Source organism: Lactuca virosa, chromosome 8, assembly GCF_052849685.1.
Source record: "Lactuca virosa cultivar CGN04683 chromosome 8, Lactuca_virosa_CGN04683_v6, whole genome shotgun sequence".
Taxonomy (NCBI): Eukaryota; Viridiplantae; Streptophyta; class Magnoliopsida; order Asterales; family Asteraceae; genus Lactuca; species Lactuca virosa.
Window position 1 is genome coordinate 53,205,582 of NC_136433.1, and position 72,089 is coordinate 53,277,670.

The window sequence follows — 72,089 nt, forward strand, 5'->3', positions numbered from 1 at the left end:
TAATTTTAACATACCAATACCGCACACACAATCCAAATTGAACCCATCCATTATGCAAAGACCGAAGCGCATGTATTTGTGTCAAAATTTCCCTAAGAACCTCCATAATCCTAAATACTGACAATCTTCATAAACACTTAGCCACTTCTTTCGAACAACGCTCATTTTATGCATCCCTACGAATTCATCCCCAGAAATCTTTCTTAACCTCAAGGTATATTTGTTTAAACCCCCAAGCATACATATGGAAAAATAACCGAGAAAATAAAATTACAAATAAATCAAAATAAATAACTTAACTACTTTTGCCTTTGAATATTTGATAATTTGTAGCTCTTCTTGATGTCCTCGTAGCTTGTAGATTCTTTCAAACTTTGCAACTCTTTTTTTTCAATCACACCTTTTTCACTCAAAACTAAAAATCCTAGAAAAACATACGCTTAAGTAAGAGGATTTAACTTCAACCTTTATTGATTAGAGGTATTATGCTAGTGTGCAATGACTACATAAGCTCTCCTGGAGAGATTTCTGGTACACGATGCTAAACATATTGCGTCCCTCAAATTAAGAAGGGTCGTGTTTTTGTTCCATGATTTCACTAAGATAGGGAGGCCACAAATACATTAGAACATATATTGGCTCAACTAAACATTTAGGTTCGCATTGAATCATCCCACACAATACTAGCATTGAATCCTAATAATGAAAATTGCTTTTGATTTTACCTTAATTTCCTGAATTAACCTAGCAATTTTTTCATGATAATGAAATTTTTCAAAAAAAAATCATACTTGGATTCTAATAATGTAACCAACCCCTACCCCACAATTAATTCATGCAATGTCCCCATTGCATGTTATAAAGAATAAATAACAATAAGTAAAAAGGGAGAAAAAGGAACAGACTCCCCTGGGATAGAAGTGGCATTGTTGATTTTTCTTCACTTTTCTTTCTTCAACTGACTATGGCGTGGGAACAGCTCATCCACACCTTGGTTGTTATTCGTCTCGTGTGGTTGACATCTCGTAACACGACTGGAAATAGTATCGTGGAATGCTCTTGGAATGGACTCGAGAATTCTGGAAAAATGCCTGCCTTGAGTAGGTGTGAATTAATAAGTTGAAAAGGTTGACTGATGCATCACCATGTTGAGTTTAGGTGGAAACACGTCATGGTCTGCTATTGCTCAAACAAACAATCACATACTTTGACCTGAACACGTCGTGTTTAGTTATGACCATGGCGTGTTTGACGGTAATTTCGTAACTAGATTGTTTTCTGCCCAACGACGATTCTTTGGATAAAAAGGGTACCAATGTAGTACACCTTTCTAAATCTTCTGTAAAATGCTTCCTTTTGGGAATTATGATCATGGGATCAACATCTTCACTCAAAATCTTCCTTTTTTACTGAAAATCTCCACCCCTCATTTAGTTTTGTACATTGCCTTGAAAAATTCATTTCACTCCTTAACACTAATTCTGCGAAAATCAAAAACAACAACCGTGTAATAACAAGGAAAACAAAAACTTAATTAAAATCCTACATAAATCCTAAGTTACTAGAAGTTTACACAAATTCAAACAAACACACAAAAACAAATAAAAATAAAAATAGTCTTTAAACAACTTCAAAACATGAAAACCAAATGGAAAAGGATAATCAATCTTCATCTCCTCCTCCCACTCCATTACCACCAGCTCCTCCTTGCATTTCTCCCCACAATTCATCCCAACTTGGTATATATGGATACAAAGTGGGGTATCCATCCGACCGGCTAATTTGCAAATGTTGAAACAAGAGATTTGTATGCATGTTTTGGTAGTTCAAATTGCGTGCAATATTATCTTGATACCGGCGCATGGCTCGGTTATATAAGTCCATATGCATCACTTCTTCTTTAGGAATCACCATGGGATCCTCATGAAGGTCATCGGGACATGGCCTAACCCTTCTTGCTAACTTCGGTTGCACCTCCGCATCAACCTCGGGAATAGAAAAATTATTTCCTCCATTATCTTGCACAATTCGAGCTCATTTGTATAGGAGAATGTTGAAATGACGGGTCGGCATCAAAGTCAAAAAAATTTCTTCCCTTATTTCCAGTAACCCATATGATCGAGCCAACCTCGTAATTAGCATACCCCCACAAATTGGTGCCCCTTCCTGTCTTTTTCCGCTCTTTCTGCTAAATATTTTGCCACACTATGAGGTATGTTACAAAAAACCCCTGGTGAGAGAATGCTTCACAAGAAGAAAACATCAAGATTTGGGACATTATCTGCATCCTTCCTCATGTTTATGGTACTAGAGATAAAGTGGTGGATGAGACGGTGAATAGGTGACCAAATGTCACTTTCTTGAGTTGTCACTGGAATGTACACCCCATTCACTATAGTGGTCCACCAATTTGCTCCTGTCACTCATTCCGGTAAGGATGTGTGACAATAATCAAGAAAAATACCAAAACCCTCATACATGGCTTTTGATTGGTTGTACAAATCCAACCACCAAGATAACTCTGCCACACTACATTCCCACCTTTCCCCACCTAATCAAAATGTGAGGTTTTTTGTGTCAAAAGCATCTGACCTCCCTATACGCCTTACCGTGGCAAAAATTCCAAACATAGCTCCTTGTAAATCGGTTCTTGTATCTAGAAAAGTCTTCTCTATCCTGTACACGTGATCCTTACACCATCACCTACAAAACTTTTTGGAAAATAGGGGTCCATTGCTTCAACCAACCCTACCTCTTGAAGCCAATCCCAACTAACTTCATTTGCAATGTAGAATTCCCTAGTCTTCAGCTTTTCTAACTTGTTCATCTATTCCAACAACACGACGGGAGAAACCACCTCGGCAAAGTTGTACCAAGGAAAGTTCAAGCGTTCTTGCGGGCCTTGTTGAGTTCGCTAACCTCTCCTCATTTTTCTGCACAATTAAACAATAGAAGATAAAACGAAACACCAAAATGGATTAAAGTAAAATACTTGTAAAAACTAGGCGCACTGAACGGCAAACAAGCCGTGTTTGAAGAACAACACATCGTGTTTGTCGAACAGTTCAACTATAAGGTTTCAGTTCGTAACAAATTTGACCAAATTAACTTCAAATAAGTGTAGGGGTTTATTTAAAACACTGAGATGTACTCTTAGACACAAGAAAATCGAACCAATACGTCCCAATTTACTCAAAATTCGAAACCCTAGAAAACATAGAAAAGTTCCTAAAATTCGTTTTAATAAGCAGATTGACACATAAACCCATGAATACATTCAGATTAAATAGATTAGGGATGAAAAATCGTACCTTTCTTGAAGAATTTGAGTAAAAACCGATGAAATTGGAGATTGGAGTGGTAGATAGCAAACTCGGCGTGTTGAGGGTGTGTGGTAAAAAGTGAAACACATTTTTTCTTTTTAGGGTTTAAAGTTGAAACATTTTGACTGTGTTTAGAAACTCTCTAAATTCGGTAACTAAAAACGAAACACACCGTGTTTATGGACAAATACCGTGTTTAGCGGGTTGACCTCGACAAATCGCATTTCTTAGCACAACCACGGCGTAGGAACAGCTCATCCACACCGTCTTTGTGGTTTAGAACACAAAAATTATATGATTTGTTTTTCATAAAAGACTTTACCACACCTCACACTTAAGTCTTGCTTGCCCTCAAACATGGTTGCAGAAATCGGGATTAATCGGCGATTAATCGTGGATTAATCGCTTGACATTCTCCAACCGTCGAGGATTAGGGCAATAATCGGAAATTTAGGATTAATCGGCTTTGGCGGGATTAATTGGCCTTGGCGGGATTAATCGGTCAACAAAAGTCATAAAAAGTCATAAAAAGTCAAAAAAAAGTCAAAAAAGGACAAAAAAATTTAAAAAAAATTCAAAAAACCAACTTTTTTTTTACTCCAAAATTTTGAAATTTTCAAAATTTCAAATATTATACCAAAATGTTCATATTTTTGTATTTTCAAATTTCCAAATTACAAATTTTCTTATTTTCTAATTTTGAAGTACTTGTTTTTCTTAAAATATATATATATATATATTAATATTTAATTAATTCTAATATTTTATTAATAATCTATGGTCCCCGATTAATCCCCGCCAAGACCGATTAATCCCTTAACACCAGTCGACCGTCGAGCTACCGTCGAACGATTTTTACAACCTTGCCCTCAAACAACATTCATTATTAGGAGACAAATAACGAAAATCCTTAACAAAACAAAATAAAAGAAAGAAAAAATGGAAAAGTAAAAGAAAGTTAAAGGAAAAAGAATTGCAAACTCAAATGCGGGTTGTCTCCCACAAGCGCTTCTTTTTGAGGAGTCTTGAGCTGGACTCCTTTCCGCCCTTCGTTGTGGAGGCCTCCCTCGAGTCCATGCTTTCTCCCATTCTCTCTTCTCTTGGCATCCCTTCTTCATAGTGTTTCACTTGATGCCCATTGACCTTGAAGGTTGAACCATCTTCATTGAATAGCTCAATTTCCCCATATAGATATACTTGCTTTCCCTTGAATGGACCGGAGCAACGTGTTCGTAAATTTCCGGGAAAAAGTTTCATCCTTGAATTGTAAAGGAGGACTTTTTGACCCGCTTCAAACTCCTTGTTTCCTTTCAACCATGCATCGTGCCATTTTTTCGTCTTATCCTTGTAGATTAACGAGTTTATGTATGACTCGTTTCTCAATTCCTCCAAGGCATTCATTTGCAAAAGCCGATTAATGTGCAATTCGCTTAGTTCAAAGTTGCATCTCTTCAACACCCAATACGCCTTGTGCTCGAGTTCCACTGGTAAGTGATAATTATTCCCAAAAACTAACCTATAATGTGTAGTCCCAATTTGTGTATTGAATGTGGTGCGAAATGCCCAAAGCGTCATCGATTTTTTCCAACCACTCTTTCCGATTGCTCCCAACCGATCTTTCCAAAATTCTCTTTAATACCCTATTTGTGATCTCAATTTGCCTATTTGTTTGAGGATGGTATGGTGTTGCAAACCTATGGTGTACCCCATATTTCTGTAACACTTTAGCAAGTTGTTCATTGGAAAAATGGGTTCCCCGATCACTTATAAGTCCCTTTGGCATTTCAAAACGACAAAATAATTTTCTTAGAAACTTCACAACCACTCCAGCATCATTGGTGGGTAGTGCTTACGCCTCCACCCACTTTGAAACATAGTCTACTACCACAAGAATGCATTTGTTCCCTCGAGATGTTGGAAATGGCCCCATGAAATCTATTCCCCAAACATCGAATATCTCACAGACACGGATGCTATTTTGGGGCATCTCGTTCCGTTGCTGAAATATGTCTCGATCTCTGGCATGAATCACACTCTCTCACGTAAGTAGTAGCATCCTTGAAGATTGTGTTGGGTTTTATGTACTCTAACATCCCTATGGTGCACACACAACCCTAATGCTTTGGATCTAAGTTTTCTCTAGTTACACATGCAATATTCATTTTCCAAAGCATGAAGCCTAACTAGCATGCAACTTTGATATATGAATCATAAAAACTAGTTAGATGATTACCTTTTGTTGTAGCTTGTAGAACTTGGCCTTGTAGAGCTTAGCACCTCAAGTTTGATGCCTCAATCAAGTCACAAACACCAAGAACAATTAGAGGAATATGAGAGAGGTTTAGGAGACACCAAAATCGGCTAGCTTCTTCTTGGAATACTTGTGTGTCGATTTTGGAGCTAAGGGAACACATTTATAGTGTAGAATCTCAAGGGTCACTTGTAAAGCCTAATTCATACACTTAGGATTTTAATCCAATAACACTTCATGGACTCTCATATGAATTTAGTCCATTACTAATTAATCATGGATCATTAGCCCAAATTATATGTATCACTGATTTACATAATCAGCCCATGTTAATTTAATCAGTCTCTTTTGATCACTAAATTAATTCCAAATTAATTCTTGATCAATACCAATTAAATAATATGATTTCTCAATTAATATATTATTCTTATAATATATTAATAAATCACAAATAACCTCTTTCTCAAATATCCATCCTATCAAATTGTACTGGTCAAGGCAACCCAAAATGGACCATGCTATTATCGGGTCAAGTACATACCAATTATAGTTATGGGATTAGACACCTAATCCAACAGTCTCCCACATGGATAAGTCTAATAACTATAATTGTAAGCACGACTTCAAAATCCGATTATCAGTTGTAGCTCTTAAAAGCCATTGTCGAAGTCTGATGCGTCCATTAGATAAGGGATCATATAATCCTCTGTTCTTCAATATATCGTGTGGACAAATACATGGAATAAAGTCATACTCATTGTCCAACAATTTGTTTCCCGATTTCTAATTTGTTTGACATAGAACTTAATTGAACACATCAATTGAGTCCTGACCGGGCCCGACACATAAGTCAAAACAAAATCATCGAGGGGCCTTCTCTTAGGATAAAAGGAACAGATAAACTTCGACTTATATGCTTCTACTAACTACTCATTAAATCATACACAACAATACGTTTTATAACATCGAGTTACTGATGTGTTTTCGTATTATCAATGTACAATCAATTTGTAATCAACAATTCATATATCTTGGTTTGAAGACTATACGGTATTATTGTCTCACAATCACTCGTGATAAATTCCATGAAGTGATTCATGTGAGCGTGGGTTTAGTCCAATACTCAAATCTTATTTCAAGAGCACTCATGAATGTTGTAGCAAACTTTTGATATGTCTAACACCTTAGACAATCTTACAACCCATTCATGATAGTCTAGTCTCATAACCTACTTCCAAGGTATGATCGACTGTGGATAGTTTGAATAATCTTATTAGTCTGGAAGTCAAAACATGCAAAAGTGAAACAATAGTAAACAATTGACACAAGATAGTAACTTTACTTATAAATAAAACTCCTTTTATTCAATCATCAAATTTCAATTACATTTTAGCTATTACAAGTTTCTAAATATCTATCTAATCACTATAACTAATTTCATCCTTCAGCCCGATACTCCTAGCGTGATGCAAGTGCTTAACCCTACTCAGTCCCTTCGTAAAGGGATCTGTTTGGTTCTCCTCTAACGATACCCCCTTCACTACGAGGAATCCTTCTTTCTACTCGATGTCTTATGAAGTGATATTTAATTTCGATGTGCCTGGATCTGCCATGATCCCTTGTTTCCTTGGTTAAGGCGACCGCACCCTCGTTGTCACAGAAAATATCCATAGGCTCCTTTACAGCTGGTACAGCTCCAAGGTCTCCGATGAAGTTCCTTAGCCATATCGCCTCCGTCGATGCTTCGCTCGCTACTATGTACTTTGATTCGCACATTGAATCAGCTACAGTCTCCTGTTTGGAACTTTTACAAGTTACTGGTCCTCCATTGAAGGTAAATACCCAGCCCGACTGAGATCGGAAATTATCTCTGTCGGTCTGAAATCTGGCGTCACTATACCCTGTCACTCTCAAGTCATCACTCCCACCGAGGTTAAGGATCCAGTCCTTTGTCCTTCGGAGGTACTCGAGAATGTTCTTTTCCGCAGTCTAGTGAGCTCTACCAGGATTCCCTTGATACCTGCTGACCATGCTCAAAGCAAAAGCCATATCAGGGCGAGTACATGTCATAGCATACATGATCGAGCCAAATGCAGAAGCATATGGTATTCGACTCATTTATGCGATCTCAGTATCAGTACTCGGACTCTGAGTCTTACTCATTTTGGTATTGCTCAGGATATGTAATTCTCCTTTCTTGGAGTTCTCCATGCTGAAACGTTTCAACACCTTGTCCAAGTACGTAGTTTGACTAAGTCCTATTAGTCTTTTACTCCTATTTCTCAATATCCTTATCCCTAGAATGTAAACAGCTTCCCCAAGGTCCTTCATAGCAAAACACTTCCCAAGCCAGGACTTAACCTCTTGCAAGGTTGGGATGTCATTTCCTATGACCAGTATGTGATCTACATACAATACAAGAAAGCAAACTATACTCCCACTAGCTTTGACATATACGTAGGACTCATCCTCGCTTCTCGAAAAAACAAACTCTTTGACTTTCTCATTGGAACAAATATTCCATCTGCGAGATGCTTGTTTCAATCCATAAATGGATTTTTCAAGCTTACACACTCTATTAGGATACTTTGCATTGACAAAACCCTCTGGCTGACTCATTTAAACAACTTCAGCCAACTTCCCATTTAGGAAAGCGGTTTTGACATCCATTTGCCATATTTCATAATCATGAAATGCAACTATGGCTAGCATAACCCTTATAGATTTTATCTTCGCTACCGGTGAGAAGGTCTCGTCATAGTCAACTCCATGAGTTTGAGTAAATCCCTTCGCAACCAATCGCAACTTATAAGTGTGTACTTTCCCATCCATGTCGGTCTTCTTCTTGAAGATCCATTTGCACCCGACCGTCTTACGACCTGCTATATTGTCAACCAAGTTCCAAACTTAGTTGTCATACATAGACTGAATCTCGCTGTCTATAACCTCTTTCCATTTTACAGACTCGGGGCTTGCCATGGCTTCCTTGTATTTCTTAGGTTCATCAAAATTTACCAGTGTACTATCACTGATAAATGTAGTAATATGGAAACCATAAAACTCAGGTGCCATTCTAACTTTACTGGAACGTCTCAGAGGTAAGGACTCGCCAACTGGTTCGACTGGAGTTTCCTCCTCGGGTTGAGCGCTAGTGTTTGAGGTTCCTTCATCACTTAATTCTTGAAGCTCTTCAAGGTCAATTTGCCTCCCACTTTCCTCTTGGCATATGAGTTCTCTTTTGTGGAAAACCCCTCTCCTCGCAACGAAGAAAACATTCTCACTCGGTCTATAGAAGAGATATCCAAAGGATTTCTGTAGGTAGCCGATTGAAATACAACGCTCACTACGAGGTTCGAGCTTTTCGTGAGTCTCTCGTCTTACGAAAGTCTCGCAACCCCAAACCTTGATATGTGCTAACGAGGGAACCTTCCTTGTCCACATTTCGTGAGGTGTTTTGGTAACCTTCTTAGTTGGGACTAGATTAAGGATATGGGCGACAATCTCTAAGGCATACCCCTAGAATGCGATAGGTAACGAAGCTTGACTTATCATTGAACGAACCATGTCCAATAAGGATCTATTGCACCTCTCAGCCACACCATTAAGTTGTGGTGTCCTAGGTGGCGTCAATTATGAAACAATTCCACATTCCTTAAGATAGTCGTGGAACTCGATACTAAGATACTCACCACCTCGATTGGTGTCACACCCCCAAACCAGAAGGGCGGAAATGTTCGGGGGCGGAGGACTTTAGGTAAGTATCACAACACATGCAATATAGTAATCAAAGTACAAACAACCATTGTATTAATAAGTATAAGTTTTACATAAGTGTTTAAACATTACATATTCAAACACTAAAGTAGGTACAGCAGAAGACAAGTGTCGCGGTACGGTACTAGGTAGTCTTCTCAAGAGCTTCGAGAGTGTTCCTGTCTACTGGATTCCTGAGAATAAAAGTTATTTGAAAAGAGTAGATCAGCATTTAGGCTGGTGAGTTCATAAGTATTTTAGTTCTGTTAAGTATACCCTAAGTTCTTTGAATAAGTTCACTGGTTTCTCCAGGAAATCCTATATTTCCTGAGGTGATTAACTGATAACCTCAATAGTTTCCCTCTATAATTACTTAGTTTATACTTATTATATATAACCCAATATCGAATTGACAGTCAAATGGGTGTATCTGCCCTAAGCCCACAACCAAACAAGGAACAGGAAGTAAGGCGGAAGTCACACATTTCACTGTCAATCGGATATTACTTATGTACAACTCTGATGTAATAACTAAGGAATTATAGAATTAACCAGTAAAGGTCTTTTATGTTATACTAGTTTACAAAGATTGAATGACTAAGTTTCATTTGATAAGTGGTTTAATTCCATAAACCGTTTCCTTTGTATAAGTGGTTTAGTCCCATAAACCGTTTCATTTGTAAAAGTGGTTTAATCCCATAAACCGTTTCATTTCTAAAAGTGTTCTTAGTTATATCTGTTCTACAGTAAAAACCTTAGTATTAATCATGGAAAGTATTCTATTATCCATAATACTGCCTTGTGGTTTTAAATGTTCAAAACCAGAAGTACAATACTTGATTTCATGATACATAGCTCTTACTGTAAGTAAAAGCTACTGAAGGTATATCTGGTCGGGATGTAATTAACTTTTCTTACTGTTATAAGAGAAGTATATTACTTTGTAATTCACTCGTTGTTTTATCCATGTGAGTTCTATCAACCATACTAATATGACGGAAATGCCTGCAGCGACGTTCTTCAGGCGTCGGAACTGGAATGATATTTGACACCCTAGGCCTGCCGGCCAAACTGTAGCGAACAGTAGAGGTGCGGGATTGTCAATCCCATACAGATCTATACACAAATTCACGCTCTCCCTACAAGAGATTCTGGCTAATAGTTCAGGACTTAAAAGGTCGTACTTAGATAAGTACACAGTGAAGGGTCTCACAAATTTATTGTTTCAACGAGATTTCCGATGTATTATTATTACCCTGTGAATGCTAACTCTGGTACTTTGTACCCTTGGTTAATGCAAACCCGGTATGATGTATTATTACCTCGTGTTTGCTAACTCCGGTACTCTGTATAGTACCTTTGCTAATGCAAACCCGGCAGGATGTATTATTACCTCGTGTTTGCTAACTCGGGTACTCTGTATAGTACCTTTGCTAATGCAAACCCGACATTACCACTTGTTTGCTAACTCTGGTACTCTGTATAGTGCCTTTGTTAATGCAAACCAGGTATGATGTATCTTTACTTCTTTAATATGTTGTTCGTGTATTAAAGGTATTATACATATCTTGGTATAGTTGAATGAATTTTGGTAATTTCCTTGGAAAGTATACAGTCGTGAATCATACTTGTATATTTAGTTTTGAATCATAAATTATACCTATTATAATTTATATGTTCTATCTGATTAGCATGAATTCTCATGGAATATCACCTTTGCTCAGCCTGATACAAAGGTGATGATACCAAAAGGAGTAACCTTTTGTACTTATATATGTATAATATATATATAATTAAGAAGGAAACGACCTTCAGACAAATAATACAACCTTAATTCCACATCCAAACAAGGAAAAGGAAATGAGATAATTCATTAGTCCTAAGCCCTTTAAATCTTATTTATATATTTATACATATATAAACATGATTTTGGCATTTATACTTTGAAATAGCTTATAAAACATTTTTCAAAGAATTTAACAGAGTTTGCATGACTTTTAAACTTGTATTCCCCTCCCCTCCCCCCCCCCTTAAAAAGCATATAAAAACCATTGAAAAGGTAAATTATAGGGGTATGAACTCACTTTGATAAGCGGTGATTCGGGCAGCGTTTCGTTTCCCGGAAAGAGTTTACTTGACGAGAAACCGGCTCAAATCGGGCAGAGTTTCGGCAGGAGAGAGGATAACTTCTCGAGAATTCTGGGGCTCCGGGGCTTGCTTCAGGCTTTAGACACGATATCGGGGCCTTGGGGGGTCGTGAGAAAGTCGGGGGGCTTAAAATATGAATTTCGGGAAATTTTGGGGTGAAAAACCCTTCTTAGCCGAGGAGTCTCGCACCCTTTATATAGGGGTGCGAGGGTGCGGTCCGAGGTGGTGAGTCAGCAGCCACCTGGCGAAGGCGAGGAGTCAGCAGCTACGTGGCAGTCAGCAGCGAAGCCACGTGCGAAGTCTGAGGCGGTGCGCAAATTCAGACCCGGTGCGAGCACGTGATTTCGGACAGGTGGGGGCTTCGGATTTGACCAACCTTCGGTCCAATGGGAGGATGCCACGATGCGAGGGGGGTGTCCGAGGAGCATCCGCGGGGTATCTCCTGCGAGGCTGTCCGAAGCTTAGTGGACCGCGGACTTGGTCCAATCAGAAGACAACACACAAAGATCGGTCCTATCAGGAGGTGCCACGTGGAGGCCTCGCATGCGAGGGATGACGTGTCCGAGGTGACTCAGCGAAATTTCCCGGTTTTACACATTTTCTTGATTTTTTTGCCAAAAACTTGCGAAAATCATAACTTTCGCATACGAGCTCCGTTTTTGACGTTCTTTATATGCACGCATAGGTAAAATCATACTCTACGACTTTCGTTTAGACTTCGTCGGCTAATTTTGATTTATTTTTGATATTATTATTTTAAACAGACCGGGACGGGAATCCGTTAAAAATTCATAACTTCTTCATCTGACGTCCGTTTTCGTCTGTCTTTTTACCCTTGTGCTACTATTGACGAGACCTTCGATTCTCGTTTAAGTTGCGTCGGCTAAATATCGATCAATTTATATTTCGAATTTTTAGCTGTCTATTGTTAAATCGAAACTTCGAAAAATCATAACTTCCTCATACGAAGTCAGATTTTTATGTTCTTTTTATGAACGTACTCGGTTTAACATATTCTACAACTTTCATTTAGATTGTTAAGGCTAAAAATCATTTTTTCGAAAATTCGTTTTTTACACTGAACAGTGTTTTGCCGGTTTTACCTTGGATTTTCGATTGGTCATAACTTCTTCGTTATAACTCGGATTTCAGTGTTCTTTATGTTTTTGGAAACCTTGTTGCAAACTCTACCACTTGGTTCATCCCAATTACGATTATTGATCAATTTATTTTTGACCAAAATTTGACTTGTGTCACAATTGGATCGGAGCATCTTTATCTTCTTACCCAGCTGATTCCCCACTTCTTGTTTAAACTGTTTGAACTTTTCAAAGGTTTCTGACTTATGCTTGATTAAGTAGATATACCCATATCTACTATAATCATCGGTAAAAGTCACATAGAAGTGGTTAGCATCCCTTGTGGCGGATTTGAAGGGTCCACACACATCAGTGTGTATGAGATCCAACAAACCCTCACCCCTTACACAAGAACCAGTGAAGGGTGACTCAGTCATCTTTCCAAGCAAACAAGATTCACATGTGTCATCCGAATTTAAGTCAAATGAATCCAACACTCCATCCTTTTGGAGTTGGGCTATGCGCTTCTTGTTGACATGTCCAAGACGACAATGCCATAAGCACGCTTTATCCAAAACTTTAGACGAATCGATATGCAACACATTATTTCCTAATTTATCTACAACCATCACAGTTTCATATATACCATTACAAGAAAATGCTTCAAAATATAATTTACCATTATAATAAGCATTAATACCACCAATCTCATTCTTAAATGAAAAAGTAAAACCTTGTTTATACAAACAATGAAAAGAAATAATATTTTTCGCCATATCAGACGAGTAGCAACAATTATTCAACTCTAAACTTAACCCACTACTAAGAAATAAAGAATAAACTCCAATCTTGGTGATAGGTGACACTTTCCTATTCCCCGTGATCAAGTTCATCTTCCTGTGCTCTACATCCCTACTTCCTTTTAGACCCTGCAAATCTGAACAAATATGAAAACGACATCCTGTATCAAGGACCCAAGAATTAGCATGTGATGAGTTATTAGATAGAATAGTGTAAATACCTGCGAAGGTAGGTTTAATCTTCCCATCCTTTATGTTCTGCAAGTATTTGGGGCAGCTTCGTTTCCAGTGCCCTTTTTCATAACAATGGAAGCACTCTGCTTCCTTTGGATTAGAAGAGGGTTTAGCAGAACCAACTTTGATCCCACTAGAAAAGGATCCATCATGGGACTTTCCCTTGTGGCTCTTAGAAGGAATCTTCCTCTTCTTTCCCTTCCCATGTCCAATTGCCAAGATAGGGGCAGCAGCAGTAGGAGTAGGTACAACAGACTTGCCTTTCAAACTACTTTCAGTAGTTCTCAGAAGGCCTTGAAGCTTGATTAGAGTGACCTGCTCCTTGTTCATAAGATAAGTCATACGAAACTGATCATAACAAGAAGGAAAAGAGTGTAGGATAATGTCAATGGCCAACTCTTCATCGAAGTTGACATTCAACTTCAGCAAGCGGTCCACAAACCTTTGCATCTTTTGCAAGTGGGTCGTGATGGACTCTCCATCCTTCATTTTTATTGTGATCATGGAGGCAATGATTTCATACCTTTCCTGTCGAGCACTTTGATGGTACCTTTCCATCAAGTCTTGGTGTATCTCATAGGGACAAAAGTCCTCATAGGACTTTTGAAGCTCAGCAGTCATGGTTGCAATCATGATACACGACACCTTTTTTGCGTGCCTCTCATGAGCCTTATATTCAGCAATCTGTTCAGGAGTGGCAGTGTTTTCATCAATCTCCTTTAGCTCTTTATCGAGGACGTATTCCTTTTCCTCGTATCGAATGGCCATGCGAATGTTTCGAATCCAGTCACTGAAGTTCGACCCATCGAAAATGACCCTCCCACATAAGTTCATGAGGGAGAAAAAGCCAGAAGTAGTTGAGTTTTAATGCAGTGTTTAAAGTAGGCATATGAAAAGAAAGACAAAGTTTAGATTAGATAATGATCCTTAATATAACAACCAAATGAAATATTAAGGCTAGGACCCAACACAATATTCTACAATTCGGAAGAGGGATGCCGTAATCCAATTGCGAAATACTTGAAGGTAGATAAATGACGATTTACCAATTTCCACCATGAAAAACGAAAATGAAGATTAGGTTTTAAATGAATTGAAATTCATAGATTCTTTGAGATTCATTGAACTTTTTCAATGGCATGTTTAAATCTCGATTATGCCCTTCAAGTTTGTGATTGGGATACCGAGGATCACAAACAAGGTGTGAATAACCATGCAAATGTGCTTGGTACTCTTAATGTTACTTATCACCTAATCAATGTGCCGGTTAACCACACATGCTCCATTGATCTATGATAAACATCAATCTACCCTTTTCCACCCTTGTTAGTGAAGGGTTTTGAGCATTCTAACACTCCGAAACCTTGGATCTATATTTTCTCTAAGATACATGCAAATAATAATTTTCCAAGGTTTACTTCCTAACTAGCATGTTATGGGGTACTTGAATCATAAAACACTATTAGAATTACATACCTTTTAGTAGTGGTTGATTGCTTGGAGTTTGAGAGCCTAGCACCAATAATGTGGATGCCTCAAATGGAAGTCACAAATCACCACAAACTTTGGAAACCTTCAGAGAGAGTATGAACACTTGTAGAAATTGGCCACCTTTGCTCACACACACACTAGTGCCATTTCAAGTGCCAAGGACTCCTTTATATAGTGTGGTGGATTAGGGTTACATTCATGTAAACCCTAATACCCATGACCTTTCATTCCATGAGATCCATAGGTTAAAGCTCCATGGACTATCCATGGACTTTCCATGTAAGCCTAGCCCATTCTAAATAAGCAATAGCCCACACTGTATAAATACAAAAGTCCATATTTAATTAGTCACCTTTTTTATCACCAAATTAATTCTAAATTAATTCTAGATCAATACTAATTAAATAATATGATTTCATATTAATATATTAGAACTTATAATATATTAATAAATCATAACTTATACTATTCTCAAAAGATTATCCATATAAATTGTTCGGGCGATGTGCAACCCAAATGGACCATGCCGGGTCGGGTCAAGTACATCTTACATATAGTTATGGACTTAGACTCCTTATCCAACAGTCTCCCACTTGGATAAGTCTAATAACTATAATTGCAAGCATGACTTCAGGAACCGACCGGCAATCGTAGCTCTTAAAACTCTGTTGAACTATGAAGCGCCATTTTAGATAAGTGATCATATAATCCTCTGTTCTAGATATCAGCTGGACAAATACATGGAACAATGTCGTACTTATTGTCCAGCAGTTTGTTTCCCGATTTCCGATTTGTTTGACATAGAACTTAATTGAACACATCAATATAGTTCTGACCGGGCCCGGTACATAGGTCAAAACCAAATCATCGAGGGTCCATATATCGCTTCTAATCCAAGAAGGAACAGATAAACTTCGACTTATATGCTTGTCCTACTATTTGCTGAATTATACACAAAGGTACGTTTTATGACATCAAGTTACTGATGCGTTTTCATACAATCAATGCATAACCAACTCATAGGCAACAACTCATATCTCTAGGTTTGAATATTTATATGAGATTATCGTCTCACGATCACTCAAGATAAATTCCATGAAGTGATACAAGTGAGCGTGGGTTGAATCCAATACTCAGAACTTATGATCACTCATGAATGTTGTACCAACTCTTGCTATGTCCAACATCTTAGCATCTACAAACCAACTTCATGATAGTCTTGATTCATATCTACTTCCAACATATGACCGACTGTGGAGATTTGAATAATATGAAATACCATAACATAATTATTCTGGAAGTCAAAACATGCAAAATGAAATGATAGTAAACGATTGACAAAAGATAGCAACACTTTACTCATAAATAAACAACAACTTTTATTCATCATCAAATGTCAATTACACTTTACACAAAACTATCTAATCTGTGAAACTAATATCGTCCTTTAGCCCGATGTGCCTCGCATGCTGCAAATGCCTAACCCTAGTCAGTCCCTTCGTGAAGGGATCTGCTGGGTTCTCCTATGACGATATCCTCTTTGCTACGAGGAGTCCTTCTTCTATCTTATGTCTTATGAAGTGATATTTTTTGTCAATGTGTCTGGATCTGCCATGATCTCTTGGTTCCTTGGCTAAGGCAACCGCATTATTGCTGTCACAGAAAATCTACATAGGCTCCTTTATCGCCGGTACAACTCCAAGGTCTCCGATGAAGTTACTCAGCCATATTGCCTCCTTCGCCGCTTCACTCGCTGCTATATACTCTGATTCATATGTCGAATCAACTACTGTCTCCTGTTTAGAACTTTTCCAAGTAATTTCTCCTCCGTTTAAGGTAAAGACCCAGCCCGACTGAGAGCGGAAATTATTCCTATCAGTCTAAAAGCTAGCATCACTATACCCTACTACTCTCAAGTCATCACTCCCACCGAGTGTAAGGAGCCAGTCCTTAGTCCTCCGCAGGTACTTGAGAATGTTCTTTACCGCAGTCCAGTGAGCCTTGCCAGGGTTCCCCTGATATCTGCTGACCATGCTCAATGCAAAGGCCACATCAGGGCGAGTACAAGTCATAGCATGCATGATCAAGCCAACAGCGGAAGCATATGGAAATCGACTCATTTCAGCTATCTCATCCTCTGTACTCGGGCTCTGAGCTTTTCTCAGTTTGGCATTATGCTGGATCGGTAAGTCACCTTTCTTGGAATTCTGCATGTTGAACCTTTTCAACACTTTGTCCACATAGGTGCTTTGACTAAGTCCAATTAGTCTTTTACTCATGTCTCTCAAAATCCTTATCCCTAGGATATAGGCAGCTTCTCCAAGGTCCTTCATATCGAAACACTTCCCAAGCTAGGACTTCACTTCCTGCAGAGTTGGGATGTCATTTCCTATGAGTAGTATGTCAAACACATACAATACCAAAAAGCTAACTATACTCCCACAAGCCTTGACATATACACAAGATTCATCTTCGCTCCTCGAAAAGCCAAACTCTTGGACTTTCTCATCGAAACAAAGATTCCATATGCGAGGTTCTTGTTTCAATCTATAGATGGATTTCTCAAGCTTACACACTCTATGAGGGTACTCTGTGCTGACAAAACCCTCTGGCTGACTCATTTGCCATATTTCATAGTCATAAAATGCAGCAATAGCTAGCATAACCCTAATAGACTTAATCTTCGCTACTGGTGAAAAGGTCTCATCATAATCAACTCCTGAAGTTTGAGAAAAGCCCTTTGAGACCAATCGCGCCTTATAAGTGTGTACATTACCATCCATGTCGGTATTCTTCTTGAAGATCCATTTGCACCCGACGGTCTTGCGACCTGGTACATTGTCAACCAAGTTCCAAACTTGATTGTCATACATGGATTGTATCTCGCTCTCCATAGCCTCTTTCCATCTAGCAGCCTCAGGGCCTTCCATCGCTTCCGTGTAGCTGTTAGGTTCATCCAGACTTACCAGTGTGCTATCACTGATAAGTGTATCACCTTCCGCAGTAATATGGAAACCATAGTAATGCTCAGGTGCATTCCTAACTCTCGTGGAACGCCTCAGATGTACTGACTCGTCTGTCGGATCAACAGGAGTTTCCTCCTTAGGTTGATTTCTAGGGTTTGAGGTTCCTTCACCACTTGACTCTTGAATTTCTTCAAGGTCAATTTGCCTCCTAATGTTTCCTTGGCTTATAAACTCTCTCTCTCGAAAGACTCCTCTCCTTGCTACAAAGACCACATTATCACTGGGTCTGTAGAAGAGGTAACCAAAGGATTTCTGTGGGTATCCGATGAAAATACACCTCTCACTTCGAGGTTCGAGCTTATCGTGAGTCTCGCGTCTCACAAAAGCCTCGCAACCCCAAATCTTGATGTGATCTAGATTGGGAACTTTTCCAGTCCACATCTCGTGAGGTGTTTTGGCAACCTTTTTTGTAGGGACTAGATTAAGGATATGGGCGGCAGTCTCTAAGGCATACCCCCAAAATGATATTGGTAGCGAAGATCGACTCATCATGGCACGAAGCATATCCAACAAGGTTCGATTACGCCTCTCACCCACACCATTAAGCTGTGGTGTCCTGGGAGGTGTCAATTGTGAGACAATCCCACATTCCTTAAGATAGTCAAGGAACTATGTACTAAGATACTCACCACCTCGATCGGATCGAAGCATCTTAATGTTCCTGCCCAACTGATTCTCCACTTCCTATTTAAACTCCTTGAAATTTTCAAAGGTTTCTGACTTATGCTTGATTAAGTAGACATATCCATATCTACTATAATCATCAGTAAAAGTCACATAGAAGCGGTTAGCATCCCTTATGGCGGTTCTGAAGGGCCCACACACATCAGTGTGTATGAGATCCAACAAACCCTCACCCCTAGCACACGTACCAGCGAAGGGTGACTTTGTCATTTTCCCAAGCAAACAAGATTCACAACTATCATCTGACTTTAGGTCAAATGACTCCAAGACTCTATCCTTTTGGAGTTGGCCTATGCGTTTCTTGCTTACATGTCCAAGACAACAATGCCATAATGATGCTTTATCCAAGCTAGTGGAAGAATCGATACACAACACATTATTTCCTAGGTTATCTACAACCGCCATAGTTTCATACACACCATCACAAGGTAATGCTTTAAAATAAAGAACATTATTAAAGAAAGCATTAATACCACCACATTCATTATCAAACGAAAAGGTAAAACCTTGTTTGTACAAACCATGAAAGGAAATAATATTTCTCGCTATTTCAGACGAGTAACAACATTTATTCAAATCTAATGTTAACCCACTACTTAGCAACAAAGAATAAACTCCAATCTTGGTGACAGGTGTTACTTTCCTATTCCCCATGATCAAGTTTAACTTCCGATGCTCCACATTCTCACTTCTTCTTAGTCCCTGCAAATCAGAACATATGTGAATACCACAACCTATATCAAGGACCCAAGAATTAGAATAGGGTGAGTTATTAGAGAATATAGTGGAAATACCTGCATAGTTGGGTTTCACTTTCCCATCCTTAACATCTTGCAATTACTTTGGGCAGTTTCTCTTCCAGTGCGCCTTTTCATGGCAATAGAAGCATTCAGCCTCATTAGGGTTGGCAGAAGGAGTCACAGAACCTTTCTTGGTTCCACTTGAAGAGGAGCCATCAAGGGACTTTCCCTTGGTACCCTTCGAAAGGGCTCTTCCTCTTCTTCCCTTTACCTTTCCCGATAGCTAGAACATGGGCGTTGGTAGGAGTAGAAGTAGTAACAACCGATTTACCTTTAAGACCACTTTCGGCGGTCTTCAGAAGTCCTTGAAGTTTGCTGAATGTAACGTCATCCTTGTTCACGTGATATGTCATTTGGAATTGATCATAACACGAAGGTAAGGAGTGCAAAATGATGTCAATTGCCAACTCCTCAGGGAAGTTCACATTCAATTTCAGCAAACGCTCCATGAATCTTTGCATTTTCTGCATGTGGCCCGTGATGGGTTCACCATCCTTTATCCGGGTTGTTATCATGGAGGAGATGATTTCATACCGCTCTTGAAGAGCACTCTGATGGTAACTGTCCATCAAGTCCTGGTGCATTTCAAAAGGGTAAAATTCCTCATAGGACTTTTGGAGCTCGGCTGTCATCATGGCCAACATGATACATGCCACCTTAGTAGCATCTCTCTCATGTGCTCGGAATTCAGCGATCTCCTCTGGAGTAGCATACGACTCATCAAGTTCCTTAAGCTCCTTGTCCTAATACCGAGTGACCATACTGATGTTCTTGATCCAATCCATAAAGTTGGATCCATCGAAGATGACTCTCCCACAAAGGTTCATGAGAGAGAAGGAGCCAGTAGGGTTTGAGCCAGAAGCAGCATTGTTGGAAAACATCTGAAAAAGAAGAAGGACAAGTTTAGATTAGATATAAAGATAGTCCTTAATAAGACACCCAAATGTAATATTAAGGCTAGGACCCAACACAATATTTTATAACTTAGAAGAGGGATGCCGTAATCCAGGCTATAAAATATTTGAAGGTAGGTGAATGACGATTCACCAATTTCCACCATGAAAAACGAAAGAAGTTATTAGGTTTTAATTGGTTTAGAAACTCCTAGATTCTTTTGAGATTCATTGAACTTTTCAATGGCATGTTTCAATCTCGATTGTTCCCTTAAAGTTTTGTGACTGGGATGCCGAGGATCACAAAACAAGGTGTGAATTAACCATGCAAATTACTTGGTACTCTTAATGTTTATCACCTAAATGATGTGCTGGTTAACCACACACGCTCCACCGATCTATGATAAACCTTAAGCCACCCTTTGCCTACCTTGTTAAGTCCAGGTTAGTGTGCCGGTTAACCACACACGCTTCACCAACGACTTAAGCAAAGTGCAAAGTGTAATTTCATGGGTTAGCACCTTTTTTACATTTTCCTAAAGTAAATAAGATTGGGAATTTATAAAACATTTAGTCACTTTATAATCACCATACTTTTAATGAGGATTTAAAGTCATTGTCTTACCCGTTCGGCTAACGACCCTCCACCAGTGAAGGAAGCGGTGGGTGAGAGTGGACACCCATTAAGCTGCCATTTTATAGGCAACAACCTTATACCCCCCTTATAGACCGGCTTTGTGAATGAGGCCTACTAAAGGTAAAACGACTTGTTCTTATATATATATATATATATATATATATATATATATATATATATATATATATATATATTATTAACTTATAATATTATAAAGTATAAAGGTTGAATTTTAACTTTTAAAATTATAGGGGTTGGAACTAAAGTTTTTAAGATGACTTTACATGTTCCAAAACTTGAGAGCGAGTTTTGTAACTTTCAAAATTTTCAACTTTCATAACTTATGAGTTAATGGTTTATTAAAATGGGAGGCTTTTCATTTTATGTAACATATGTGTTCATTAATGGACTTTAAAAGAAAGACTTTTGGTAATCCATAACTTGAGGACAAATTATGGATTCCATTAAAACACATCAAGATCAAGAATTAAACTAACAAAATAATTCCTATGATCTACCAAACTCATAAGTTCATGAACATGCATATCAACAATTTCAAGAATCATAAACAACACATACAAAACTTGAAATTTTGATAATAGCCATTGTAAATGGATTAGCATAACCATTACACCATCTAAAACAAGTTTTATAAGACCAAAACAGTTTAGGGTAATGTTTCTAGTCCATTTCCAGCAGCAAAACTCGAAAATATGCATCCAGGGGCTCCTACTCGTCGAGTGCAATAACCTACTCGACGAGTAGGATGAATTATCACATGGACTCGTCGAGACCCCACATGGACTCGGTGAGTTCATGACGCAGAATGCAGAAAACTTGAGTTTTTTCAACAATTTGCATCAAGTATCAAGAAAACAAGCCTAGGCTTTGATACCACTGAAGGGTTTTGAGCATTCTAACACTCTTATGGTGTACATGCAACCCTAGACACCTTGGATCTATGTTTTCTCTAAGATACATGCAAATAATAATTTTCCAAGGTTTACTTCCTAACTACCATGTTATGGGGTACTTGAATCATAAAACACTAGTAGAATTACATACCTTTTAGTAGTGGTTGATTACTTGGAATTTGAGAGCCTAGCACAATTAATGTGGATGCCTCAAATGGAAGTCACAAATCACCACAAACTTTGGAAACCTTTAGAGAGAGTATGAACACTTGTAGAAATCGGCCACCTTTGCTCACACACACACACTAGTGCCATTTCAAGTGTCAAGGACTCCTTTATATAGTGTAGTGGATTAGGGTTACATTCATGTAAACCCTAATACCCATGACCTTTCATTTCCATGAGATCCATGGGTTAAAGCTCCATGGACTATCCATGGATTTTCCATGTAAGCCTAGCCCATTCTAAATAAGCAATAGCCCACACTGTATAAATACAAGAGTCCATATTTAATTAGTCACCTTTTTTATGACCAAATTAATTCTAAATTAATTCTAGATCAATACTAATTAAATAATATGATTTCATATTAATATATTAGAACTTATAATATATTAATAAATCATAACTTATACTATTCTCAAAAGATTATCCATATAAATTGTTCGGGTGAAGTGCAACCCAAATGGACCATGTCGGGTCGGGTCAAGTACATCTTAAATATAGTTATAGACTTAGACACCTTATCCAACAGTTAGTCCCAAATTAGTGTGCCGGTTAACCACAGACGCTCCACTAAAGACTTGGCAAGGTGCAAAGTGCAATTTCATGGAATAGCACAATTTTCACATTTTTCCTAAAGTAACTAAGATTGCGAATTTATAAAGGTTTAGTTACTTTATAATATCATTATACTTATTAATGAGGATAAATGTCATATCCTACCCGTTCGGCTAACGACCCTACACTAGTATAGGGTTGAATTCTAAACTTTTAAAATTCTAGGGTTTGGAATTAAAGTTTCATAAATGAGACTTTTCAAATTCCAAAACTTGAGGACAAGTTTTGAAACTCTTCAAAACCTCTTGATTTTTAGAATTTATGTTACATAAATGAGACTTTCCAAATTCCATAACTTGAGGCCAAGTTATGAAACTCTTCAAGAGCTTTGGAATTCCAAAACTTGATGGCAAGTTTTATAACTCTCCAAAGCCATTTAGATTAATTTTTTTTAAACTAATAAAATAATCATATAATTTACATTTACCAATTTGACCTAATACTATTCATATAGCAAGATAATTTCAAATTCTACAAATAATTAGTTTTTCACAAAATCAAGTAATTATCTTAAAATTTTGACAATCACCATGTTATTGGATGGGGATAATCATTACCATATCAGTAAAATCGAATTTTATGAGCCAAAGCAGTTTGTGGTAATGATCCTAATCTAAAACAGGCAAAAAACTCGAAAATTCTGCCAACAGATGATCCAACTCGTCGAGCCAAAAAATGGACTCGTCGAGTTCATCATCATATGATCCAACTCGTCGAGTTCAGCCTGGCAGAATCCAGAATTGCAATATTTTCAGCTTTGAAAATAACACAATTGCATCATATAACAGAAAACACCCTAGGCTCTGATACCACTGTTGGGTTTTATGTACTCTAACATCCCTATGGTGCACATACAACCCTAATTCTTTGGTTCTAAGTTTTCTCTAGTTACACATGCAATATTCATTTTCCAAAGCATGAAGCCTAACTAGCATGCAACTTTGATATATGAATAAAAAAACCAGTTAGATGATTACCTCTTGTTGTAGCTTGTAGAACTTGGCCTTATAAGAGCTTAGCACCTCAAGTGTGATGCCTCAATCAAGTCATAAACACCAAGAACAATTAGAGGAATATGAAAGAGGTTTAGGAGACACCAAAATCGGCTAGCATCTTCTTGGAATACTTGTGTGTCGATTTTGGAGCTAAGGTAACACATTTATAGTGTAGAATCTCAAGGGTCACTTGTAAACCCTAATTCATACACTTAGGATTTTAATCTAATAACACTTCATGGACTCTCATATGAATTTAGTCCATTACTAATTAATCATGGATCATTAGCCCAAATTATATGTATCACTGATTTATATAATCAGCTCTTGTTAATTTAATCAAACTCTTTTAATCACTAAACTAATTCCAAATTAATTCTTGATCAATACCAATTAAATAATATGATTTCTCAATTAATATATTATTCTTATAACATATTAATAAATCACAAATAACCTCTTTCTCAAATATCCATCCTATCAACTTGTACTGGTGAAGGCAACCCAAAATGGACTATGCTACTATCGGATCAAGTACATACCAATTATAGTTATGAGCTTAGACACCTAATCCAACAGATTGTTGGCCAATAAAACATGTATCAAATATTTTTTTTAGTTGTGTATTGGGCCCCATGATGTCCTCTCGTAGGCCCGTTGTGACAATGCCTCAGAATATCAGAAATTTCCTTTCCAAATACGCATCTTCGAAGGATTCCATCTGCGCAACTCCTAAAAAGATAGGGCTCTTCCGAGATTTAATATTTGATTTTTGAGAAAAGCTTATTCTTCTGTTGGTGAGTTAACCCTTGGGAAGGTAGCTTCTTGCCAAAAAGTTGGCGATATCTGCATACCAAGGCTCTTCTCCCACTACCACTATCAAGTACTCATCTGGAAAATCGTCTCCAATACCCCTGTTCTCCATATCTTCCCTTTCTGGGTTTTCCAATCTGGAAAGGTGGTCAGCAGATACATTCTCCATTCACTTCTTGTCCCGTATCTTGATGTCAATTTCTTGAAGTAGAAGCACCCATCGGATAAGTCTTGGTTTCGCATCCTGCTTGACAAACAAATATTTGATAGAAGAGTGGTCAGTAAAAACAGTTCTTTTGGACAAAATAAGATAGGGACGAAACATGTCAAATGCATAAACTACAGCCAATAGCTCTTTTTCTGTAGTGGTGTAGTTTTCTTGGGCCGGATTTAATGTTTTTCTTGCGTAATAAATGGGTTGAAAGTGCTTATCAACCCTTTGACCAAGTACTCCTCCCAAAGCAAAGTCACTGGCATCACACGTAATTTCAAAAAGTAAGTTCCAATTCGGGGCGATGATGATTGGGGCATTAGTCAATTTTTCTTTTTAATTTTCAAAAGCTTCTAAACACTCATTATAAAAATAAAATGTTGCATCTTTTAAGAGTAATTGAGTTAAAGGCCTTGTTATTTTTGAAACATCTTTGATAAAACGGCGTTAAAACCCTGTGTGCCCTAAAAAACTCCTAACGCCCTTCACATTTGTTGGTGGGGGTAACTTGGCAATAATGTCGATCTTTGCTCGATCCACCTCAATTCTTGATTTGGAAACTTTGTGGCCCAATACGATTCCCTCCTTCACCATGAAATGACATTTTTCCCAATTCAAGACCAAGTTGGTCTTTTCACACCTAACAAGCATCAAATCAAGGTTAGTAAGACAATCATCAAAAGAAGAACCAAAAACTGAAAAGTCATCCATAAAGACTTCCATAAACTTCTCCACCATGTCGTGGAATATGGCCATCATGCATCGTTGAAACGTGGTCGACGCATTGCATAACCCGAAAGGCATGCGACGATATGCAAAAGTTCCGCTTGGGCAAGTGAATGTTGTCTTCTCTTGATCTCTTGGGTCAATGGGAATCTAGAAGTACCTTGAAAATCCATATAGAAAATAATAATAACAATGACTAGATAATCGTTCAAGCATTTGATCAATAAAAGGTAGAGGGAAGGGGTCTTTGTAAGTGGAATCGTTTAGCTTGCGATAATCGATGCACACTCGCCAACTGATTACCGTTCTTGTAGGTATGAGCTTGTTCTTCTCGTTCGTCACGGCCGCCATGCCTCCTTTCTGTGGCACCACTTGTACCGGACTCACCCACTGGCTATCGGAAATGGAGTAGATGATTCCGTCATCTAAGAGCTTTACGACCTCCTTCTTGACTACCTCTTGCATATTTGGGTTTAATCTTCTCTGATGTTGTACTACCAGTTTAGATCCTTCTTCTAGATTGATCTTGTGCGAGCAATATGAAGTACTAATGCCCTTGATGTTGGTGATCTTCCAAGAAATGGTGTTCTTTCGTTTGTTTAAAACATTCACGAGACTTTCCTTTTCGGTTGGTGCAAGATCAGAAGCAATGATAACTAGCTTTTGCTCATCCTCTTCTAGAAAAACGTACTCTAAGTGTTCCGATAAGGTTTTAAGTTCTAACTTTGTCTTCTGATCATTGACCACGACGTGGACATCCACCAAACACGTCGTGGCGTCGTTAATTGCTTCGTCAGGTCGCGAGTTTTGATCTGAACACGATGTGTTTATCTTCTCACCACGGCGTGTTTGTTCTTCAGAGTGCCTTGTAATTTCTTCAAATTCACTTTCTTCAAGCAACTTCTCCAACTCTTATAGGTCATTTTCAGCATCAAAATCCCCCTCTGATAAGAACGTGAATCCTCTGGAATTATCTTCTATCCAACTCGCCAATTCGTTTTCCAACAACTCATCAAACATGTCCACCGAGAAAACCATATCGTCACTAAACCTTGAATGCTTCATTTCTCGATCTACTCCAAAGGTGATGACATCTTCACCTACCTAGAGAGTAAGTTTAGACTTTCTCACGTCGACTAGAGCTCGAGCGGTGCTTAGAAAAGGTCTTCCAAGGATTATTGAGACTTGATGATCTTCTGCCACGTCTATCACAATAAAATCTTCATGAAAAACAAATTTGTCAACTTTAACCAAAAGATCCTCACATATCCCTCTTGGAAACATCACTGTCTTTTTTTCTAGATGAATAGCCATGCGGATGGGCCATGGTTCCGGAAGGTTCAACTTCTTGAAAAATGAATAGGGCATAAGATTGACACTAGCTCCCGAATCGGCCAATGCATAACTTGTATCCAACTTCCCGGATTGACATGGAAAAGTTAGACTTCCCGGGTCTCCCATCTTATTTGGTAGTTTGTTCAACATTGTGGCTGAGAAATTATCGTTTAGTATCACTTTAGATGCCTCCTCCATTTTCTATCTATTGGTGAGAAGATCTTTTAAGAACTTTGCATACTTTGGCATTTGAGCTACCGCCTCAATGAACGGAATGTTGATTTGGAGGTCCTTGATATGCTCTATGAACTTCTTATAGTCTTCAGCTTGTTTATCTTGTTTAGCTTGGCTCGGGAATGGCAATGGATGCTGAAACGACTTTACTGGAGGGTTCGTATTTTCTTCCTTTGACAGCCACGCCGTGGTCTTCATCTCACCACGCTGTGTTTGATCGTCAGAATGCTTTTCTCGGTTTTCTTCTTCTACTTCCTGCACATCTTTTGGACTTTCATTTGGAATTGGGGTCAAAGGAGTGACAATTTTTCCACTCCTTGTTTTCACTACATTTATATGCGCCCTTCTCGTATTTTTCTCGGTGGTACTTGGAAGTCCGCTCGGTGACCGTTCATTAAACTGTTTAGCAAGTTGCCCGAGTTGCTTCTCCATGTTGAGGATTGAAGCTTGTTGATTCCTCATTAGAGCTTGCTGATCTCTCATCAAAGCTTGTTGATCTCTCATTGCTGCATCAGTTTCATCATGTCTCTTTTCTGGCGCGACTGTAAAATGGGTGAGCATTGCTTCTAAATCCGTCTTCTTTTCGGGTACCGGTTCTTCTTTTTGATAAAACCCTCTTGCCTTTTGCTTGAACATATCCTCCTTGACCTTCTTGTACTCATCATAGGGTATCCATTCTTTTTTGGGTTTCTGTCACACCCCCGAACCGTCGGAACAGACGACGGAAATGTCCGGGGGCGGGTGCCGTCATGCGTAGTATCACAACAGTTGTATCATAGTAAGTGTAGTAAACACAACCATTACATTATAATATGAATATTTACATTGTTTGAAAACATAGTATGTTCGCATCAGTATATAACAAAATTAAAAGACGTGACTCCAAAATGCTCCGTCTTCTCCAAAACTTGGCAAGAGTACATGTCTATTGTTGCCCTGAGAATACAAGCAGTTATAAAATATCAGCATAAAGCTGGTGAGTTCATAAGCGTTTAGTTCTGGTGAAAGAAATGTTTCTTTGATCCTTTGAAAAGTGTTTCCCAAGAAAATCCTATATTTTCTTATGAAAGATGCTTGATTATCCGTTAGTTGTATGTTAAACAGCCTGTTTATGTAAGGTTGAGTTATCCCAGGAAAATCCTATATTTTCCTTAAAAGTTGATAGTTGGTTATCTGTTCTTATCTGAGGTGTACAAGTATCTACCATACTTGTATCGTTAGGTATAGTTTCCTTGAAAAACCCTGTTTGTTCCCTGTGAGGTGTATTAGCCTTATTACATAAATAAAACAAATAAATATATGGTGAACTAAATCCTAAGGGTATTATTAATACCCTTTAGTAATCAAATCGGTTATTACTTTGAGGTTAGTTCACTTGTTTCATTATTACAAAAGTAAATTTTGTTATCTAGGTTGCGAGTGTCATAACCGTACTTAGACTTGATATGGCACGTAACGGGGCCAGTATCTTTTATGACTTTGTCACCCGTAGACCTGACGGTCCAACTGTAGCTAGCAGCGAGGTGCAGGATAGTCAGTCCCGTATAGATCTATGCACAATAGCCACGCTCTCCCTACAAGAGATTCTGGTTACAAGTGCTAGTCCTACACTCTCGAATCCGGTGGGAGTGTTACCAAGGACGTGTCTCCAACTTTAGACTAACAATTTGCATGTAATAATACCGAAAATCCTGTTTATGTTTTGTATGAATTCTTTATAACATATCACATTTTATGACAAGATTCACAAGTTCCTTGCTTTAGTTTTGAAAACTGTTTCTACGAGTTGATTTCTTAATCGTTTGGTAAAACTGTTTTCTGTGTTAAAAGCATACTGAACATATAATTATTTTAAACAAAATAATATACTTTGAGCACAAGTTTCCTTGTACTTTTGCTTGTATTCCCCCCCTGAAAACATGAAAAACTCGGAAAAAGCGTAGGGGTATGAACTCACTGTTTGACGTGGGATTCGAGTGTAAGTTGCTAGTAATTGCTGAGTGTCAAATAAAGCCTCGGGCACAAACGGATCCTATTTAGCATGTAAAAGTACATATATGCATTAGGTGAGGGCTTAACACTATTTTTTATGGAAGGAAATCATCCTAGGGACCAGGAAACACTTAAAACTAAGTGTTAGAATCACATATGATTTGAAAATAGGGAGTTTGTGGTCGTAAAAGGAGTGTACGGTCAAGGGTTTGCGGCCCAATAGGGTTTACGGCCCATATGTTTACGGCCCAAGTGTTTACGGTCCATGGGTTTACGGCCCATGGGTTTACGGCCGTAAACACTTAGCGAAGAGTGCGATTTTTGGTGTTTCAAGGTCCTTTCTAGCCTTCTGGAAGTGTTCTAAGCCTCGTGCCCAGCTCAAGGAAGAGTTTAATGGTCAATAATCGACCAAAAATAGAGTTTACGGCCATTGAAGGGTGTTCCGCCGTAAACACTCAGTTCATGCGTTTCAGGTCGATTTTTAGGCGAAAATCGATGGTTTCTAGTAGATAACAAGTACAGATGATAGTTACTTACTGTTAAGAAGCTTGGAATGAGGTTTTTAGCCACCAAGAACTAGTGTGTGTTCTTGGTGTTCTTGGTGAGAGAGAAAATCTAGAAAAGATGAGATTTAGGAGATGAGACATGGATTCATCACTAGAATAAGGATAGAAACACAATCAAAGTGAAGAATTACTTACATTCTTGAGGATTCCTTGAGCAAATTCGAAGTTTGTAGAGAGAGAGTAGAGAGAGAAAGCTTCTGGAGTGTGTAAAGTGAGAAATGAAGGCCACTCATCCCTTATATAGGGGTGAGTTTACAGCCAAGGGGTGGGGTGGAGGGTTTACGGCCGTGAACAGGGTTTACGGTCGTAAACAGGGTTTACGGTCGTAAACAGGGTTTACGGTCGTAAACTGCGTTTGCGGCCGTAAACTCCTCTCGAAGGGTTGTTTGGCCCGGATGTTATGCTTTAACTTAGAAAACCTCGTTTTTGAATCCAAAACTCGATTGAACTGAACTTAGAATATTCCGTTAGTCCAAAAATAATACCAACGTGAACGAAAATAAATCCGAATTGATTTATTTAAAACGTAAAGTCCTTCCCAACTAGGAAATTTGACGGAATTAAATAAAACCTAAGTTTTATTAACGGAAACTGGGTAAGAATAACGGAAAAAGTTTCGGGTTGTCACATCATTCCCCCATTAGAGGGAATTTCGTCCCGAAATTCGAACATAAAATACAAATCATGGATTAGAAAAGAGATGCGGATACTTCTTTTTCATCTGATCTTCACGCTCCCAAGTGAATTCAGGTCCCCGCTTGGCATTCCAGCGAACCTTCACTATCGGGATGCGACTTTGTTTCGTTCGTTTGATCTCTCTATCCATGATTTCGACTGGTTCTTCCACAAAGTTCAGGTTCTCGTTGATCTCAATCTCGTCGAGAGGAATCGTAAGGGTTTCGTCAGATACGCATTTCTTAAGATTCGAAACGTGGAATACAGGATGAATGTTGCTGAGTTCTTGTGGTAAACGAAGTTTGTAGGCTACGGGACCGATCCTACCGAGGATCTCGAAGGGTCCTATGTATCTTAGATTTAGCTTTCCACGCTTTCCGAAGCGTATCATGCCTTTCCAGGGCGAGACCTTCAACAGAACACGGTCTCCAACCTGGAACTCCAAGGGTTTTCGTCGTTTATCGGCGTAGCTCTTTTGTCTATCTCGTGAGGCCTTAAGTCGTTCCCGGATTTGTACGATCTTTTCGGTGGTTTTGCTGATGATTTTTGGGCCAGTGAGAGTGCTGTCAGGGACTTGCCCCTTGGCTAGCTGCATGTCGCCCACCTCAGCCCAGCACAGAGGGGATCTGCACTTGCGACCATAGAGGGCTTCGAAATGCGCAGCCTTGATGCTGGTATGGTAACTCGACCAAGGGAAAATGGGTGTCCCACATGTCTTCCAAGGTCTGGATGGTTCTCTCACCCTGCCCATCTGTCTGAGGATGGTAAGTTGTGCTCATATCCAGCTTAGTTCCAAGAGATTTCTGCAGTGACTGCCAAAACCTCGAAGTGAACCTGCTATCTCGATCGGAGATAATGGACACAGGCACACCATGCAGTCGAACTATCTCTCGGATGTAGATTCGCGTGAGTCTCTCCATTTTGAAGTTTTCCTTGATCGGCAGGAAGTGGGCCGATTTAGTCAGTCGGTCGACAATTACCCAGATGGCGTCGTGCCTACTCGGAGACTTGGGTAATTTGGTGATAAAATTCATAGTAATTCTCTCCCACTTCCACTCAGGTATCTCCAGCTGGTGGAGTAGACCTGAGGGCTTCTGACATTCGACCTTCACCTTGGCGCAAGTCAGGCACTTGCCCACGAAGGTAGCGATCTCTGCTTTCATGTTCGGCCACCAATACAGTTTCTTGAGATCGAGGTACATCTTGTCCGAACCTGGATGAATGGAGTATCTGGTCTTGTAAGCTTCGTTCATTACAACCTCTCTGTAACCACCGAACTTTGGGGTCCAGATCCGATCCATGAGATAGTAGACTCCATCTCCCTTGATCTCTAAGTTCTTTTCCATTCCTCTCAAGGCTTCACCCGGCATGTTCTCTGGTTTTAAGGCTTCCAGTTGAGCCTCCTTGATTTTTGCGGATAAATGGGAATGGATAGTCATGGTCAGTGCCTTCACTCTACGACCTGAGTACTCCTTCCGGCTGAGGGCATCTGCCACCACATTGGCCTTGTCGGGATGGTAGCAGATTTCGCACTCGTAATCGCTGAGTAGCTCAACCCATCGCCGTTGTCTCATGTTCAGCTCCTTCTGGTCGAAGATATGCTGCAGATTTTTATGATCAGTGAAGATAGTGCACTTGGTTCCGTAGAGATAATGTCTCCATATCTTCAATGCGAAGACCACTACTCCCAATTCCAGGTCGTGCATTGTGTAGTTGACTTCGTGTGCTTTCAACTGTCTTGAGGCATAAGCAATGACTTTTCCCCGTTGCATGAGCACACAGCCTAGGCCCTGATTGGATGCATCACAGTAGACAACGAAGTCCTCCGTCCCTTCGGGCAGAGACAAGATAGGTGCGCTGCATAGGGCCCGCTTCAACGTTTGGAACGCAGTGTCTTGCTTTTCACTCCAACAGAAAGGTACACCTTTCTGAGTCAGAGTGGTTAGGGGTTTGGCAATTCTGGAAAAATTCGGGATAAATCTGTGATAATAGCCAGCGAGACCCAAGAATTGACGGATTTCTATGGGCGTCTTCGGTGCTGACCAGTTCTTTATCGCTTTGATTTTGGAGGGGTCCACGTGTATGCCTTCCTCACTTACCACGTAACCTAGGAAGGTTACTTTTCGAATCCAGAATTCGCACTTGGAGAATTTCGCGTACAACTTCTCTGTCCTTAGGGTTTCCAGCACGATCTCAAGTGCTGTCGATGATCTTCCTCACTTCTGGAGTAGACAAGTATATCGTTGATGAACATGATTAGGAACTTGTCCAGGAAAGAACGGCACACCCGATTCATCAGGTCCATGAATACTGCCAGTGCGTTGGTTAGACCAAAGGGCATTACTACAAATCCGTAGTGTCCATAACGAGTTCGGAATGCTGTCTTGGGCACATCATTCTCGTGAACTCGCAACTGATGGTACCCTGATCTTAGGTCTATTTTGGAGAAGTAACTAGCTCCCTGAAGTTGATCGAAGAGGTCGTCGATTCGAGGAAGAGGGTAACGGTTTTTGACAGTGAGCTTGTTCAGTTCGCGATAGTCAATGCACATCCGAAAGGATCCATCCTTCTTTTTCACAAATAAGATCGGGGTTCCCCAGGGTGAGGAACTCGGTCTGATGAATCCTTTGCTGAGCAGCTCATTGAGCTGACTGGATAACTCCTGCATTTCTACTGGCGCTAATCGGTATGGGGATTTAGCTACGGGGGTAGCTCCGGGGACTAAGTCGATGCGAAACTCGACTTGGTGCTCGGGAGGGATTCCCGAGAGATCTTCGGTAAAAACATCGGGAAAGTTGCAGAATTCGGGGATGCTCTCGAGGTCTTTAACTTCCTGCATCTCGTTAATGACATGGGCTAGGAATGCATGACACTCCTTTCGCAGAAGTTTCTGGACTTTGATGCACGAAATGATACGGAGGCTTGAACTGAGTTTATCGCAGTAAATCATGAGAGTTTCACCAGAGGAAAGATTGAGACGGATAGATTTTTTGTAACAAAGGATATCAGCACGATTGGGGCTCAACCAATCCATGCCGATAATGACATCGAAGCTTTTTATGGAAACTGGCATAATGTCGATAGGAAAAGAATGGTCGTTCAAGGTAAGGGTACAACCTACGTATATATCATTAATGCTCTCTTTCTCACCGTTAGCCATCTCGACGGTAAAAGTTTCAGTTAGAGGTTGAGGTTTATGTTTGAGTATATGTTTGAATGCATGACTAATGAAACTTCTCTCCGCACCAGAATCGAAAAGAATGCATGCATAAGAGTTGTCGAGGAGGAACGTACCCGAAACAACGGTGGGATCAGCGACTGCCTCTTCTTGCCCCATCGCTAGCACTCTCCCTGTGCTACCTGTTGTTGTTGCCTTGGGGCAGTTTTTCTTGTAGTGCCTGACCTCTCCACAACCATAACAGGCTTGACCGACGCCTGCTCCAGATGCCTGATTGGTTGGTTGGACTGGTGTCTTGAAAACTCGAGCTGTGTGCCCCTTTTTGCCACAGCTGGTGCATGACATATCTCGGCATGGGCCGGGATTATGATGATAGTTACACTTGTCGCACCGAGGAAGGGTACCAGCATATTTACTGGTAGGCGCTTGAGTGGCAGGAGCAGCGGCAAGAGTAGTAGCAGCGTGGACTGCCACCGTTTGCTGTTTCTTTGAGGGCTCCTGCAAAGATTGTCCCTTTCGCTGCTTCCAGAACTTTCTTTTCTCACCGCTCCCTTTTGCTGGCTCAGGAGCGGCTGTTACATCATCAAGATCAACTCCGTGATCTATGAGAGTCTGCGCCAGACACTTAGCGCTGTCAAAGGTGTTTGGCCTAGCAGCCAAGACATTTCCTTTGGTGGGTTGTGTCAGTCCCCAAATGTATCTCTCAATCTTTTTGCTTTCCGGGGTGACCATTCCCGGGAAAAGAAGTGCTAGGTCTTCGAACCTAGAAGTGTAGGCCGTAATGTCGGAACTTTTCATCTTCAAGTTCCATAGCTCGTGCTCCAGTTTCTGCATCTCGCCCCGTGGGCAGTACTCAGCTAACATGAGTTCCTTTAAACTTTCCCAACCCATAGCATTCTCCACTGGCAGGGTTAGGTATTTGACTCGACCATTCCTCCAGGTCAGTGCTCTGTTCGCGAAAGTGCAAGTGGCGAATTTTACTTTGTTGACTTCAGAACAGGAACAGATTTCGAAATTGGACTCGATCTTCTCGAACCATTGGGTCAGGGCAATAACCCCTCCTTTGTCATCGAAAGATGTGGGTTTTGCGTTCATGAAGTCCTTATAAGAGCACTCCTTCTGGTGTCCCTGACCACCTTCATCATTTTGGGGATGAGTACCACCTCCCTGCCCGCCAGATCCGCCAGGATTAATCTGTGACATCGCGGAAGCCACAGCAGCATTAACAGCTGCCTGGAACATAACGAGATCGAACTGAGGGGGTGGTGGTGGTGGTGGAGTGTCGTCATTTCTTCTGATGGGTCTTTTTCTAGGAGGCATCTTGTTCTAGAAACAACCAGGAAGAAGAGGATGGTAAGTCCTCAAGATATATGAAACAAAATATATCCCATCCTGATAATAAAGTGTTCTACCAAGCGATAAGCAAAGAAAGGTTACCAATGCAAGTAAGTTATCGCTAAGAAACGAATAGGTAGCAACACTAGGAATGAATTTCTACAATGTATTCCGCTCTGGCTAAAATACTCCTACAGTATTTTAATTTGTATGTTTTGTTCTTTTGATACCTTGTTGTATGGATACTAGGTAAATTTTAGGCCTGTTGTAACATCAAAGTCACTCCCAAGCACATGTTGGTCATGTCTCGAATAAATATAGTTGATCAGGCTATATTGACCCTAGACATGATTACATAACTGCCCAGGTTTAACCGCAGTGTTCAACATCCAAAATACTTTTGTTTTGTTCTACTAATGATATCGTTTCTGGTGTGCAGGTATACTTGTATACTTTTTGCAAAAATACTTTTATTTTAAAAGTATACTTTTAGTTCAGAGCACTTCGGCCCCTTAGTGTTTATAGTTGTATACCATGTAAGGTTCGGTATACTTAGTTCACTATAAACAATAGCTCTACTACCAATTTGTCACACCCCCGAACCGTCGGAACGGACGGCAGAAACGTCCGGGGGCGGGTGACGTCATCTGTAGTATCACAACAGTTGTATCATAGTAAGCGTAGTAAACACAACCATTACATTATAATATGAATATTTACATTGTTTGAAAACATAGTTTGTTCGCATCAGTATATAACAAAATTAAAAGACGTGACTCCAAAATGCTCCGTCTTCTCCAAAACTTGGCAAGAATACATGTCTATTGTTACCCTGAGAATACAAGCAGTTTTAAAATATCAGCATAAAGCTGGTGAGTTCATAAGCGTTTAGTTCTGGTGAAAGAAATGTTTCTTTGATCCTTTGAAAAGTGTTTCCCAAGAAAATCCTATATTTTCTTATGAAAGATGTTTGATTATCCGTTAGTTGTATATTAAACAGCTTGTTTATGTAAGGTTGAGTTATCCCAGGAAAATCCTATATTTTCCTTAAAAGTTGATAGTTGGTTATCTGTTCTTGTCTGAGGTGTACAAGTATCTACCATACTTGTATCGTTAGGTATAGTTTCCTTGAAAAACCCTGTTTGTTCCCTGTGAGGTGTATTAGCCTTATTACATAAATAAAACTAATAAATATGTGGTGAACTAAATCCTAAGGGTATTATTAATACCCTTTAGTAATCAAATCGGTTATTACTTTGAGGTTAGTTCACTTGTTTCATTATTACAAAAGTAAATTTTGTTATCTAGGTTGTGAGTGTCATAACCGTACTTAGACTTGATATGGCACGTAACGGGGCCAGTATCTTTTATAACTTTGTCACCCGTAGACCTGACGGTCCAACTGTAGCTAGCAGCGAGGTGCGGGATAGTCAGTCCCGTATAGATCTATACACAATAGTCACACTCTCCTTACAAGAGATTCTGGTTACAAGTGCTAGTCCTACACTCTCGAATCCGGTGGGAGTGTTACCAAGGACGTGTCTCCAACTTTAGACTAACAATTTGCATGTAATAATACCGAAAATCCTGTTTATGTTTTGTATGAATTCTTTATAAAATATCACATTTTATGACAAGATTCACAAGTTCCTTGCTTTAGTGTTGAAAACTGTTTCTACGAGTTGATTTCTTAATCGTTTGGTAAAACTGTTTTCAGTGTTAAAAGCATACTGAACATATAATTATTTTAAACAAAATAATATACTTTGAGCACAAGTTTCCTTGTACTTTTGCTTGTATTCCCCCCTTGAAAACATGAAAAACTCGGAAAAAGCGTAGGGGTATGAACTCACTGTTTGACGTGGGATTCGAGTGTAAGTTGCTAGGAATTGCTGAGTGTCAAATAAAGCCTCGGGCACAAACGGATCCTATTTAGCATGTAAAAGTACATATATGCATTAGGTGAGGGCTTAACACTGTTTGTTATGGAAGGGAATCATCCTAGGGACCAGGAAACACCTAAAACTAAGTGTTAGAATCACATATGATTTGAAAATGGGGAGTTTGTGGTCGTAAAAGGAGTGTACGGTCAAGGGTTTGTGGCCCATATGTTTACGGCCCAAGTGTTTACGGTCCATGGGTTTACGGCCCATGGGTTTACGGTCGTAAACACTTGGCGAAAAGTGCGATTTTCGGTGTTTCAAGGTCCTTTCTAGCCTTCTGGAAGTGTTCTAAGCCTCGTGCCCAGCTCAAGGAAGAGTTTAATGGTCAATAATCGACCAAAAATAGAGTTTACGGCCATTGAAGGGTGTTCGGCCGTAAACACTCAGTTCATGCGTTTCAGGTCGATTTTTAGGCGAAAATCGATGGTTTCTAGTAAATAACAAGTACAGATGATAGTTACTTACTGTTAAGAAGCTTGGAATGAGGTTTTTAGCCACCGAGAACTAGTGTGTGCTCTTGGTGTTCTTGGTGAGAGAGAAAATCTAGAAAATATGAGATTTAGGAGATGAGACATGGATTCATCACTAGAATAAGGATAAAAACACAATCAAAGTGAAGAATTACTTACATTCTTGAGGATTCCTTGAGCAAATTCGAAGTTTGTAGAGAGAGAGAGAGAGAGTAGAGAGAGAAAGCTTCTGGAGTGTGTAAAGTGAGAAATGAAGGCCACTCATCCCTTATATAGGGGTGAGTTTACGGCCAAGGGGTGGGGTGGAGGGTTTACGGTCGTGAACAGGGTTTACGGTCGTAAACTGAGTTTGCGGCCGTAAACTCCTCTCGAAGGGTTGTTTGGCCCGGATGTTATGCTTTGACTTAGAAAACCTCGTTTTTGAATCCAAAACTCGATTGAACTGAACTTAGAATATTCCGTTAGTCCAAAAATAATACCAACGTGAACGGAAATAAATCCGAATTGATTTATTTAAAACGTAAAGTCCTTCCCAACTAGGAAATTTGACGGAATTAAATAAAACCCAAGTTTTATTAACGGAAACTGGGTAAGAATAACGGAAAAAGTTTCGGGTTGTCACAGTTTCCTCCAATCTTCATCATAACGATCCTCGCTTGAAAAACATACAAGAGCCTTCCAGTTTCCATTCTCATCAATGTCGCAATCCTTTGTTAGATGTGGACCGCTACAGTTATCACACCCCACTCGAATGGAATAGATGGATTGGTCCATCTTTTTCATCATACGATCCATGTTATCCAACTTGGCCTTTACTACTGCCATATCATCATAAGCGGCGTCACCGTCCCTTGAGTCATGTCATTTCGAGGATTATGATATTCTCTTGAGTGCTTAGAGTATTCTTCAATCAACCCCTTTATTATAGTTGTTGCTTTCTTCGTGAGTGGTCCTTGGGAATCAAGGAGCTGCTTGGTTGTTACATTTACCCCATCATAGAAAATGGAGACCTCCTGTTGAACATTGATATCATTCTGGGGGGCAATTTCTCAGTAAGCCCTTGTATCTCTCACATGCCACATAAAGTAATTCGCCTCCTAGTTGTTCAAAATTAGAAATTTCTTTCTTTAACTTTAATACTTTCTATGGTGGGCAAAATTGTTGTATGAACTCTTCACGCGTCTTTAGCCATGTTGTTCTTGATCCTAGAGGGAGTGCCTTCAACCTATCATTCGCGGCTCCCTTGAATCTAACTGATAGCATCCTTAGTAGCATAGTCTCGTGTGGCACATTTGGAATGTTGAAGTAGTCTACGATATCATTGACCTCGTCAATGTGCTTGTAGGCATCCTCATGATCCTTCCCGTAGAATGGGATGTCATTCAGTTGGGCGAGTATATGACCCTTCAGCTCGAAGTTCGCTATTTCTGGAATCGCGGGTTGCACTGAGACAGGACCGGAGGGTTTCCACTGAGACCGGAGGGTTTCCACTGAGACAGGACCGGAGGGTCCAAACCGAGCTGTGAGACCGGAGGGTCCTCACTGAGACACATGACCGGAGGGTCCACATCGAGACGCATGAGACTGGAGGGTTCATACCGAGTTATAGCGATGAGAGGCTTATTATTTGTGTATGTGGTATTTTGGGGAACTCACTAAGCTTTGTGCTTACCGTGTTATGTGTGATGTGTTTCAGGTGCTTCTCAGGACCGCGGGAAGGCGACGGCATGATTGTACACACCTGTTCGAGATTATGTTGAGGATTCTGGGATTTGACTTTCGTTTGTGGATTTATGATGACATTGAGACACTTGTGGTTTTTTTTATGAAATATAATATATGAGTTATGTGTTTTAAAAATGAAAAATTTTGTTTGAAAATTTACGGTATTACACACACACACATACATATATATATATATATATATATATATATATATATATATATATATATATATATATATATATATATATATATATATATATATATATATATATATATATATATATATATATATATATATAAATGAGACATTTTTCCTATCACCTCATGCATTTGAAACCCCCACACATTTTCACATTCAAAGTAATTAATCACACATCATGAAAGGTTTTATAACTTATATAATATGTTTAATAAGCAATTAATGGGTAGTTTACTATAAAAATGTCATTCTCTTTTAGTAGACACACAAATACAAATCACATACGAAATTCACAAAGAAAACAAGTTTAAAGGTTTTGTGTTGGTTTGAGGGCTTTGGACCATTTTTCGAGCCATGTTATTATGTTAAAGTTTTTAATTTGTAAGTTTGTTATACACTAATTCTTAATATTGTAGCAAAAGACTGGTCTAGAATCATGTCTTTATGTGAGACATCATGAATCGTGTACCATTTGCTTTGGGTACAGGATCGATTGCATGTGCTATAATATTTGTCATTTCTAAATTTTTCCAAATGTCCAGAGGCATTAAGAAGGGAAAAGGTCTAGAATTGGATATGACTAAAATGATTAAGAAATTGTCGAGGACAATCTGAGGTTTACCAAAGATTGGTTGCTCAGGGACAGTTGGAAGTATAGTGCTAATTTTGGAAGGACCATATTGACATATTCTGAAAAGAGGCATCTCTTATTCATAAGTGATAGTCAAAATGAGAATATGGAGTTGTCTCCATAGGTGGAAGTTATCTGTGTAAGATTAGAAAACTTAATGCAAGAAGCATGTCCAAAGCAATGTACTTTGAATATGAGACTTAATTTCCATGGAGTTGATCTCCATTGGAATACCTTATAATGACTGTTGACAAGTCTTTGTGACTTTATACATATTCATTACAGGAGGGTCAGTGCATATAAGTTTAAAATCTAAACAGATTTCGATAAATGATAGGAATTTGAAATTCTCACATTTTTCGATAAGGATTTGGGAGTGTGAAATTAGAATCATTGAAATTATGTTCAATTGGTTTATTTCACAAAGTAAGGATCATAGACAAACATAGAGTGCATACTTGGTGTATGGTAAAGCTATTGTTTAAGAAAAACATAGTGTACATGCTTGGAGCATGGGACAACTAGTGTTTTTAATTCAAGTATAAAGTTGATAAAACCGAAACAATGAATAATGAGTAATCAGTATGGTGATAAATTAAAGTGTTTATTTATATTCATAGGGTTTGATACCATATTTGATTCATTTATTCTTGTGTTTCACTTTGTATGTTTTGACTTCCAGAATAACTAAGTCGCTCTTCCTGAATGATTAAGTTATTCAAACCATCCACAGTCGGTCATATGTTGGAAGTAGATATGAATCAAGACTATCATGGGTTGGTTTGTAGAGGTCCAAGTTGGTGGACAAAGTGGTGCTACAACACTCATGAGTGCTCATAAGTTCTGAGTATTGGATTCAACCCGCGCTCATTTGAATCACTTCATGGATTTTATCACGAGTGATCATGAGACGATAATATCTTATATTCTTCAAACCTAGAGATATGAGTTGTTACTATGAGTTGGTTATACATTGATTGCATGAAAACGCATTTGGTAACTCGATGTTATAAAACGTGCCTTTGTGTATGATTCAACAAGTAGTAGAACAAGCCATATGAGTCGAAGTTTATCCATTCCTTTTACCTTCGGGATAAAAGCGATATCTGTGGGCCCCTCGATGATTTAGCGATGACACATGTGAGTGCTTGGCCAAGCCAGGGCTGATTTGATTTGTTCAATCAGTCAGTCATCATAAATCGAAAATCGGGAAACAACAAATGGACAGAGAGAATGAATATAATCCATGTCTCAGTCCATATGATATCTAGAATGGAGGAATATATGATCCCTTATCTAATGGACAAGTCATTGACAAGGTCAGAGTTCGACAGCGGCTTTAAGAGCTACGATTGCCAGTTAGGTTTTGAAGTCATACTCAATAATAGTTTTAGACTTATCCAAGTGGGAGACTGTTGGATTAATGTCTAAGTCCATAACTATATTTGGTATGTACTTGACCCGACCCGGCATGGTCCATTTGGGTTGCACTTCACCGGCACAATTTATATGGATAGTCTTTTGAGAATAGTATATTTATGATTTATATTAATATATTATAAGTTCTAATATATTAATATGGAATCATATTATTTAATTAGTATTGATCAAGAATTAATTTAGAATTAATTAAGTGATCAAAAAGAACTAATTAAATATGGACTCTTATATATATGGAATGGGCCAAGTTCATTTAGGTTGGGCTAAGCTTTCATGGATGGTCCATGGAGCTTTTAACCCATGGATCCTATGTAAATGAAAGGTCAATGGTATTAGGGTTTACATGGATGTAACCCTAATCCTCCATAATATATAAAGGGGTCCTTGGCTCACAAAATTGGCACAAGTGTGTGAAAATAAGAGTGGGCCGATTTTAGTGTGCATACATATTCTCTCAAGTTCTTCCAAGGTGTTTTGGTGATTTGTGATTCCATTTGAGGCTTCCACACTATTGGGGCTAAGCTCTTAAAGCTTGAAGACATCAAGCTACATCAAAAGGTATGTCATCTAACTAGAAATTTGTAGTATAGGTGCTTCATAATATGGTAGTTAGGATGAAACCTTGGAATAGTTAATATTTGCATGTATAATAGAGAAAACATAGATCCAAGGTTTATAGGGTTGCATGTACACCATAGGAGTGTTAGAATGCTCAAAACCCAACATAAAAGAGACAGACAAAATAGAGAAACTGACAAGGATCTACATTAAAGAAATAGTGCGCCTTCACGGAGTACCGATATCCATTATCTCTGATAGAGATAGTCGGTTCACATCACGGTTCTGGCAGTCACTGCAAAAGGCTATGGGAACTAGGTTGGACATGAGTACAGCCTACCACCCACAGACTGACGGGCAGAGTGAAAGAACCATTCAGACGTTAGAGGACATGCTAAGAGATTATGTGATAGACTTTGGTAAGGCATGGGATCTCCATTTACCTCTTATCGAATTCTCATACAATAATAGTTATCACAGTAGCATCAAAGTTGATCCGTTTGAAGCCCTCTATGGCCGTAAGTGCAGATCACCCATGTGTTGGGCTGAGGTGGGCGATACGCAACTAGCAAGAGGGCAAGTCCCTAACAGCGCACTCACTGGCCCAGAGATCATAAGGGAAACAACCGAAAAGATCGTCCAAATTCGAGAACGAATGAAGGCTTCGCAAGACCGACAAAAGAGCTACGCGGATAAGAGACGAAAACCTTTGGAGTTCCAAGTTGGGGATCGAGTACTTCTAAAAGTATCACATTGGAAGGGATTAATACGTTTCGTAAAACGTGGGAAACTAAATCCAAGGTATATCGGACCATTCGAAATCCTAACCAGGATTGGTCCGGTGGCATACAAGCTACGATTACCACAGGAACTCAATCACGTTCATCCTACCTTTCATGTGTCAAACCTGGAGAAATGTTTGTCTGATGAGACCCTTGTCATTCCTTTGGAAGAAATTGAGATCAATGAGAACCTCCACTTCGTAGAGGAACCTGATGAAATCATGGACCAAGAGGTCACATTGACGAAACAAAGCCGCATTCCCATCGTAAAGGTCCGGTGGAACGCCAAGCGAGGACCCGAATTTACTTGGGAACGTGAGGACCAAATGAAACAAAATTACCCACATCTATTCCCCAACCCTTGAAGTCCCACTCAAAATGCAAATTTCAGGACGAAATTCCTTCTAACGGGGGGATAATGTGACAACCGTCAAATTCAATTCAACAAGTCAAAGTCAACAAGTCAAACCGGTCAAACTTAACTTGTACTTCTATGATAAAAGTTATTCTATGTATAAAAATGTGCATTTGTATGTCAAGAATCCAAGTGTCTCGGAGAATCTATGTGTTTATCAATGTGAAAACCCTAAGAAGGGAGTTAAACGCATCAAAACACGACTATGGACCCTTTTGGGGACTTAAAACAATCATAAACGAAGCATAACGGGGTTCACGAACCTTGCATTACAAGATTATACGATAATAATTGCTAAGGTTAAATCTCTCCCAAATCTCTCCAAGTATGTGAAATCTCTCCCAAATCTCTCCAAGTATGTGAAATCTCTCCCAAATCTCTCCCAAAATCTCTCTCCAACTTTTTATAGTCATCTGGGTCATCCCGACCCTTAACTTGGCCAAAAATCACGCAAAACGGGAAGTTAAATGGAAAAATAGCTAAATAGGGCCGAAGCCTCTTAGGAACCGAACCCTTCTAATAGGACCGAAGTCCCCTCAGGACCGAACCGAACTGTCAGAAGCGAACTTAGCCATCTCGGACCGAACCCATGCGAATCGAAATGAACTGAGCTTCGCCTTCACTTCCCTTCTTCCTTCGCCTTCGCTCCATTTCGCCCCCTCGCACCCTCGGCCCTGACCTCAGATCCTCGCAGGTTCGCTCCTAATTCCCGGTTTTCGACTACTTTCGCCTGTTAAACCCGTTTTTGACGGGGATTTTTAACCAAATTCATATTTTTACCATTTTAAACCCCCAAAACTCATATTTTATTTATTTCTCAAGGATTTAATAGTTAAAAGTCATTATTTTATATTAAGAGGAGTATTTTACCCCACAAGTGGGTCAAGTGTGCCCACTTGCCTCCATGTGTCACTTCCTCTTTAGCCCAACCCTATCCACATCACACAAACCAAGGCAAACATCCTTTCATCTTTGCAACTTGCTCCAACAACCTTCTATATAAATAAATCCCTGGAGGATTTCTTGATTTACTTTGATCATCTCCAAACTTATACACTTCTCAAACCATCAAGAGAGCCTCTTTTTCTCTCTACTTCCCACCACTTTGTGAAGGTGTTATTGAGCTAGTACTTCACTTTTTGGTAAGTATTCCATCTAAACTCAAGTGTTATTCCCTAATTTCATAACACTCTTGGATCGTCGACTCATATCTTAACACCAAAAATCGTTCTTATGATCATCCAAGCTTTCACGTGTTCATCAAGTGTTCTTGACTTGATACTCCTTGTCTTCAACCTTCCACTCTTCAATAAATCACTCAAGGTGAGTTCATACCCCTACATTTTCAAGTTTTCTTTAGTTTTCAAGGGGGGAATACAAGTTAAAACACCAAAATATACTTAAAACTTAACTTGACAGCTTACAACAGAAAAGTTGTGACCTGTTCACGAACTGTTTTACCCAACTTAAACTTAATATTTTTCAAAACTGTTTAGTATGCATGTAGTTCAGGTTTATACCTTTAAAATTACTACTTGCACATCTCCATACAATTTTTCTACAATTTATGGTGATTTTTACAAAACTGCCTATCACTGCAGCATCAAAGTCGGACCAGGTTGTGAAGATGAACATTTTCACCCTGGTTTGAGACCACCAAAAATTAAAGGAAAATTTATGGATATAGTAGACTCTTTTTCCAAATACTCAGAGTTTACGGATTCAGTTTTCTACTTACAATGATTTTTCTATAAATATTCTAAAAACAGTGATAGTTAAGGGTAAAACTGTCAAATACATGTTTAAGAGTTATTCACACCTTGTAACATGCTGAGCAAGGTGTGTACGATCTACACTTAATATTTTAAATGTCATTTTATGGAAATACAAAGACATGCATAAAAAGGTTTCATTCAAACACACAACACTTTTGATAAACTATAATAAGTATAGTTTAAGCACTTCGTTTGACAAAGAAAACAATAACTCAATCGACTTACAAAACAAGTATTTCATTACACACTACGTCAACTTGTTAATAAATAAATTTGTGAGACATTCTCCTTCGGGGTACTCTTAAGTACCACAGTAAAGTCCTGTAGTTATAATCAGAATCTCCTGGAGGGAGAGCGTGATAGTTGTGTATAGATCTATATTGGGTCTGACAAACCCGCACCTGGTGACAAGTGTCATAACATTCCGACGCCTGAAGAACGTCGAGTACGAGGTCTTCGAGTTTTTAGTATGGTTCTAACATCTCACATGAGAAATTAACAAAATACACAGTTCACAGGAATTTAAGGAGTTTTTATTTAAATATAAAAACCACACACACACATAAGTATGGCGATTTACTTACATATACTAAGTCTTGGTTCAGTTAAGACTATAACAACCCTTTAGAAAATATTGGATTTTCTGGACATAAACTTGTAACAAACAAAAAGGAACATCATTCATTTTTCATTCATAAATTGCTTATAAACTCACCAGCTTTATGCTGATACTCTTTCAAAACAACTTGTATTCTCAGGTAATCAGTAAAAACAGGTAACCACAAGATTTCTGAAGTCAAGACGCTAAGGCGTAGATTCTTTTGCTATATTTTGACATCATATGTAATTTATTTGGAAACATGTACTTTTGAAACGATGTAACCTTTTTAATTATATTTATGATGGTTGTGTTTACTTTCTTCACTATGGTTATGATACTGAGCATGACGTCCTCCGCCCCCGAACGTTTCCGCCGTTCTGGTTTGGGGGTGTGACAACTATTAAGGCCAAGGAGGGGTAAAATGGTATTTTACCCTTCTTGGAACTTGTAGAAGGGTTAGTCTAGCTTTTGAGAGCCGCTATTAATTAGGGATATTTATTGTATGTGTTAGGCGGAGGCTAGACCGGTGATTCGAGTTCGAGGTTATCCGATTTCTTACGAGGTGAGTCTTCTCACTATACTTACCATGAGTGGTATCTATGTGTGACCGAAGGGTCTTATATGCTTATTGAGTTATGTGATATTATGCATTTTGTCTGTGTGAAATATATGTTATATTCTATGTTTACTGAGATAGGACCGGAGGGTCCAACCCGAGTTGTGGGACCGGAGGGTTTCCACTGAGACAGGACCGGAGGGTCCAAACCGAGCTGTGAGACCGGAGGGTCCTCACTGAGACACATGACCGGAGGGTCCACATCGAGACGCATGAGACTGGAGGGTTCATACCGAGTTATAGCGATGAGAGGCTTATTATTTGTGTATGTGGTATTTTGGGGAACTCACTAAGCTTCGTGCTTACCGTGTTATGTGTGATGTGTTTCGGGTGCTTCTCAGGACCGCGGGAAGGCGCCGACATGATTGTACACACCTGTTCGAGATTATGTTGAGGATTCTGGGATTTGACTTTCGTTTGTGGATTTATGATGACATTGAGACACTTGTAGTTTTTTTTATGAAATATAATATATGAGTTATGTGTTTTAAAAATGAAAATTTGTGTTTGAAAATTTACGGTATTACACACACACACATACATATATATATATATATATATATATATATATATATATATATATATATATATATATATATATATATATATATATATATATATATATATATATATATATCATAATATAGTTATAAATGAGACATTTTTCCTATCACCTCATGCATTTGAAACCCCCACACATTTTCACATTCAAAGTAATTAATCACACATCATGAAAGGTTTTATAACTTATATAATATGTTTAATAAGCAATTAATGGATAGTTTACTATAAAAATGTCATTCTCTTTGAGTAGACACACAAATACAAATCACATACGAAATTCACAAAGAAAACAAGTTTACGGTTTTGTGTTGGTTTGAGGGCTTTGGACCATTTTTCGAGCCATGTTATTATGTTAAAGTTTTTAATTTGTAAGTTTGTTATACACTAATTCTTTTTTTTATATTTTTCTTGGTTTAAGTATTCCTTTAAGACGATCATTGTATGTTGTGGTTGAAACTTTAATGTAAATTAGATTAGATTCATGTTATCGATCATATGTTATGGAAATTGATATAAATAATATTTAATTGAATATTATATATATGTTTGTATGTTTGTATTGCTTCAAAGTATAATTAATTAAAAATCATGGATATGCAAAATTATTCATAGTATCCATGTAAGTCTCTTTTAAAATGCAAATTGTCTATCTTATCACTTTATATTTTAGTATATATTTAACATTTTAATTATAATAATAAGTGTCTTTTAAAAGTTTTCTTTCGTTTATTATTAATAATAAGTAGTTTTAAAACTAATGAACAATAATTATAAATAATAAAATCAAATTATAAAAATTATGGATATGTTATATTATCCATGAAAGTCTATTTTGAAATGCAAATTGTCTATCTTATCAGTTTATTATTTAATGTATGTTTCACATTTTAATAGTATTATTAAGTGTTTCTTAAAAGGCTTCATTAACTTAATAATAATAATAAGTGGTTTAAACTAAAGAACAATCATTTTAAATGATAATAACATCAATTTAAAAATTACATAACGTTAACAACAAATAAAGTGTATTTTAAATGAACATCATTATTGAAATTAGAAAATAATCGTATAAGTAAAAAATTAAATTAATCAATCATAACAATTTTTAAAAATAATATTAAATAGATAATTATATTTAATTTTATTAATGAGGAAGGTGGGTTGATATCAATGAATAATCTTGTTCAAAGTATTATGTCAAAGTTATTGTCAATAACATAACGATTTTAAACATATATTTTTCAACATTTTCACAATATATTTTTAACCTACGCTGCGCAACGCGCGATAATTCGTCTACTATACTTATAAAAGATGCATTTTTACTTGCACCACATGTATTTGAAACGTCTAAGACTTTTTAATTTCTTTCTAATAGTTATTATAAATTAATGTTAACTTAATACAAAAACTAAGTTTAAATAATCATAAACTAACTAAACTACAATATTAAAATATCATATTTTACTTCTATTTATAAAATTATGACTTTAGATTTTTACATATTATAGTTAACGTATTAGTTTAGATATGTTCTCATATGTGAGCAATTGTAATTTTAAAGTCACAATTTTTGTATAATTAATGATTTATGCAAAATAGTTAAATTATTAATTTCAATATAATGTTAAAAGTTAACTTAAATCCAAATTTCAGTTAAACTTGAAAAAAATCGAAAGACTATTTTATAAATAGTTAAAATTTATATATTATAGTGTTAAACCTAAATTGTAATCATAAACTAACAAAAAAATCATGAATTTTTTTTATAATCATTAAGAATTTTCAAATAAGTAGCTTAAAAATAACTTATAATAAGAATAGTTAAAAGTAATATTATATAAAAATTATAGTATGTCTAAAAACAAAAACAATGTTTGATGTTTTAAATAATTACAATCAAAGAAACTAAACAATATTCATCAAATATATTTTAGAAAAGTTAAATTTTTGAAACAAAATCAAAAATAATTAAGAGTTTCCAAATACGTTATTCTAAATATTTTACAACAACAATAGTTAAAAGTAACATTATATATAAAATTTATATTGTTATCTTTAGAAACAAAATAATGTTTGATGTTTTAAATAATTAAAATGATAAAAATTAAAATCTTAAACAAATAATTTTTTTAAAATTAATTAATCATAACAACGACTATAAATATCATTAAACCATATATTTAACTTAATTTTATTCATAAGTAACCCACAGGTAGAGGCCATTGAGACAATTAGGATTATAGAATTTTTAAAGATGTCTACATTGTCATATAATTCAAAACAAACAATGTTGATACATACTTATTATAAGATTTATTATATAAGAACTAATAACAACGTCATTGATATATTTAAAAAATGTATATTTGTAAAGATTTTAAATATATTGTATTCTGCGCAATGCGAGGGTATTCGTCTAGTATACTATAAAATATGCAATTTTTCTATCCATATTCATTTGAAGCCCCAAACTTCTCAAATTCTTTTCTAATTAATACATTAAATTCATTATTATTTTAATTTTATATTAATTCTTTATTTTTAAACCCTATTTTTCTAAATAGTAAAAAGTCTTCCATTAAAATGTTATAACCATAAACTATGTTTGTATAAATTGATTAGTCATTATTAATTAAAAATAATTATCAGTGAAGAAATAATTTTATTTTTATTTTCATGCACAACCCACGTAGAACGGCTACTGAGATGATGTAATTTTAATATGTATGTATCTTATCCTTAATTTAAGATAATCAGAATGTTTTATAACAAGTTAGCGTCAGAATTATTCATTCAAACTTACTAACAAGGATATATTTTTTTAAATACAATATATTCATCAATATTTACTTATGTCTGCACAACGCGCGGAAATTCACCTACTATATTATAAATATACAATTTTCCTATCACCATTTTCATTTGAAACCTTCAAACTTTACAACTTCTTTTTTAATCAATACATTAAATCCATTATTATTCTAATTTTAATACTAATTCTTTCGTTTCAATATAATATACTTCCTTTGTTAATTTAAATATGATGTGATATTAAAAATATGTATTAGTATACTTAGTTTATTAATTTGAAACCCCCACTTTATAGTTATTTTAATCTAACACATTAATTTATTAATTAAATATGATGTTAAGCTCAATACATAAATCAAAATTTCAAATGATCTTATAAACAAATATTTAAAACCTATTTTTATAAGTAGTTAAAATGCTTAAGTATAAATCCTAAATCAAAATATCAAATTAATTAAAAAAAGTTGATTGAAAACTACTTTTTATAATGATATTTTTCCCAAAGAAATAATTTTCAAATTATTTAAAAAATAGTTTTAAAATTATTTATAAATATTAAAAGTTAAAGTATGATGTTATGTATAAAACCTACATGAAGAGATACTTTAGAAATTATTTAAATATAGGAAAGATTTAAAAATAATGTTAAATATAAATCTACATTGAAATATTAAAGTTTCGCATAGGGAAAACTGCAATAAAGTTCCTACATATTGGCCTCATAATCGATTTAGTCCCTATATATTTTTTTATTTAATTAAGTCCCAAATACCGGTAATCGTATTCAATTTAGCCCTTTGACCCGGTCAACAGGTCATCCAACTTTAAAAAATTATATTTTTGGCTCAGATTTCAAAAATTATTACAAATTTGGTCCACAATTTACACTTTTGGCCCAAATTTTAAATTTTGTTTCAAATTTGGTCCAAACTTTACCCTTTTTGCCCAAATTTTAGAATTTATTATAAATTCATCCTAACTTTAGTTTTTTTTACAACTTTTTTTCTCAAAGAATTGTTTCTAATATGTTTTTTTCTTTATAAAATCATATTTATCCAAAAAAAACGTATTTTCACATAAAAATCTTATATTTTCTATATAAAAACTTTTTTTAAAAAAGTTTTTTGTATATGAAATATCTAGTTATAAAAATAGGTATTTATTAAGTATATAAATATATACAAATCCGTTTTTATAAAAAAAAATGTATACAAAAACGTATTTTACAAAAAAAAATGTATACAAATACCTATTTTATGTATATATATTTTTTTAGAAAATCGTTTTTGTTTACATTTTTTTTATAAAAACATGTTTGAATAAATTTCTATATAATACGTGTTTGTATACATTTTATAAAATGTATTCAAACACGATTTTATAAAATATATACAAACACCTATTATATAAAAAATTATTCAAACACCTTTTTATAAAATGTATACAAACACGTATTATATAAAAAATTATTCAAACACGTTTTTATAAAAAAAATATAGATACACACCTATTTGTGTGCATATATATATATATATATATATATATATATATATATATATATATATATATATATATATATATATATATATATATATATATATAAAGGTGATAGGTGTTTGTATACTTTTTTTTGTAAAATACGTTTTTGTATACATTTTTTTTTCTAAAAACGGATTTGTATATATTTATATACTTAATAAATACATATTTTTATAGCTAGATATTTCATATACAAAAAAGTTTTTAAAAAAAGTTTTTATATAGGAAATATAAGATTTTTATGTGAAAATACGTTTTTTTTGTATAAATATGATTTTTTGAGAAACAAAAGTTGTAAAAAAAACTAAAGTTAGGATGAATTTATAATAAAATTCTAAAGTTTGGGCAAAAAGGATAAAGTTTGGACCAAATTTGTAACAAAATTTAAAATCTGGGCTAAAATGATAAATGTTGGACCAAATTTGTAATAAATTTTGAAATCAGGGCCAAAAATGTTATTTTTGAAAGTTAGATAACCTGTTGACCGGGTCAAAGGGTTAAGTTGAATACGATTACCGGTATTTGGGACTTAATTGAATAAAATATATATATATATATATATATATAGGGACTAAATCGATTATGAGACCAATATGTAGGGACTTTATTGCAGTTTTCCCTTTCGCATAACCTACACATATATTCCATTAAATTGGTATGATCATTAAAGTTGTGTTTCTAAACCGATTAACCATTAATAGCTAAGAGTAACTATAAATAATAAAACGTTATATTTATTTGCATACATAACCGACGGATGATAGCTATCAAAATGATGTTGTTTTATATTTATATATGTTATGATTTATTTGAAATAATTAGAATGTTTTAAAAACATCAGTGTAAGAATTATTAATTTATAGTTAAAAATATGGATATATTTATTTTAATAAAGTATGTTTGTCAATATTTTAGTTATATCTACGCATTACGCCTAGTTTTAGATGTAATTTGGGGAGTTTGTGGTTGTAAAAGGAGTGTACGGTCAAGGGTTTGTGGCCCAATAGGGTTTACGGCCCATATGTTTACGGCCCAAGTGTTTACGGTCCATGGGTTTACGGCCCATGGGTTTACGGTCGTAAACACTTGGCGAAAAGTGCGATTTTCGGTGTTTCAAGGTCCTTTCTAGCCTTCTGGAAGTGTTCTAAGCCTCGTGCCCAGCTCAAGGAAGAGTTTAATGGTCAATAATCGACCAAAAATAGAGTTTACGGCCATTGAAGGGTGTTCCGCCGTAAACACTCAGTTCATGCGTTTCAGGTCGATTTTTAGGCGAAAATCGATGGTTTCTAGTAGATAACAAGTACAGATGATAGTTACTTACTGTTAAGAAGCTTGGAATGAGGTTTTTAGCCACCGAGAACTAGTGTGTGTTCTTGGTGTTCTTGGTGAGAGAGAAAATCTAGAAAATATGATATTTGAGAGATGAGACATGGATTCATCACTAGAATAAGGATAGAAACACAATCAAAGTGAAGAATTACTTACATTCTTGAGGATTCCTTGATCAAATTCGAAGGTTGTAGAGAGAGAGAGAGAGAGAGAGTGGAGAGAGAAAGCTTCTGGAGTGTGTAAAGTGAGAAATGAAGGCCACTCATCCCTTATATAGGGGTGAGTTTACGGCCAAGGGGTGGGGTGGAGGGTTTACGGTCGTGAACAGGGTTTACGGTCGTAAACTGAGTTTGCGGCCGTAAACTCCTCTCGAAGGGTTGTTTGGCCCGGATGCTATGCTTTGACTTAGAAAACCTCGTTTTTGAATCCAAAACTCGATTGAACTGAACTTAGAATATTCCGTTAGTCCAAAAATAATACCAACGTGAACGGAAATAAATCCGAATTGATTTATTTAAAACGTAAAGTCCTTCCCAACTAGGAAATTTGACGGAATTAAATAAAACCCAAGTTTTATTAACGGAAACTGGGTAAGAATAACGGAAAAAGTTTCGGGTTGTCACAGTTTCCTCCAATCTTCATCATAATGATCCTCGCTTGAAAAACATACAAGAGCCTTCCAGTTTCCATTCTCATCAATGTCGCAATCCTTTGTTAGATGTGGACCGCTACAGTTATCACACCCCACTCGAATGGAATAGATGGATTGGTCCATCTTTTTCATCATACGATCCATGTTATCCAACTTGGCCATTACTACTGCCATATCATCAGAAGCGGCGTCACCGTCCCTTGAGTCATGTCATTTCGAGGATTATGATATTCTGTTGAGTGCTTAGAGTATTCTTCAATCAACCCCTTTATTATAGTTGTTGCTTTCTTCGTGAGTGGTCCTTAGGAATCAAGGAGCTGTTTGGTTGTTACATTTACCCCATCATAGAAAATGGAGACCTCCTGTTGAACATTGATATCATTCTGGGGGGCAATTTCTCAGTAAGCCCTTGTATCTCTCACATGCCACATAAAGTAATTCGGCTCCTAGTTGTTCAAAATTAGAATTTTCTTTCTTTAACTTTAATACTTTCTATGGTGGGCAAATTTGTTGTATGAACTCTTCACGCGTCTTTGGCCATGTTGTTCTTGATCCTGGAGGGAGTGCCTTCAACCTATCATTCGCGGCTCCCTTGAATCTAACTGATAGCATCCTTAGTAGCACAGTCTCGTGTGGCACATTTGGAATGTTGAAGTAGTCTCCGATATCATTGACCTCGTCAATGTGCTTGTAGGCATCCTCATGATCCTTCCCGTAGAATGGGATGTCATTCAGTTGGGCGAGTATATGACCCTTCAGCTCGAAGTTCGCTATTTCTGGAATCGCGGGTTGCACAACACATGGCCCAGTATCGTCACGCATCTCTTTTTATACACCTCCATTGATATGTATGCAATGTCCGCCATCAATACTTCTGATTTGGGTTCACTATTCTCTTCAGATTTGGGTGTTTCGGGCTCGTAATCCGTTGCTTTCTTGTCATGAGTTTTCTTGAAGCTTTCAAAATTGCTTGTTTCACCGGTTGTTTTGTCCTTCTTTTTGCGAAAAGTTGATTCCGGATCCTTCAATGGTGGTACTACTGGAGATTTGGATCTTCGGGTCATACACTAACTGAAACAAAACAGAAAATTGCACGTAAAACGAAGAAAAATGAAAACTGGAAGTATGCAAAACACGGTGTGGTCAGTAATAACCATGTCGTGTTTAACGCAAAAATAGAATAAAAAAGATAATAAAACTTTAAACAGAATACTTGTAACTTTATATGAGAAAAATCTCACATAAAGGATCGATAACAATTAGCAAATAAGATTAACTATTATTGAACCGTTTCCCGGCAACGACGCCAAAAACTTGATACGTGAAATATATACTTGTTTTAATCCTAACTAATTTAGACAAAAACCAACACACGATAGACAATGTACCTAATCGAATAGTAGTTTAGTGCAGGTAAGTAAGGTATCGAACACATGAAGCGGTAATGATAATTAAAATTACTAATAATGTTAACTAATTTAAACAATGATTAAAATGGGGGTTTTCTTTAGTTTTACAAGACTTTCGTTTAGATACGATTCACTTACTCCTATGGTTGAATTCGTGGAAAGTGCAATGGATCAATGTGTCATCAATTACAGATTTCTAATATGATTAAATTAATGTTCACTAAACTAATCCTTTAGCAAACAAGTTAATTCAAACAGTGATCAATTGATTAAACTAACAAATTCACTAGTATTAAGTTCGAATCATGCAAGACTTGTAATGGTGATTAATTCAATTGGTTGATTAAATTAATTCATATATGGTTGGTCATCATATATAACTCACACATCAATTTACTTATTTTCTTATTAATCCTAGGTTTTGTAAAACACTAGTCTTACAATTTTGATGTTCACAAAACTATAAGATTCAAGCAATCAAGAAGGATGGCCATACAATCTCAATTAACTTAGTAATTAACAAAAAAAAAATTCTCATTAACATATAAGGTTCTTTTAACAAGCTAACAGGATAAATAATTAAATCAACAGAATCCAAAACCACAACATCAACACATAGTAGTAAGATCATCTACTCTAAACGAAAGTAGGGTTTTTAGCCCATGACTTCAGTAAATACAAGCATAAAAACGAAATTCACTATTGCAAACATGATGTAAACAAAGGAATTAGGTAAAGTAAAGATGATTTGCCTTAGATTTCTTCAAAAACAAGCTTCTAATCGAATTCTACACTCCACAGTTCCTAAGGGATGTCTCTGGCCTCCAAAAGTCGATAAAAACTTCCAGCATAAGTTAGGGTTTAGAAGAGAAACGATCCATAAATAGATTCTGAAAAACGGCGAAACACGGAGTGGTTTAGGACCAATAGCCGTGTTCTTCATTAAAAATGTGTATCCGGCAAGGCAATATCCCATCGCGAATCTTCAATACTCCACGCTGTGTTCGATGTAAACACGCCGTGTTCTTGCTAGTTTTCTTCTTCTTGAAAATCCAAGATCCTAGCTTCCATTCACCAAAATCCGCTTCCTTTTCTTTCCGAGCATGTCTTGGCTACTACAAAATAAATTTTCAACCAATTAAGTACATTTTGTTCAATAATTGACACTAATGCAACATAAAATATTAAGATAATACATGAATTATATGACTAAATATGCACATATCACGACAGGAACTAGAAAATATAATGCAATCAGGATAACTGACCGATCTGATAAAGAGTCTTCGATCTAAACACCTGGAGAGCATAGTGCCCATAGAACCAAAGGTAACAAATATAAGGAAGAACGAAATATTTATGCGACAAGACGCTGATCGACATGAGACGCTCGATGAATGGGAAAACTGCACATTCATGTTTGGTGAATGGGATTATGCCCACAACCACCACAGAGGGGACGAACCAATCATAATCAGAGGACCGGTGGGAAAAAACTATGTTAGCGACATCTACGTCGATAGTGGAAGCTCTACAGATGTCATGTACACGAATTTTTCAAACAACTGCGAAGATATGTGTAGGAAAATGTGGAGTCGTTTGAGAATCACTTGATAAGTTTTGTAGGTCATAATGTGTTGCTAGAAGGAGCAATCACACTACCACTCACCCTTATCGATTATAACAATGGGAGAAACAATACCACGCTCGTGTCTTTTCTCATCATAAATGCATCCTCACCATACGACATCATTTTCGGGAGGATGCCATTATAGCCATAGCATCAACGATCCACATAGTAGTCAAATTCCATACAGTATTACGCATAGGAACAATACAAACTAAGTGGAGAACGAGGCAAAGAGAAAAATTAAGGATGCACGCAACATCACCAATAACCTTAACCACCTTGAAGCCCATGAAGAAAACAGAGAGATAAAAAATAAAGATAACAAGAAAACAAGTCAACATACATCAACAAACGAGCAAACATAAGGGGATGACGGGTTCTAAGAAAACAAATGTCTAAAAACAGGCGCTACAACTATTGGCGGAGAGAGAACCATGACATATCACCCAAGGAAGTATGTATGTGGTTGTCGAAAAGCACAAATACACAATAAGCATAACACCAACCACTACACAAGAAATGAAGCAGGGAACAGAAGGAGAGCAAGGTGAAGTAATAGGTATAGGGGCTGAAGTGGTATTTAATACAATTAATCTAAGTATGGCAAAGGATAGAAGAACACGAGCAAGAAAAAGTAAGAGAAGTTCACCTCTGAAAGGCAAGGTGACAAGGAAAAAAGGGTCATGAAGATATGGAAGGATGACGAAAAATTTGAATGAGATGTATGACGTAAGCAACACCAAAGAACTCGCAGCTCCTAAGGGAACTAAAATAAAGAAGAGAAAAGTAATTGATTTCCCACAATGGGGAGCCACGAAGGCTCAAACGAAGAAATGGGAGGCGGCACGACCCAAGATCAACGTGTAAGGAAACACATAGTAAGGGGAGGAAAGGGGCTTATTCAACATAGCAGTGGGTAGGCGAATGCATCAACTTACAAAGAGCATTTTGTAGGAAGGGCGGTTGTATAAAAATGGTGCTTTATCTGTTACATCTTTATTGCCTAAACCACATGTTTGTTCTTCATGTCAATTATCAAAAAGCAAGAAACTACCATTCCAACTTAACACTAAACGAGCTTCTCAAGTTCTTGACTTAGTTCACTGTGATCTTTGGGGTCCTGCACCCGTTGTCTCTACAGAAGGATATCGATACTATTGTGTGTTTGTTGATGACTTCTCTCGCTTTACATGGTTCTATCCACTAAAGCTCAAATCAGATTTTATTACGATTTTAACAGCTTTTCTTTCCTTTGTTCAAACTCAATTTGCATGCAAATTGAAGACCTTTCAAACAAATGGTGGTTCCGAATTTGTTAATAATCATGTTAGCGCCCTTTTAGTCAACAATGGAACACATCACCGATTATCATGTGCCCACACACCGCAACAGAATGGTAGAGCGGAGAGAAAGCACCGTCATGTTATAGAAACTGGCCTTGCAATGATGTTTAATTCGAGTGCCCCAACTACTTTATGGGTTGATGCATTCTGTTCAGCAACTTATATTATCAACCGCCTTCCCTCTAAGCTTCTAGATTACAAAAGTCCATTTGAGCTAGTTTATCACTCCTCTCCCAACTACAATGTTTTTAGAGCGTTTGGGTGCACCATATTTCCTTATTTTCGTAACTACTCAGCAAACAAGTTGGAACCAAGGAGTTCCTCTTGTATTTTTATTGGTTATAGCTCACAATATAAGGGTTATCGCTATTTAGATCCCACATCCGGGCGTATTTACACAACTCGTCATGCGGTTTTTGATGAAAATCAATTTCCTTTCACTGGTATTACTTCTCCACCCGATCAAGCACATATAATTTTCTCTGAATTTGATGATGCTTCTTATTCTATGCTATCTGATCCATCATCTCTAGACTCATCTCCTTCTGACTCAACGCCCACAGTTACAACAACCCTTACTTCTCCATGTTCTTTATGTCCGCCATCTGATTTGCCTAGCTCGGCTGCCACTCCTGATCGTACAACAACCCCATCCCCACCGCTACAGCAGCCAACAACCGTAGGTTCTCCTTCTCCTGCTGATAATCCAACTCCATCACCAAATATGCCTTCCACAACAGCTGCTCATCACAATACTCATTCGATGATAACACGCCTAAAAGATGGTATTGTGAAACCACGACACATAGTTGATCTTGCTATTCTCAATCAGTCTCCCTTACATCAACTTCTATTTGCCTCTAAAGAACCTCGTGGCTACAAAACAGCTGCCAAAAACCCACGATGGTTATCTGCAATGGAAGATGAGCTGCGAGCTTTACGCTCCAATCATACTTGGGACTTGGTGCCTCGTCTACGTGAATCGAATGTTGTAGGTTCTAAATGGGTCTATCGCATAAAATACAATTCTGATGGCACTATTGACGAATTCAAGGCTCGCTTAGTTGCTCAAGGATTCAGTCAAATTTCTGGGCTTGACTATACTTATACTTTCAGTCCTGTCGTCAAAGCTGCGACTATTCGTATTGTGTCGTCCCTCGCTGTCATGCATAAATGGTCCTTACATCAATTGGATGTAAACAATGCTTTCTTAAATGGAAAACTCACTGAAATAGTTTTCATGGAGCAACCACCAGGATTTGTTGATGATCGTTTTCCCAATCATGTGTGTCAACTAAAGAAGGCGTTGTATGGGATCAAACAAGCACCACGAGCATGGTTTCAACGTTTAAGCTCGTTTCTTGTTAGCCTTGGTTTTATATGCAGTCGAGCTGATACTTCTCTATTTGTCTTCAAACGTGACTCTCACATCTTGTACTTACTTGTCTACGTTGATGACATCATCATTACCGGTAATCATCCACCTCTTATTCGCAGTTTATTTCCAAACTTCACTCGGAATTTGCTGTTAAGAACCTTGGAACATTAAACTATTTCTTGGGTCTCGAGGTCTCATATATGGATGATGGGCTATTTCTATCTCAATCCAAATATGCACATGCTATTCTCGTTAGAGCTGATCTTCTTGACTGCAAACCAGTATCCACTCCGTTATCAACCACAGATATGCTTGTTTCCACTGGATCGCCAAACCACAGATATGCTTGTTTCCACTGGATCACCATTTTCTGATCCAACCACAAATCGCTCTTTAGTAGGTGCATTGCAATATTTAACAATTACGCGTCCTGACTTGTCATATGCTGTTAATCAAGTCAACCAATTCCTTCATGCTCCTATCGTCGATCATTTTCAATCTGTAAAGCGGATCCTCCGATATGTTAAGGGTACTCTCTCTTATGGGCTATGTTTCACTCATCCTCGTTCTACTTCTCTTCTTGGTTATTCAGACGCGGATTGAGCACGTTGTATTGAAACACGGAGATCTACCTATGGTTATTCTATTTTTCTTGGCGACAACTTGGTGTCTTGGAGTGCAAAAAAGCAGCCTACTGTCTCTCGATCGAGTTGTGAATCGGAGTACCGAGCTATGGCTAACACGACAGCTGAAATAGTGTGGATAACTCATCTCTTACGAGAACTTTTTGCTCTGCCTCCGAACCGTCCCACTTTGCTCTTTGTTCCTCAGTCAAAATCCAATATCTCATAAACGCGCAAAACACATTGATATTGACTATCATTGAGCTAGTTGCTTTCGGAAAGTTGTACACACGGTTTGTGCCCACTAATCTACAGCTTGCGGACATCTTCACCAAAAGTCTTCCACGACCTTTATTTGAGCAATTTCGTGCCAAGCTACGTGTTGGTCCACCACATCTACGCTTGAAGGGGGGTATTAGAGATAAAACTTAAGAATAGATAAAATTTATATTATCTCCTGTAATCTAGTATTTGTTATTATCTCTTTGTATATTGTATGTATTATAAATACCGTGAAATACAAGATACGATCTCAAGGTGATCATTAAAACCTTATAATAGTTAGATGAATGAATTTTGGATCTAGTTTGAGTTTATTGGAAATTTGTATATGTTACGCCGTATGTTGATGGTATTTAGAAATTATGTCAAAATTTCAAAAGAAATACTTTTAAAAAAAATTGAGTCCATTATTCAGAATATAAGGATGTTACATAAACTCTCCTTTGGTTTTGCGATAGCACTATGGAAATTTATGCTATGACACAATGATAATATTAGAAAATCTTTGAGCATTCCATCTGTTGTATCATCAAAAACAAACATTCCGGATGAGACTAATATGATTAAGAAAACTATGTCAACAAAAAACTTTTTCTATCCTTGATCTCTTTATTTTGCTTTCTTTCATCTCATCACATCACACTTCCTTCAAAGTAGTCCAAGAGGGAAAAAGCAATTAAGATTGAAGTAATTGATGTTTGAATCTCATAATATTAAATTTTAAAACGACAAGAAAATTCATGAGGCACCTAAACGTCGTCTTTGTAAAATTGGTGTTGTGGAATTATTTGATAAATATTTAATATAAAAAACGGTTAATATAGAACGAATTGCCTTAATTAATAAATACAATCAACTATTATTATTCTAACTTCTCTATTAAAAGAGAACTATAATGCTCAAATTATTAAGCCATTTACTTTATTGAATTTTTAAAAGATATATTGTATTCGCATGTAATGAAGTTGTGGATGAAATTTCTACAAAATTTACCATTTTCGGATCCCGGTGGTAACTAAAGGTAGCAGATTCAAATGTGAGATGGTTAATTTTAGGTGTGAATTAATCATGATAACTGATGTATAATATTAACATTTTTAATAGTGACCTTTTAATAATCAGTTAATATATCTGTCGAATTTATGGAATTAGACAATTTGGTCTAATTAGTGGGTCTGACCATGAGTTGGTTTTAAGGTAGAAACAGGACCAAAACTGATAAGTTTGATTTTTGGGTTTTGAAACCCATGGGCCTGATTTTATGTTTAATGTCTCACCTATTATATAGACAACTTAAAAGGGTAGTAGAGCAGTGCCCATTTGGAGTTTTGACCATCTTTAATTGATTTTAATGTAGGAATCTTTCGTAGACCATGCTTTACGATCGGGTTTATGACTTTATGTTCTTCTGCAATGATTCCCTGCAGGTTTTTAAGATCAGTTATTGGACATTCATTCCTCCACATATCCACAATTAAGGTTGAATAGAATATATAGGAAATACCTTGAGGGTAAATAGTATTTTATAGATTTTTATATTATTGATGTGTTTTTCTTTTTCTAAAACATTTTTCAAACGCATGAAATTGAAAGTTGCTTGAAACAATGCAAATGAAACATAAATATATAAAATTAAAATTACAAACAATTGCACTATAATTTGGAATGATTGAGACCACCTCTTGCTAGTTTACTCTCATGCATTTTTATGATATTTAATTTACCAAACCTCATTATAAAAGCAGAATAAAACTTTTTTGAATTGAGCTTTCACTGTCGAAAATTTCAATAACTTTAACAACTGAAATCCAAGATTATTAAATACAAAAATCATGATTGAAAGCATATGAAAAGCTCAAGTGATTCCAACTCAAATATTATAAAGGAAACGACAAGATTTCAAAAGTTGCTCACATTTTCATCAAACCAAAATACCATCTTGAGGAAGATGGCAAAAAGTTTCTTTTCAAACTGCCAAACAAACCACGGGAAATTAAGCAGTCAAACCCCAATGGTCATATATATCATATAATCTAAGAATAGTTGGTAGGGAACAGTACACCAAAAGTTGATATACCTACTGCACGATCGTCACATATATTCAACAAGACTTGTTTTTTCCTTTTTCCCTTGAGAATGGCGGTAATTTTGTTTCATTTAGAAAAAATGGTCTACCAAGAAACTAGCGGGGCACAAAAATTTTTAAATGCATACAAGCTAGGAAAGGGGATATGTTGGCTTAATTCAGAAAATTGGAACAATTTAGTCTCAGGTATTTTAGGAAAGTTTCTATCTTTCGTATGCTTTTGTATGGGAGGAGGATTTCAATCCGTCTAGTATATATCGGGTGCTATTTATTATTTTTTTAAACATTGAGTTTTTACCTTAGTTATAATAATACTAGTATATAAGTAAATTCCCAAAATTGTTTTTCTTCCCTTGTTAGTTCCTCCATGTTTCTTCCTTGTGCATTCTATTAAGTTTTTTATTCCTAAAGAATCAAATGAATTGATTATTGCATAACTTCATTCTCATAGAATTACTTGATGAGTTAAGTACTTCATCAACCAACTTTGAATATTAGTCACCTGATGGACTAGCGAGTCAGTCGAGCTCGTGTCATCAGCCATATCAAGAACGAAGTTAGAGCTGGCCTATGAGTGTTCGTTGAGTCAATTTGATATCTTAGTGATTGGGATTAACACTTAAGGTTCAGTTTCCTTATTTATATGAAGACTTGTTGATTTATAGGGATTTCATAGCTAGACCTAGTATATAGGTTGTGCTAGGGTTTTATTTATTGTAAGTCTTCTACATACGAACATTGTAATTTTCTCCGTGCAAGAATATAATAAGAGTGCTCTCAATCAAAATTAGTTTCGATTCATTGTCTTTAATGTTGAAGATTTCTTTTGAGTTGATTGTTTGTGTTGGTTGAATCATAATCCATGAGACCAACAAGTGGTGTCAGAATAGACTTTAGAATAATCTAAAGGGATCTATTCATGATTCACTCAATGACGTATTCCATTTCTTCAAATCCATCTTTCTCAGCTCCCATTCAATAAACAATTTCCTTTTGTTCAACGAAAACAATTTAATTATGTGGCTCAACAAGCCAATGATGGTGTTGGAAATTGTGGATTATTATATGATGGACATTCTAGCTGGCGCTCCAAACATTTACAAGCGAACCATGGTTGAAAAGTAATGAACATCCAAGAACCGTTTGAGCAACTTGAGCTCAATGGACTAAAGAAGATAAGAAGTTGGTCAATCTTGAAGTAAGAGCAAGGGTAGCCATATGTAGAGACCCTACGAAGTTTATCATATAGTGGAAAATTGCAATTATGCTAAAGAGATTATTGAAACTTTAAATGTATTCTACAAAGGAAAAGAGGAAGTCAAAGAAATCAAGAAAACAAATGATTTTTTCTTTAAAGAATGAATCTTTGACCCACACCTTTAATCACTTTAACTGTATTATCAATGACATGAAAGTTGAGCGTAACCAAGTCAAATTTTGTGGGAGTGCTTAAGCTTCTAAACTCTTTGGATAAGGATTAGGAACACAATGTAGATGTTCTTAAAAATAGCAAGATAATCAAAACCATGGATCATTGGAGTCTTTCTGGAATTTGAGGAACTATGAGCAGACAAAGGCTCGGAGAAAGGAAAACATCAAGGACAAGAAGAAAGCTACCAAAGTAAGTGTTATGAATCAGACGACATGTAACATCCATAAAGTTCATGAAAAATTTAAACTTTTCAAGCAATCCCACAAACCATCATTGTTTACAAAAGTGTTTTCAAAACATGTTTATCATCAGAGTTTTCCTAAAATCATAAAACAAAACATGAGGAGGTGCATGATCACGCCTTTCCCTTCCCACGATTATCTGAGGTACCTGAAACACAATCCAAAACTGTAAGGCCAAAGCTTAGTGAGTTCCCCCAAACTACCAACACAACACATAAGAATAACAACAAACAACATGCATACAGAACCTTCAGTATGACTGGACCGCATCACCGGGCCTTCAGCCTATCTGAACCGTTCTCCGAGCCTTCGACCCGGCTGGTCCGCCTCACAGGCCTTCAGTCTATCTGGGCCGCCCTGGGTCTGTTGGCCTTCAGCACAAAGCAGGACTGCCTCAACCCATCCACACATACACCGTGTCGACACATATATACATAACAGACAATCATTCAAATAACCAGCCAATAATAATCAGACAGATCTCACAGATCACTAAGCATAGCATCATTCTATCTACCAGGATACAAATCAAGCAAATCATTGTAGTATTCAATCATACGATAAACCAGGATAACAATCTGAAGGACTGACATTGGTGTCTTTGACCCGAAAGTACACTGAGGACAACTCACCTTGCAAACTGAATATAAACTGATAAGGTCTCGACTCCGGATCTCAGCTCTCTAACTGGCACATATTCCCACAAATTGACCAATTCCAGCAAAATTCCAAAATACCCAAAGTACCTTTAAGGTCAAACTTAGCCAAACGGTCCAAAGGTCAAGAAAAGTCAACTCAGCCTGACCGCCACGTCGTGGTACCCTTGTACCACGTTGTGGTGTCAGATACGAAAAAATAGTCGCAAACCACCCCGCCACCACGTCGTGGTTACAGTGTTTTCAGCAGCTTAATGCATTCAACCACTTCCTTCGATTCCAAAAGGTCTCCAACTCAGATATGGTCCAAAATAGGGTCTAAATGTATAAAGTTTCCAACTTTATCCAATAGAACCCTCCAAAATGTATAGATTTCAACTTTTAAGATCCAAAACACTTCATGGCTTCACCAATAATCATCCAATCCATGAGGTTACTTGACCAAAAGCTACAAGAGAGTCTCTAACTCTAAACACACCATAAAAATCGGTGCTTTCCAGACATGCATTTCCAATGCATGTCTTAAACTGTTATTAGGTCAAAATAGGGCAAAAAGGCCAAGATTCCATGCATGGTCCTCAAAACTCAATTCTAGACTAGATCCAAAGAGCCAAATGCTCCAAATGGCCTGGAGACTCATGAAGTTGCAAGCTTTATGAAGTTCAACCAACAAGTTATAGATAAAAAGGGAAAACATCCATAGATATAATCATAAACTCATCAAGATGAAGACTTTATACCTCCTTGAGATGCTAGAGGAAGGTAAACTCCTGGATCTTTTTGCCTTGGACTCCCAATGAGGTCTTCCACCACCTTTTTCCTTCACAAGCACCAAAAACCCACACTTTTAAGGCTAAAACACACAAAATGGCTCTAGGGTTTGCAAGGGACGATTTGGAGAGATAGAGGCTGATAGGAGGGGCTAGAAGGGGGCTAAGGATCTTTAATATAGGGTTCAACCCTTAAACTTTAGGGTTTTCCCGTACAACCACCACCACGTCGTGGCACTATCACCACGTCGTGGTGGTTCATTAAACCCCGCAACCCAAAACTCATCGCCACGTCGTGGTGAAGCTTCACTACGTCATAGCCTCCAAAGAAGAATACCATACATACTTGAAAATAACTCCATACCTGGAACCGGGTGTTACACGACACTTATTAAAAATTAGAGAAATCTGATGCCAGTTGTTAAGCTCTGATAACACTTGTTAAGAACTAAAGAGAATAACTATAACATCTAGAATTTCAGGTATAATTAATCCACAATTTATTTATGAGTTTTAATGGCCACAACGTGGGAAAGGTGTCCCCACAACGTGACATGGCTAAAGTGACCGCAGATCTTTATTATGCCCTACGACATGACGGCTATATGAAGGCAAACCCCTAATTTTTTCGGGCTTTAGGCCATATTTAAGGAAAGTGGGAGCTAGGGTTTGCATACCATCATCCCCCAACACCTTCCTTTCTAACCCTAATCAGATCTAGCCTCCATTGTTGAGTTTTTGAAGTTCTTGTGGTGTTTTTAGCATCTTGAAGGAGAAGGAAGCTCCCTTGGCTCGTAGATTCATCTTGCAAGCCTCATCATCGTCTCCTAGCACATTTCTAGACCATCATAAGTGTTCAAGATTGAAGCTTTATGTTGCATACTTCTAGATCTAGATAATGTGTTCCTTTTTCTTCGTGTTGTGGAAGTTTAAAGGAATGGATTCCATAAAGTTGGAAACTTTATGGATCTTTGAGGTCCTTTTAGGGTTATATGTTCCAGATCTAGAGTCATATGGTGTAGTTGGTCTCATGCACAAGTTTGAGTTCATTTCTTCCATGTTTTGACCTAGTTTGGAAGAGACATGCATTGGACATGCATATGCATAAAGCATCGATTTTTATGATGTTTTAGGTGTAGGAAATCCTTCTGGAAGTTATGGACTTGTAGCTTTGATGATTAAGTGCTTATTGGTTAAGCTCATGCCTTAAGTTGTCATTTAGGACCTAGGTGTAGAGATCTTCACTTCTTGGAATGACTTTGTAACAGCCTAAAAATACAGAAATTTTTTTTCTTTTAAATTCATTCAAAACATATGATACTCATTTCAAATCAATCAAAAGTGTATCATAGCAACATATTATCAGAGTACAAATTCTCAAAATCTCAAAATGCGGAAATCATAGGGTGATGCGGTGCGATCAGGCCGGGCCCTTTCCCTTCGAACTGAAAGTACCTGAAACATAAACTGAAAGTTGTAAGCACATAACTTAGTGACTTCCCCCAAAATATCCCATACCATAAAAACATACAGCCAAGCATATATGGGTGCTTGCAATCCCCGTCAGTCTATTTGAACCGGATACAGTCAAACATATCTAGGTTCTTGCATTCCCCTTCGGTCTATTTTAACTGGATACAGTCAACCATATTTGGGTGCTTGCATTCTCCTTCAATCTATTTCAACCGGATACCGGGTCTATTTCACCCCTACTACTACCGTATAGAATCATAAAGTCATCAAGCAAATACAAGTATAACTGACAGTTGTCACGAAGTCAATCATCATACTACAACATAAACTATTGGGCCGACATTGGTGCCTTCGACCCACAGATACAGTGAAGGAAGTTCACCTGATACTGAAGGTAGCTAAATCTCGCACTCGAACTGCCGGAACTAAACTCCGCCTAATAACACAATAATTAACCCTAATTAATATTTAAGGTCCATTACTCAACTTACGAGCCCAAGACCCACAACTAAACCACTTAAGGGCGAAAATACCATTTTGTCCCTCCCATGGTCCAAAACCCTAAATCTTGACCAAAAGTCCAAAAGTCAATAAAATTCAACTACCCAGCGCGTACGCTGGGCGTACTCTCTTCCTATGTGGGGCGTACTCGGAAAATAGGCAGGATTGGGGTCTCACCTGGCTACGCTGGGCGTAGCAAGTAGTATGTAGGGCGTACTCCGTCTGACCACAAAAATCATACCAACATGGTCTTAATCATTAAGACATGCATCCAAACATAGATATGGCCTTCTTAGAACATCTTAATCCATAAAGTCTAAAACTTTAAGCCTTTGCATGGCTGAAAAGGGCTCGAACCTTAAAACTCTAACCTAATCCACACTCATCACCACCAAACTCTTGCATGGCTAGAAAATGACCATCAAGCAACCATTTTTATAAATCTACAAGAACAAACATGCATGAAAGGACAGCTAATATGCTCTAGAGTGTCCCAAACTCATAAAGGTCCAAACTTTGGGACAAAAAGCTCATAAAACCCAAGTATATAGATCAAAAAGGAAACACATTAATGTATAGACTTTATACCTTCAAAAGATGCACACAGAGGAGTAGTTTCTGGATCTATAAGCTTGCAAGCAACACCTCTTTCTTCAAGGGTCTTCTTCTTCAACCAATAAGCACCAAAAGTCACTAATAAGCTCCAAACTCTCAGAAGCAAGGCTTAAAGTTGAGCTTAGGGTTTTTGAGGGAAGGTGGCTGATAAGGAATGTGCAAGGGAGGCATAAGGTTGCTTAAATAGGGAAGCAAACCCTTAAAATTAGGGTTTTGATGTTGAGCTAGTACGCCTGGCGTACCACACGTACGCCCAACGTACTAGCATGGCCTCCGTGATATGATCACATGAGTACGTTGCACGTACCCACATGTACGCCCAACATACGAGATGACATGTGAAACTCACTAAATGGGACCAAATGTGGAAACTCAAGTAGGTTAAGGCTAGAAATAGAAATACCTGATATTCGGATGCTACAATTCTCCCCCACTTGAATCAGACTTTGTCCTCGAAGCCCGCTACCGGAAATAACTCTAGGTAATGCTCCTTCATCTCGTCCTCTAGCTCCCACATCAATTCTGAACCCTTGCGGCGCTGCCACTGCACCTTTACCAACTCAACAACCTTGTTCCTTAAGGTTTTCGTCTTCCTGTCGAGGATCGCTACCAGTCTCTCAAAGTTTTTCAGGCGGTCATCCACCTGAATATCCTCCAATGGATCCACTGCGGAATCATCAATCAAACACTTCCACAGCTGAGAGACGTGAAAAGTACTGTGAATTTGACTAAGTTCCTCTAGAAGATCCAATCGATAAGCTACCATGCCCACCCGAGCTACAACCCTGATGTAGCACCCCGAGTCGTTAGGTATGAAGTTATTGACTTAATCTATTTTAATTCAAGTTAAGGTGATGGAGAGATTATGAGTATGTTAGGCATACATTAGGTACACACGACATACTCATTGCATGCGCGCCATCAGGGGATCCCCACCGTACGTTGGGCGTACTCGCATGGGCGTAATCAAGCCAGGGGAAAACCCTAATTTTTAGGGTTTGCACCTTATTTAAAGTTTTTAAGTCCCTCAATATCTTTACCCTTTCAGCCTCCATTGTCCTTGTAGTGCAAATCTCAGACCCTAGCTTCTTGAGTGCATCTTTCAGCTTACCTTGGGTATTTTTGTGATCTTTGTTGGTTTTGAAGAAGAATGAGGTTTGGGAAGAAGCAAAGGAGAAGAAGGAGCTTTTAGATCCAGAAGTTTTGCACTATTTCTAGCCCGTTGAAGGTATAAAGTTTGAATCTTGATCATTGCAAGCTTAGATCTAGCGTTAGGGTAGAATATGGCATCTTTTGGTCCCTTAGCTTGGTTTCTTGGAGTATGAGCAACTCCATGCCATTTGAGCTATCCTTTTGGACTCTTGGAAGTGTTTTAAGTCATAAAAATCGGATCTTGGTGGTTAAGACTCCACCATGCAAGTGTTAGTAACCATCCAAGTGAGTTAATGGACTTAATTCATGGTTTGAGTCCCATCCATTCATGCAAAAGAATAAAGCTTTCAACTTTATGGCTTAAGACGTTATTATGAACTTGGATCTAAGTTTTGGATGTTAGGACTTAATGGATTATGTCTTGGAAGTGTTTTTGGGTTGGCAGACGAGTACGCCATGTGTACTCCAATGTATGATGCGCGTACTGGGCTAGTGTCCCGACTCCGGATCAACACCAGCGTACGTTGGGCGTACAAGCCATGTACACTGCCCGTATGCGGTCTATGGGCTTATATAATTTTTGGGCTTGTTTGGTGTTGGGCTTTGTACTTGTTGTTTGGATGTGAGCTTAGAGAAGAATCATTTATTTGACTACCTTTTTAATCTTAATTATATACGACTCGTATACCCGAGACTGTGATTGATGAACCAGGTATGAGTTCTACTATGAACTTCAGGACGGAGACCACCCAAGACTGCGAGTGATCGTGATTCCGTGAGAATAAAATTAGAAGTACCTATCCTTTTCCAAAATTCATGAGTAATCATACTTTCTTTTAGATCTTCACGACATCTAATCCACCCCAAGGTTTTGACGTCATAATCGGTATGAATTGGTTGAGTCTACATCGAGCCGACATCATGTGCTTTGAGAAAGCAGTTCGTCTTAACCTCCCTAACAACGAAACTCTAGTTATTTACGGCGACGAATCAAGTGTGAACCTTCGCATCATTTCGTGTATGCAAGCTCAGAAGTGCTTACGAAAGGAATGGCATACATTCCTTGCACACATCGTCGATACGAGCCAAGAAGTGAAAGACATTCAGAACATTCCAGAAGTACACGACTTTTCCAACATCCTTTCAGAAGAACTACTAGGATTACCACCGCAGCACCAAGTCGAGTTTCAGAATCGACTTAGTTCCAGGAACTACCCCAGTAGCCAAATCGCCTTATCGTCTAGCTCTAGCTGAGATGCATAAACTTTCCAGTCAGCTTAACGAACTTCTCAGGAAGGGATTCATTAGGCCAAGCTTCTCACCATGGGGAGCATCGGTCTTGTTCGTGAAGAAGAAAGACAGATCGTTTCATCGATGACATCCTTATCTACTCTCCAAGTAAGGAGGAGCATAGTCAACGCCTACGAAGAGTCGTGGAAACATTACGACCAGAGAAGCTCTACACGAGGCTTTCTAAGTGCGAAATTCGGATTCGAAGAGTCAAATTCTTAGGCCTCGCTGAATACAATCACAGGTTTATTCAGAACGTCTTAGGAATCACGCAGCCACTTACAACATTGACCCAGAGAGGTGTGGCCTTTGACTGGGAAGAGAAACACAAGAGGGCGTTCCAAGCACTGAAACAAGTCTTGTGCACCGCACCGATATTATCCCTCCCAGAAGGGATAGAAGATTTCGTCGTGTATTGCGATGCATCCAACTAAGGGCTTGGTTGTGTTCTTATGCAAGGAAGAAATGTCACTGCCTATACCTCAAGACAACTTAGGACACACGAAGTCAACTATACTACACACAATCTTAAATTAGGAGCAGTCGTATCTGCTCTGAAGATCTGGAGACACTACTTGTAGGGTACAAAGAGTACTATATTCACAAACCACAAAAACATTCAACACACATTAGACCAAGAAGAGTTATCATTCCAGTGAAGTCAAACGAGAGAAGCAAAGCCGTATCCCGATAGTGAAAGGTTCGCTGGAATGCCAAGCGAGGACCTGAGTTCACTTGGGAACGCGAGGATCAAATAAAACTTCTATCTGTAGCATAGTTATCAATTCTGCTTAAACTCTAATTTCGGGACGAAATTCCCTCTAACGGGGGATGATGTGACAACCCGATATTTCGAATCAATGTAATGATCTAAAAAGTCGGGAATTGTAATCTCTTTTGATTTAATGGAATTAGCATCAAAATTAGAATGTTCAAAAGTTTCTATTGGGTTGCCTAAAATGATAGTTATCATGTCAAGGTTTTCAGAAATATAAAGAACACTAAAATCCGAGTTATAACGAAGAAGTTATGATCAACCTAAGATTCAAAACAAAACCGTCAATACGATTAAACGTAAAACGCGAAGTTTTAATAAAATACTTTTTAACCTTAAGTATCTAAATGAAAGTCGTAGATATCATTAAACCGTGAACATACATAAAAAGAACGCCCAAATCTGACTTCATATGAGGAAGTTATGATTTTTCGAAGTTTCGGATATAGCAGTAGACAGCTAAAAACTCGAAATAGAGATCGAGGGATTTTTGGCCGAACCAATCTAAATGAGAATCGAAGATCTCAACAATAGTAGCGCAACGGTAAAAAGTCTGACGAAAACGGGCGTCGGATGAAGAAGTTATGGATTTATGACGGAGTTTTCGTGTCCCGGCCTGTTAAAAATAATTAATTAAAAATAAAGTCAAAATTAGCCAACGAAATCTAAATGAGAGTTGTAGAGCGTATTCTCACCTACGCGTGCATATATATAACTTCGAAAACGGAGCTCGTACGCGGAAGTTACGGATTTTACAAGTTCGAGACACAAAATCTGAGGCTGTCAGGCTGGCCACGACGTGGCACATATGGCCACGACGTGGGGCCCTGATTGATGGGTTTTCAGGCTTGGCAGCAGACGTCTCGTCCATGGAAGAGGATAAGATCGACTCCACAACGTGGGCAACCCTTTTGCCACGACGTGGGACCCAAAAATTGGTCTATAAATAGAGCTCAAGGGGTTCCGGGTTTCATTGCTCAATTCTCTTCTTTCTTGTGCCGAAGCTCTGCGTTTTAACCCACGAAGCCATACCGAAGCCCCGGTCTTCGCTTCCAAGTTCCGAAGGAAGGTCTTACACTCTCGAGAATTCCCGAGAATCCCGAGAAAACCCGCTTTCTCCTGTCGAAGTTCTGCTCGGTTTTCATCTCACGATCTTCACTCTATCAAGTGAGTTCATACCCCTTAAATCTATCTTTCGAATGATTTTAATGCTTTTATGGGGGGGGGGGGAATACAAGTAGAAAACATATTAGTTATATAATCAATCACATGTGCTTTATAACTGTGTTTCAAGCAAATGATTTCATATACTCTATAACTGTGTTTCGAACAAAGGATTTCTTTTACTTTACACTGTCTTATCAAACAAACTACTTTTAAATCATTTTATACATTGACATCAAGTCATCAATATTTATTATTAAATTCTTCAAATGTTTTACAAAA

At 37.6% G+C, this 72,089-nt stretch overlaps 2 protein-coding genes and 1 non-coding gene across 3 annotated transcripts; 1 reads left to right on the forward strand and 2 right to left on the reverse strand.

Moving 5' to 3' along the window:
• Nucleotides 1-4,304: 4,304 nt before the first annotated feature.
• Nucleotides 4,305-4,898, reverse strand: LOC145130346 (uncharacterized). Its single transcript, XM_079065162.1, has one exon. It carries the CDS (start codon nucleotides 4,896-4,898, stop codon nucleotides 4,305-4,307), a length of 594 nt encoding a protein of 197 aa, XP_078921288.1.
• A 21,824-nt stretch (nucleotides 4,899-26,722) lies between these two features.
• LOC145130347 (uncharacterized) lies at nucleotides 26,723-27,151 on the reverse strand. The gene has a single exon (XM_079065163.1). It carries the CDS (start codon nucleotides 27,149-27,151, stop codon nucleotides 26,723-26,725), a length of 429 nt encoding a protein of 142 aa, XP_078921289.1.
• An 11,221-nt stretch (nucleotides 27,152-38,372) lies between these two features.
• LOC145135104 (small nucleolar RNA R71) lies at nucleotides 38,373-38,480 on the forward strand. Its single transcript, XR_013719582.1, has one exon. It is a non-coding gene; the product is annotated as a small nucleolar RNA R71 (small nucleolar RNA).
• The last annotated feature ends 33,609 nt before the right edge of the window (nucleotides 38,481-72,089 follow it).

What these genes read in the sequence shown, in the direction of transcription:
- LOC145130346 (XM_079065162.1), bottom strand. Translation starts at nt 4,898, where the DNA reads ATGACGCTTTGGGCATTTCGCACCACATTCAATACACAAATTGGGACT.
- LOC145130347 (XM_079065163.1), bottom strand. Translation starts at nt 27,151, where the DNA reads ATGGAGGAGGCATCTAAAGTGATACTAAACGATAATTTCTCAGCCACA.